Genomic DNA, 59,985 nt, shown 5'->3' with positions numbered 1-59,985 from the left:
TCTATACAATATGAAGAATTCGTAATCTCTGTCCAACCAATCATTACACAAATTATTTTATTGTATTTTATCTTAATTTATATCCATAATTTATAGTATTAAAAAAGCTTTAAAAAGTACAGAAACAATATAAAACCAACAAAATTAAAACAGCATAGAAACTCAAGAGTCGGACCACAACTTTTTGAAAACAATACTTTGCCTTTATATAGCACTTTTTGAGTGTGCAACATGCTTCACATGTATTGACTTGATACAACCCTTACAACAATCACAGTAACATAGGAACACAGGAAGCTCCCTTATAGCAAGATAGACCATTGGTCCATCTACAGGGGTGTAGCTAGGGAAGAAGGGGCCCGTGTTCACCCCTCTCTTCAGCGGCCCCCGTGGAGTGAGAGAGATAATGAAGAAAATAGGGAGGGGTGGAGCTGGGGGCCCCTGGTTCTTTGAACCCATTCGCTCAATTATAGCTACATCCCTGCTCAGTAGTGTCTTCCCAGACTGGCAGCGGCTTCTCCAAGGTTGCAGGCAGGAGTCTCCCTCAGCCCTATGTTGGGGATGCCAGGGAGGGGACTTGGAAGCTTCTGTATGCAAGCAGAAGCCAGCGTGGTGTAGTGGTTAGAGTGCTGGACTAGGACCGGGGAGACGAGAGTTCAAATCCCCCATTCAGCCACGAGACTTGCTGGGTGACTCTGGGCCAGTCACTTCTCTCTCAGCCTCACCTACTTCACAGGGTTGTTGTGAGGAGAAACCTAAGTACGTAGTACTTAGCTCTGGGCTCCTTGGAGGAAAAGCGGGATATAAAACATAAATAATAATCATCATCATGCTACTTTTAAGCCTTTGTCTCAGAGCAAGCGCAGTGAGGGGAAGAAAAATGCTGAATTATCCCCTCTGCACTTCCCTAGCAAAGCTGTTCCCTAAGCTTTCCTTTATCTCTGGTAGTTTCAAAAATGGCTGCCACCACCACCTCCTTTGTCTCAGAGTTTGTCCCTCCCTGGGTTTGGGGTAGAAACTCTTCTTTTGCTATGAGAAAAATACTCATAAATCCTCCACAAGCAAGCCTACACATGGTGAGAAATCTGGTAGCTGATGACCCAGCCTGAGGAGTGTTTGCACCAGAGAGGGGGGAAACCCTTTTAGCCCCCCTCCCTTTCTCCGGAGCCAAAAGATTCACTCAGAGAGGCTTGTAAAATGCAAAGAACAAAAATAATAAAAAAGCTTTATTCAGTTGCTACAGAGTGCTTCCATCTGGGGCTCCCTCAGCTTTTAGTAACAGGTAAAAATACTCAGTGGTTACAATACTTCAAAAAGCACCCTAATTGCAAGGAACAGGGATGTAGGAAGATGCTGAAAGGCATCAGCTCATACTGTGCAGGAGGTGGTCAGGGTAAACCCCTCCTGTATTCTACAAAAAGAAAACCACAGGGCTCTGTGAGAGCCAGGAGTCAAAATCGACTTGACAAGACACTTTACTTTAATTTTATACCTAAGAAGCTGCAGCTATTTTGCACCTTAAGCAAATAGGCTGGTGTTTTATCAGGATCTGCTTGCTGAACTAATTTTCTGTATCAATTTCTTTATAAGAACTTAAAGGGCATGGTAATGACTTAAAGGACATAAATCAATATCATCCAACTGGAAGCCTTAGAGCAATGGAAGAAATTTGTACGGGTGGCTTTGAGATGTAGCTTCCAAACCATGTCTACAATCATTAGGAACATAGGAAGCTGGATTCTAATGTGTCAAGACGATTGGCCCATCTATCTCAGAATTGTTTACACTGACTGGCAGCAGCTCTGCAAGGTTTCAGGCAGGAGTATTGCCCAGCCCTTCCTGGAGATGCCAGATTGAACCTGAGACCTTGTGCATGCAAAGCAAATGTTCTACCATTCAACTACAGCTCCATCCCCCATTCTGCTCCTTCTCTTTGGTGAGGCCTGTCTCATACTAAATGTAATAATTTGATGCCCCTCTGAGACTTTTAGTGTATTCATTAAAACTTCTGGCAAGCTAGACAACAGCCCTGTAAGGTAGGCCAAACTATTATCCCCTTATTGCAGATAGGAAGGCTGAGGCATAGGTATGTTGGCTTAGCTCGGGCCTGTACAAGTAAAGTCTGGGGGCCGGATCTATCCAGGGGACTTTTTTTGCTAGCCCCAGGGGTGGACCAAAGTTTTGTGGTACCTGAGGTGCAAAATCTTGCTTTGCCCCATGGCCCTGGCAGGGGGGGTGGTCAAACCCCTTTCAAAATTAATCTTTGCAAGCTTGAAAGTACACAAGGGACAAGGAAGAAAGTTGCTAGCAGCCTCCTCGTCTCTCCTCATGTTACGGGTAACTAATAATGGCTTTCCTTAATATTTTTAATGAGTAACTAATAATTGCTTTGTTTGTTATTTCTCTTTGTAAACCACCCTGAGCCATTTTTGGAAGGGCGGTATAGAAATCGAATAATAATAATAATTATTATTATTATTTATCTTGTATACCACCCAAACCTCCGTCTCTGGGCGGCTAACAATTATTATTTAATAATTAATTTTAATGTAATTGTTAATGTGCTGAACATATACCTTGGCCCCTATACACCAAGTCATGGTTGGTTTGGGCCCACTGGGGTATTTGAGTTGTGCCCCCGTTAGTTAAAGCGATCTGGTGTGTATCACAGCGTTAAGATCTGAACGGGGATCTTTCTTTCTGTAGCTCTCTGATGCCAGGAGAGCTGGACTGGAAAACCTCCCCCCTCACTGGAATGGAAAGACATCAGGATGAAGGGGCTTGACATATCCCTCCCACCCCACCAACTCAAAACTCTCAGCCAAATTTTGCCAGCCGAAATTCCAATGCCTTCAGTCCAGCAATGGAAAATGAGTTTTCTTCTTTTTTGTTTTTTTGCCTACCTGTTGCTTTTGAGACATTTCCTCTTGGGAATATATCACTCCATGCTGGAGGGGGAGGAATTGAGCTAAGTCCCACTCCCTTAACGCTACAGGGCAGAAGTTCTCAAACGTGGATCCCTAGATGATGTTGAACTACAACCCATCATCCCCAGTCACAGTGGCTGGGGATAATGGGGGTTGCAGTCCAACATCTGAGGACCCAAATTTGATAACTCCTGCTCTAGGATGAAGCATTAGGGAAAGGAAAATCATGAGAATATACATGACGGCATTCTTGAAAACCGTGCAGAGAGTTATTGGAAGGTGAAAGAATTAGAAACATTGGCAGAAAAGGTTTGGTCATGTGCAGAAAGGAAAGTGGTAGCAAGGATGTTTGAGAAAAGATTTTGGTCAAAGAACAGAACAGAAGCGAGACAGTTGGTTTGACAGTTGGATTAAGTTTGAAAAATCTGCAGTTAACCCTTCAACAGCACAGCTGATCTTGTGAGTGGAACAATGATTACCAACTGAACCAGATTCCCATTTTTAAGGCTGTAGAAGGGGAGAAAAAAGGATATCTGCAACAAAATTAAGGTAAATCACAACACAAAACCCCCTGCAGTGGCAGAATGTGTGGGGAGACCAGGGAGGAGGAGATGCCATGCTACATTTGCCTACGCATTTGTTTTTGTATTTAGTGACACAACATTTCCAAAATAATTACATATAATCAGATATTAGAAGTGTTACACTTCGTATAAATGTAATTTTAAAAAATGGAATTCAAAATCAGAGTGGGCAGGATCTTCTAGATCAATTCTAAGCACCACTGACATAATTTAATGAGACAAGTTAATTGTGATCAACATTCGGTCTCATTTATTTCAATGGGGCTTAATTGTAACTAATTTAGTCTGAATCCTGCCCCCCGTTTACAGCAGATTCATAAAATCATAATTAAAACCAGGCATTAATCTATCTATGTGGCTGCTAAGAGTCGACACAGACTTGACAGTAATTAATCAATCAAGAGCTTATTCATATTGGAAATAATAATTGATTTCCAGGATAGGTACAGATCTTTGGAAGACTGTTAAGCTACCAGTGAAAACAAAGAGTCTTGTGGCACCCTGATAAGAGGAGGAAAGAAGGAAGGAGGTGGAGAGAGGTACACCAAGGTGATTTTGGAGCCTGGACCTAAAGGCCTTTGGAGGCCCCCCTCCCCTGCAAATTAAGCATCATCATGCTTGGCCAGGCGACCACCACAACCAGGACAGACTAAAGAGGATTTGGGGGGCCCCCCATGGGCTGTGGAGGCCAGGGGTAAGAGCACATCTCTGCAAATGGAAGTGGGAACGTGAAAGGCCTAATTCTGATGTTAAGCCCTGGTTTTTATTAATTACTAAATTAATAAGAGTAATAATTACTCTGGTTTTTGTTAATTAATAAATTAATAAAAGATAAGTTACCCTGCCCCATGGCCAGTTAGGCCTTCAGGTGGCTCATAATGACAAAATCGGTACCACGTTGAATGCGCACACTAATAAAATTTTAAAAAACCTGCAGTTAAAAGCCGTGTGTAACTAATAATTATTAAAAGCTAGTAATTTAGTTACACACATTAAGCTGTGTGTAACTAATAATTACTAAAAGCTTAAGGCTTGGCCCACTGGTTTGCGATCCAACATCAATTCAACCACCACAAACTTTAGTGGAGTCTCCTCTAGAGAAGAGAGAGGGGAAGGAGCAGGCTTGCAATTGCAGCGAAGCCCGATTAAAAGAGTTTTCCTTCCCAAACCTGCTTTCCCGCCGCGAACTACAACTCCCAGGAGCCCTTGCAAGCCCGAGAAGTTGCGACTATCACGAAGCTCTTGTTGGCGTTATAATGCAAAGGAAGAAACGCTTTTTAGGGGAAGGATCGCCAGTGCAGAGACGGCCAACCTAGAGACGAGGGAATCAGGAGACACCAAGACGAAATTCGCCTGATGGGCAGTTTTGATCTTGCCTTCAGCAAAGGGTGGAACTGCAGAGCCCGATTCCTAGGAAGAAGAAGGCTAAAAAAACTGGCAAGCCCCTTCCTGCGGTGTTCCCTCCCCCGGAAATGGGCTCTTTTGAATGTACTTTTTCCCCGGGAGTGGCAGCTGTTGTTTTGGGGCTGGATCCTGGTCGTTCATACCCCTCGGAGGAGGATCTGAGTGAGTGCAGAGGAGGGTGCTTGCACGCTCCCCCCCCCGGGAAACCCTTGGCTGGGAGGGAAGTCCTTTTGCTGTGCATGTTAAATGTGTGGATTCCTCCCCCGCCCCTGTTCTTGCAACATAAAAATGGCATTGAGTTTGAAGGCAGAAAACCATGCGGTGTGGGTTAGATTGAAAATATGTGAAACGGCGTTATCGTGAGTCGGACCCTTGGGCCTTCTTGTCTACTCTGACTGGCAGCTGCTCCGCAAGGTCATGGGTAGAGAGAGGTGTCTTTCCCTGCCCTGATATTTGAGAGCCTTTAGTTGGATGTGCCGGGGGAACTATGAACTCCACTACGGAACTGTGGCTGCTTCCCAAAATAGAACAGTCTGATGTGAACACCCGAAGTTGCCTTACACCGAGCTGATCATTGATCCATCTCGGACTGGTAGCAGCTCTCCAGGGTCCTGAGCTCAGAGGTCTTTCCCAGCCTGGCTGCCTGTGAGCCTCTTAGGTAGAGGTGCAGGGATTGAACCTTCTGTATGCAGAGCCGGTGCTCTAACATTATGGATGCTCCTGAGAAGCAGATGTAGCTGTCATATTGAATCGGACCACTGGTCTGTCTAGCTCAGTATTGTATGCTCTGACTGGCAGTGGCTCTCCAAGGTAGAGATGTGGAGTGGGAAAATTTCTAAAATGGAAAACTTTCCAGAAGATTTTCTCATACTTAATTTTTTCCCCTTTGAATAATTTCAATTTCTAAAATTATTTCATAAAAGGCAAGGGTAATAATGAATGGATGCCCTGCAATATGAGGCAAGCACCTGGCAGTCTCAAAGCTGTAAGTAATACTTTTCAAAATTGTGCAGCCCTGATGTAGGCAGTAGTGATCTAGATGGACCAATGACCTGACTCCGGATAAAACAGCTTCCTGTGTAGCTGCTGATATTTGACTGGATCTGAAAGAACCTAGTTTGGAGCTGCACAACCTTGAGAATTAGAAATCCAGAGTGCTCAAACCCCACAGCTGTCACACTGTAGAGTAGAAAGTGGCGTATGTGTGCATATGCTGTTGTAAAATTTGATAAAGTTGTCCTTTCATCCCCTTCCCTGCACCCCATCAGTTCTTCTTGTTAAGCTGGTGAGGGGCTCAGTGCACCATGTAGTCACTCAGGCTTTTTAAAATTGACTTTTTAAAATGTAAGAGAGTTTTGTAAAAAAAAAAATTGTATTGTATTTTGTATCTTATTTTTTGTGTTTTATGTATTTTTACTGGATGTTTTTTAATGTGTTGGGAGCCACCAACCACAAGAGAACAATTTGTGATGGGGCGGATAGCAAATAAAGTCTATCATTGTTGTTATAGTCTCATGACTTGGTCTTAGGGGGTCCGGTGGAGGTGGGAAGGCCCGCCATGATTGTGCCCAAGGAAAGTGCAGGTTTTCCTAATGAAGGCGAGATAGGAAGATGCCCTTTGCCAGTCTCTACAGCTTGCAAGCAAGCCAGGGGCCCCATGACTCTGTTTTTGAGAGGTTTCAGCTAGCACTGAGCTCCCAGCCTGGCTGGGAATGCCTTTGAAAGCAGGGAAAAGCCATTCCAGCTATGCTGGGAGCCCAGCATTCAGCAAATGTTACTTCAAAATGGAACACGTGGCCCCGTTAGCTATCATTGCCATACACCCTGCGTCTGACCTCAGACATTGCGGGGTGGCAGCGGCAGCCTGAACAAGAGCCACCAGAACCCTCACTACTCCACTGAAGCAAGCCATCCCACTCGTGCTGAACAGGCGTTCAGGCTTATGCCCCTATTCCCAGCAGTACGTGCCACTAAATCAGTGTCAAGCTGTGGCCCTCCAGCTGTTGTTGGACTACAACTCCCATCATCCCCAAACATAATGGCCAGTAGCCAGGGATGATGGGAGTAGTAGGTCAACATCTGCAGGAGGGCCACAGACCCCTCTGCTAAATGCAAAATCTGGTGAGACAGATGTAAAGGACTGTGGCGGCTTTTTATTCCTGCCTTTTTGTTTCAGTGCTATTGCTTACCTGTTGGCAGTTTGTCCAATTTGCTTTGCTTCTGGAGAAGTGCCAGGAAATGGTTGGAGGACAGATTTTGGACAGCTGTTCTGCAGATGGAGAGGCTGTGTACCTCTTAGCATGTCGCTGCGTAGGGCAAGTAATGGCGGGTAGTTCTTGCCTTCGAGCCCTGCTGGTGGGCTTCATAAGAGTAGGAGAAGGGTGTTTCTGGATCAGGCCAAAGACCCATCTCTCCCAGCATCCTCTTTTCCAAAAGGGCCAAGTTGATGGGCAGCCCAGAAGCAGAACATACAGACAAATAGCCCTCTCTCAGATGCTTTCCAGCAACTGGTATTCAGGTGTATTCTGCTTCTAGTCTTCAAGGCTAGTAGCCATTGGGGATGTGCATGAAATTTGCATGAACTGATTCGGATTCGAATTGATTTGATTTAGAACCATTGAATAGAGTGGAGTTCGAATCGATTTGAATTTGCCCAACTTTGAATCGATTCAAACAAATCTCAACTCTATTCAATGGTTCCAAATCAATTTCAATTCAGATTCTATTCGGATTCAAATCGATATATGCAAATTTTGTGCACATCCCTAATAGCCATACATAGACCTATCCTGGTCCATGATTTTGTCCCCCCGCCTTTTCAAGCCATCTAGACTAGTGACCATTGTCAGTGAAACATGCCCAGAAAAACCTGGCTGGCTATAGGATGTTGGCCTAGATCAGGGCTGCACAACTTTGGCCCTTCACACAGTGGCCAGTAGTCAGGGATGATGGGAGTTATAATTCAACAACAACTGGAGGGTGAGGTTTTGCAGCTCTGGACTAGATCGATGTATGATCTGATTCAGAAGGGCACTTCTTATGCTGTTATACAGGATTAGACCAGGGGTTCTCAAACTTGGGTCCCTAGACGTGATTGGACTACAACTCTCATAATCCCTAGCTACAATTGTTGCCTTTGTGCTGGGAGTTGTAGTCCAACCACATATGGGGACCCAAGTTTGATAATCCTGGGATTAGGTAAATTCATGGCAGACAACTCTTATCAGTAACCATGATAGCTGAATTGAACCTTCGTGTACAGAGGAAGTATACCTTTAAACGCCAGATGCCAGGAACAACAATAGGAAATGGCCCCATCTCCAGCATCTTATGATGTTATGGTCTGGTGTCTTATGCTTCCATCATTTCACAGGGGAGGGGGACATTGGCAGCCATCTTTATGGGAGCCCCAAATGCTGACTTTTGTCCATTCTTTCTTCTTCCTGTGCTCTTTTTTGTCACTCAGGTGGAAGGCCCTCCAGCCAGATTTGAACACTTTCTCCTCCTCCTCCTTTCAGTGTTTGTCACCCTGAAACGTCCAATATTGTAATTATTGTAAGGTGAGAATCCAGCTGGGGAGGAATCCAGATGCTGTACCATTAAAGCCCTGCTGTTCACTGTACACATCCAGAAGAGTCTTATCTCTGAGCTTCTTTTGGTAGAGAGTGAAAGAGAGGATATGGACGCAGGGCAGGGGAAGCAGCCGGACTTCCCATTCCAGGCTGTGCAGAAGCACTGGATGTCCCCGGGAGTGAAAATGGAGGAACAAGACCCAGGAGGCTCTGCACCAAAGGAGGAATCGGAGGGAACAGGAAAAGCTGTCCACCAAGCTGGAAGGCTCCAGGAATTCCTGCAGAGGATTCCCGGAGAACAAGTTAAACAGGAACCAAAGGAGGGTCTTCTTCAGCGCTGGGATGCCCAATGGCAGGAGTTTCTGAAGACAGTGGAGTCCCCTTGCTCTGGACTGGCAATCCCCCAGCTGACAGAAGAGCCCGCTCCATGGGATGATACTAAGGCCTTTCTGGCCTCCTTTGAGCAAGTGGCCGAAGCCTGTCAATGGCCCAGGGGAGAGTGGGTGACCCAGCTCCTGCCAGCTCTGAGTGGAGAAGCCAAGAAGACCTTTGACAGGCTGGAGATCGGAGACAGAGAGGATTATGGGAAGGTGAAAGCAGCCATCTTACGACAGGATGCTCTGGCCCGGGAAAGGTGGGGTCACCACTTCAGGCATTTCTGCTACCAGGAGGCTGAGGGTCCGAGAGGGGCTTACAGCCAACTGCAGAAACTTTGCCATGGGTGGCTAAGGGTAAAGAAGCAGACAAAGGAGCAGATTTTGGAGCTGCTGATCTTGGAGCACTTCCTGGCCGTCCTTCCACCGGAGATCCAGAGCTGGGTGCGGGATTGTGGCCCAGAGACCTGTTCCCAGGCGGTGGCCCTGGCTGAGGGTTTCCTGCAGATGCAGCTAGAAGCCAAGAGACAGGAAAAACAGGTGAGGCCTTTTCACCCTGACATTTGTGGATTTCCCAAGGTGCGGAATGTGAGTTGAGATCTTGGCCCATCTAGGAGCAACTTTTTTGTGGGTGTCTGTTGCCTACTTTTTTTCATGGTGTTAACCAGGATTGAAAAATGACTCAATTTCCATCCCTTCCCCATAGACTGCAGTGGGGCTGCTTATTGCGGGGATGGTGGGGTATAAGATAGTAAAGCCCTTCCAATCCATGCAGTAGTAGATCCCTGCGCTGCGTAGCAGATTGGACTAGAAGGACTCCAACATCCCTTCCAACTCTGATTCCTTGTAGGCCTGTCCTACAAGGCCTTCAGAGAATGTCCAGCATTCTCTGATTCCTTGTCAGCCTGCCACCTTGAAAAAGGATTGAGGATCTTTCCCAAGTGCCAGTGGCCTTTGTGAAGCTGTGACTCTCCCAGAGGAAGAAAAGGTTCAGTCTGAACCCCATGTAGAAGCAGTTGAGGAGGGGACATCATACGATGGTAGAGCTCCTGCTCTGCCTGTTTATAGCAATCAATCAATCACTTTGTTTGTTTAGCTGTAGCCATAACAAAAAATGTTCGAAAACTGAATAGTTAAAACAATATAGCAAACTGCAGGGCAGTCAGAAAGAGAAAGATGGAACCAGAATAACTCAGTACAGGATAATATCGGCTTGCCATGCACTTTATTTAAAACTAGCAATTTTCAGCCGGTTAGATTAACGGGCGGTAGTAGACCGCCCACGCCCCCCCCCCAGTGCGGCCACCAGCGGTCCCAGTCCTTCCCTGTTCGCCCGCCGCGGCTGCCGCCACCTCTTGTTGAGGCCGCGGTTTTGCTGCCGTGGCGGTGGCCACCATCGGGGCCATTTGTCCTGCCGTGGCCGTCGCTGCCTCAACCGCACTCTCGGCCGTGGCCGCCGCCATCGGGGCCAGTCGCCCCGCTGCGGCCACTGCCACCTCTGGCCGAGGCCGCGGCTCCGCTGCCGCCTCGCCCGCACTCTCCTCCTGGCGTTGGCGGCGGCGGCTTCTCCTCGGCCGCCGCTTCTCCTCCTCCAACATGGCCGCCCATGTCTGGACGGCCGTATCTTTCTCGGCCGTTCTGGGCATGCCCAGAACGGCTGAGAAAGACACGGGCCGGAAAAGGACACGGGATCACACTCAAGGTAATTATTATAGAGGATATTTTATTTAATTTAAAATTTCTATATCACCCAAAACTTGCATCTCTGCGCGGTTTACCTTGATGGTAGAAACTAAAAAACTGGCTACTTTTCTTGTAATGGAGGGCCTGGTATCTGCTAATGAGAAGTTTACATAAAACCCCTTGACAGGATAAACCATAAGCAATGGCCCTGCTTTGCCTGTAGACGGTCCTAAGTTCTGTCCTGGTCAGCATTTCCAGGTAGGGCTGGGAAAGGCCCCTGCCACAAACCCTGGGGAGCTGCTGCCAGTCACTGCAAACACTACTGAGCCAGATGGACCAAGAGTCTGACTCGGCAGAAGTCAAGCGCATATGCATCCATTGCTCAGTGGCAGAGCACCAGCTTTGCATGCAGAAGGTCCCATTTTCAGTCCCTGCCAGGATCTCCAGGCAGGTCTGGGAAAGACCCCTCTCTGTCTGAAATCCTGGAGAGCTGCTGCCAGTCAGTGTAGACAAACCTGAGCTATATGGACTAATACTTTGACTTGTTTTGGTTTTGACTACAAAAACTGTTTGTTTGTTTTTTGTGGGGGGATTGTAGCTCAGTGGAAGAGCATTTGCTTTGCATGCAGAAGGTTCTAAGTTCAGGCAAGCTGGTCTTGTGGTAGCAAGCATGACTTGTCCCCTTAGTTAAGCAGGGTCTACCCTGGTTGCATATGAATGGGTGACTTGATGTGTGAGCACTGTAAGATATTCCCCTCAGGGGATGAAGCCGCTCTGGGAAGAGCAGAAGGTTTCAAGTTCCCTTCCTGGCATCTCCAAGATAGGGCTGAGAGATTCCTGCCTGCAACCCTGGAGAAGTTGCTGCCCGTCTCTGAAGACAATACTGTGCTAGCTAGACCAGTGGTCTGACTCAGTATATGGCAGCTATGTTCCATCCTATGTTCCAGTTCCTGGCACCATCTGCAGGTAGGGCTGAGTAAGACCCCTGTTGGGTTGCTGCAGGTTGAAGCAGTCAGTTCTGGGCTAGGTAGTCTCTCCATGAAAGGCAGGTTTGTATATTCACCAGGATAATCCATAGCTCAATGGTAAAGCACCTACTTTGCATCCGGAGAATCCCAAGTTCCATCCCTGGCATGGAACCTGGCTGAGAAAGCCTCATCTCTAACTGAAACCCCAGAGAGTTACTGCCACTCGGTGTAGAGCAGGCCTGCTCAACTTAGGCCCCCCAGATGTTTTTGGACTACAACTCCCACAATCCCCAGCCACAGTGGCCAATTGCCAGAGATTATGGGAGTTGTAGGCCAACATCTGCAGGAGGGCCAAAGTTGAGCAGCCCTGGTGTAGAGACTACTGCGCCAGATGGACCAATGGTCTGACACAATACAAGGCAGCTTGGTCTGTTCAGTCATGCAAGGAATCTTCTCTGCTGTTCCAGAAGCCAGCATCACTTCAGGAGGCAGCCCCGGGTTTCTCCCGATCTTCACAGGCTCTGCCTGACCCTGTCCACAGGCGGCAGTACAGGGAGACCACGCAAGAGGGTGACCACGGAGATGTGAATTCACAAGGTAAGGAGGGTGTGGACGTTTCCTGAGGGGTATCCACTGTGGCTCCTGAGGGGTTGTTCTCTCCCCACAGCCCACAAAGGACATTTCGCTTCCTATAAGCTTAAGGGAAATGTCAGAGCTGGCCAGAGGGGCTTCCAGTTATCCTGTAAATCCCTCTGAAAAGTTTCATTGTCCTTGGACTTCTCTAAAGCGGCAGAGGGAAGGGGTAACCCACAACTGTTTTAGTAGGGATGTGCTTGAAACATGATTCGGATGCCGAATTGTGGGCACATCCCTTTTAAAAATGAGGGCTTGCACAGCCCCTTTAAAGCAGAGGAGAGCAGGTCCATACCTGCTCCTCCTCCGATTGCCACCATTGCTGTAATCCCGGCGCTCCCCCAAGCTGTCCCGTGCGCCAGCAGGGCGTCTCCCAGCTGCTCCTGCGCAATAAACTTTATTTATTTATTTTATAAACTTTATTTATTTATTTTATATACTGTCTGACTCCGAAGGCTCTAGGCGGTTCAGATGGCCTCTGCGCATGCCTGGCAGCTGTTTGCGTGGTCAGCAGCCGTGGTTCAGCACATCCCTATGTTTTAGTTCTCAGATTAATCTTTGAAAACTTATAAGGAATACCTCTGAACACCAGCTGCAAGGCACAAGTGTGCTGAATCCACAGTAACTGGCCCAATCCCCCCCCAGCATAGTACCTCCAGTGAGTGTTGCAGATGTCTATCTTATGTTTCTTTTTAGATTGTGAGCCCTTTGGGGACAGGGAGCCATCTTATTTATTTATTTATTATTTATTTATTATTTCTCTGTAAATCACCCTGAGCCATTTTTGGAAGAGTGATCTAGAAATCGAATGAATGAATGAATAAGCAAACTTGAACCCAGATACAGGCCCTTCAAATGAGTGGTATGGATAGGAAGAGTAATTCTGCAGCTGTATTCAAGATAACATGCGTATCTAGTCTAGTCTAGTCTAGTCTAGTCTAGTCTAGTCTGTCTATCCATCCATTCAGTTTTTATACCGCCCTTCCAAAATGGCTCAGGGCGGTTTACAATTAAACCATGACTGAACGACTATGCCTGTGTACTCATCGTATGATTGTTGAACATAACATGTGAATGGTCTAATAAGGAAGAACTTGATATCAATATGTTTTTACTTTTGATGTGTATATCAATGTTATTATGATTTTTCTTATTGACTTTTATATCAATAAGTTATTACTTTCTTTCACTGTCACCATATTATTGCTCCCAAGGCAACGTGACCAGAGGATTAATTACGGAGAGCAGGGTAATAATTAACCCTTTGGTCACATAGCCTTGCCAGCACAGGAATTCAGGCCAGGGAACCTGCCACAACCAACCCTCCTGTCCAAATCAGGGCATGATCTAGCCCATGACTATATGAGCGAGTCATGTAGTCATTTCCTCTCTCATGGCGTTATGAATTAATTGGATAGCCTTACCAAATAACAGGGCCACAGGCAGAGCAAATTCTCCCTTCAAAACATATTCAGCACCAGCAGACCCCATGAACAACCAAGGTTGTTTTATTAATAAAACAGGGGCAAGCAGAAGGAAAGTCTCAGGCACAGAAAGAAACAATACGAAGTAAATACCACTGTCTGTTTCTTCACATGGGCCAATGGTTTGACTCGGTTTAAAGCAACTTCCTAATCTCTCTGGAAGTTCATGCAACTTGCAACCCTACACTTTGCCCGCCTCTTCAGAAGTAAGCCCCACGGTGCTTGCAGGTAAACCAGCACAGAACTGCAGCCTTGACCTCTGTTATTGGTTGTATCAAGAATATTTCCTTTTTAATTTCAGCAGATTCCATGCAAGTAGACGAGTGTGAAGAAAGAAACCGTCGGCTAGGAAGACCTGAGCAAGCAGAACCATCCCAAAGAAGAGTGCTGAAGAATGTTTCCAGGACCCCGAAAGAGGGTGACTCCTCTGAGGATCGGAGTGAACCAAAGAGGCAGCTAGGGGGGAGCCACCCACGGATGGGAGTGGGGGATCCTGTTTCTTGTGGGGTAAGTGAGAAACCCCTCCATGAAGGCCTGCTGCAGCAAACGGCACTCAGTGGGTCTGAGGAAGGCTTTGAACAGGAGTCTGGCTTTATCAAATGTGAAGAGGTTGTAATCCAAGAGCTGACTTATCAATGTGAGGATGGTGAAAGCCTCAGCTGCAAGGATCCTCTGATGAGACATCCGCAAGTCCACCCTGGGGGGAAGTCCAACCAGTGTGCCTACTGCGGGAAAACCTTCAGCCGCAGGCCGAACCTTGTGACGCACGAGAGGACCCACACTGGGGAGAAGCCGTACGGGTGCTCATACTGTGGGAAAACCTTCATCCAGAGCTCCCACTTGATCGTGCATGAGAGGACGCACACTGGAGAGAAGCCCTACAAGTGTTGCACCTGTGGGAAGAGCTTCAGCAGCACTTCCAACCTCCACACGCACAGGAGGACCCACACAGGGGAGAAGCCGTACAAATGTCCAGTGTGTGGGAAGGGCTTCGTTAATAAGTCCCACTTGATTACTCACCAGAGGCAGCACAATGTGGAGAAGCTGCAGATGGAACAGCCGGATCTGGGGAAAAAGTTTTGTCTAAACTAACTGAAAAAGGATCCACATTGGAGAAAAGCTATATTGGAGTGTGTGCCTTGTTTCATATGGGAGTCAGTCCGTTACAGTCTAGTTCAGTTCCAATTGGGGTTCAGCGGCGCTTGAAGCCATACCAGGCCCATAACATTTCTGCGACTGGTCGGGTACACTTGAAACCAGAACGGAACTGGTTGGGTTCATGCAGAAAAACGTACATGTCCACATTAGCTTGGTGATGAGCATGTGTGATAAGCAGGGCTGTCATCCAATTAATGAAGTCTTGGTTTTAATTGTTAAGTAATGTATATATTTGCATATGAGTAAAAGCAACAGTTCTGGAGGGGGGAAGATACGCTCTCTCTTTTTTTGGTGTGATTGTAGCCAACTCCATCTTGGCAAAGATCTTCCTTTGTGTGAGTGTGTGTGGGAGGGAGGGAAGGGTCTAGTTCCCACAGTCAAAGCAAAATTGTTAAACAGCAATTGGAGATCTCTGGGACGTGTGCTCCTGAGAAGTGTTATGAGGAGTTGGAACTCCCCTCACCCCCAATTTCAGACTAGAACCATGATAAGTCATTATTTATTGAGTTCAAATCTTAGATTACCAATCTCGTGTAAATGTGTGCACGCCCTGGAGATTTCAGATTCCCTGTCAACAGATCATGAGCACCAACCCAGAGAGAGAGATGGGGGTAGAATCACTCTTCTAAATTGGCATCCTCTGCTTATCCTATATAATAAAAGGCTAAGTGAGTGGCCGTGGCTTTGGAATGTTGGGGATCTGCGTCCCTGCCTCCCTGGGCTGTTCTGGGCCTGCGCGAAGCGCAGGCCCAGAAGAGCCCAAGGGACACAGGACCTCAGACACCAGTGTCCCACAGCCACGGGCGGCCATTAGCCGGTGTGTGGCGGCGGGGGAAAGTGTCCGAGGCAGCGGCAGAGCCGCCGCCTCGGCCATGAGCTGCAGCACGGCGAGAGGAGGCCGAGACAACCAGAAGCGGCCGCCCTGAAAAAGGCGAGGGCAATGGCGGCGGGGGAAGACCGAGACAGGGGACAGGGAAGCTGGGCGAGGTGGCGGCGAAGCCGCCAACGAGGCCCCCGCCCGCTCACAGCCGCCGCCGCCTGCTCACCCGCCCTCCCAGCTGCCCAAAATCACCTTCCCCGCTCCCCCCCAAAAAAAGATTAAGGGCCAAAATGGCCCATGAGAAGGTCGCCGCCCCCGCCTATCGCCCTCCCAGCTGTCAAAGACCACCTTACCCGCTCCAGCCCGAGGGAAAAGAGACGAGCTCACGAGCAGAGCTCCTCTCTGTGCTAAGTCATTGCTCCAACTGCCGCTATGGATGCAAAGGACGCCTATTGCGTCCATTGCGACAGTATGGGCAGCAGCTTAACACAGAGAATAGCTCTGTTTCCGAGTTCCTTTCTTCTCCTTCGGGCTGGAGCGGGTAAGGTGGGCTCCGGCAGCTGGGTGCGCGGGAGGGCGATAGGCGGGGGCGGCCACCTTCTCATGGGCCATTTTGGCCGTTATTCATCCACCCCCCCCAAAAAAAAGTATAAGCAAAATAAGGAAGAACAAAAACAGAGACAACAACAAAACAAAAAACAAAAAGAGAGAGGGGACAAGGGGGGAAAAAAGAGACAGAAAGAGAGAGAGAGAGACAGAAAAGACGGGATAGAAAGCTAGCGCCCGTTATCATAACGGGCTTAAAAATACTAGTTAGAAATAATCTCTATGGTGGTTAGAAAGAATTATCTTTGTATAATTAGGAATAATTATTATAACCTCCTGGATTATTAAGATCTGGATTATTAAACACTGTGCAGGCACTTTGCACGCAGAGCCTCTGTACCATTAGTAGGGATGTTGGTGACCATCTTTACAAAACGTGGTGCCTACGTATGTTGCCCACCTATGTATGGTGCCCACCCATAACAGAGGGTGCATTTTTAATCAACTTAACAAGGGAATTGCCCAAATGTCGCAACCCTAGAGAAAACTCTTGTTGAATGTATTTAAGAAAACTATGTCAGGTGATTAATATCATTGCAGTACTGTGGTCTGGCATTCTCCCTCAGACGAGGATTGTATCCGAACAACATGGGTTGTCACCACCCACTGCTCTGAGACAGGGCCAATCAGAAAAAAGCTTGCCAGCAGAAGGGAGAGACAACCCCCTCGCTTCTTCAGTCATTTGCCCTGTCTTGCTCCAAGCAGGTGCCCTTGCTTCGCTCCTGTCTTTCTGCTCGTTCTTTTCTGTTTTTCCCTCTGTGGATTGGGGTCTAGTCAGGATCCTAGGGAACAGTCCGTTCTAGCGCTCCGCTCACGGTCTGCTCTGCTCTCTCATGGCGGATATTAGGGGCTATGGAAGCCCAACTATCGCGCTGTGAGAGGGAGTCCTCTCCCTCCCTCTCAGAGGACTCAGTGGCACTGGCGGCGTGCCGCGCTGAGTGGGCTGCGGCTACCTCCCCCGCTCCCGTCTCTCAGCCCCCCAAGGCCAAGAAGACTAAAAAGCTCTCAAAGGAGCAAAAAGCAGCGGCGCGCGCAGCCAAGCGCACCGCGCCGCAAGCGGCTGCAATTAATCAGCCAGAGCTCGCTCATCGGGCTGAGGGGGAAGCTGGCGGGGGAGGCCCCTCCCCGCCACCGCTGCAAGGCGCGGTGCCTTCTCATCAGGACCTGCCGGCGCCCGGCCCTTCCCAGGTAGGGTCACTGGGGTCCTCCTTACAGGGCGAGCCGCCTGCCAAACGCCCCTGCCCTTCTCCTCCTGAACGGGAGCGGGCGCATTCCAGGGGGGCCGAGGAAGAGATTCCGGCCAGTTTCGCCGCTCTCCTCAGGCGCGTGGTGGCGGAAGAATTCGGGAGGTTAGTGCCCGATTTGGCGCGACAAATTCCCGCCATTGTTGCTCCGGCCGCCATTTTGGGTCCTCAGGGAACGGGGGAATCGTCCACCTCTCAACCATGTTTTCCCGCCTTCAGCGCTCCGGATGCCATTTTAAGCCCTCAGGAGGTGGGGGAACCTGCCGAGTTGTACCCGCGGCCGTCCTCTTCCAGGCCTCCGAGAGCTCCCTTAGGGCCACCTCATTTGTCCCCCTGTGCCCCAAGTCGCCCCCAGGCCCAGGGCTCTGGCTTGGCAGCGCCTGTTCTGCTCCCGGAGGAGGATAGGGAGCGCACAGACAAGTCGGATTCCGACAGAGAAGAGGGGGAACTCTCTGGGGACGAGGGGGAGTCCTTGCCACCGTCCCAGACTCCCTACAGGCTTTTTAATCAGGGGGACTTCCCAGTCCTGCTCCACAAGGCACGTAAGTCGCTGCGATTGGAGGGAGTCGTGCCTAATCCCCAGGTCTCTTCGGAAGGGGACCCAGCTGTTCTCCCCTCATTGACTACTCCAGAGGTAGCGGTGCCCTGCCCACAGCTGTTCATGGATATTATCCAGGGTGAATGGGACCGGCCTTTAGAGAGCAAGGGTCCTCCGCCCGGTGTGAAGTGCCTTTACACTATCTCCAAGGCTGCTATGGATAAACTCCAGGTCCCGCCTGTGGACAAGGAGGTTGCTTCGCTAGTGACTGGCGCAGTCCTCCCGAGGGATGGGGATGAGGTTCTGCGCAATGTGGAGGACGAGAAGTGTGATGCTGCATTGCGCAGGTCCCATGAGGCCTCTGCTATCGCTGTAAGAGCCTCTTTTGCTTCCTCTATTTTTGCCCGGGCTTCTGTCCTTTGGGTGAGGGACCTTCTGCCCCTAGTCCCACCCGAACTGGTGGCACTTAGGCAGGGACTTAATAAGTTGAGGAAGGCTTCCGCCTTTATTGCTGATAGCACCCTGGATACAGTTCAACTGTCTGCCCGTGCTATGGCTTCTGACATTACTGTCAGGAGACACTTATGGTTAAAAAACTGGAAGGTGGATCAGAAGTCGAGAAGCAACTTAGCTAACTCTTCTTTCAAGGGGGGTAAGCTATTTGGAGAGGCGCTAGAGCCAGTTCTGATAGAGACTAAAGATAGGAAGAAAGCTATGCCTTCCTCAGTACAGCGTCAGGACCGCACATTTCCCTCTAACGCCTCTTCCTTTTCTTCTAACAGTTTTGGGAACAGGGGGTTCCGGTCTAATTTTCGTCCCCGTCAGGGCAAGCAGGACAAAACATTGTGGAACAGAAACCAGGGTTTTGCCCGAGACCGTTCCCAACAGAAGTTTCAGCAGTCAGGTCAGTACTCCAAGTCAGGATTCAAGCGTGCCGCCCCACAATGACTCAGACGCCGGGCAGCAAGTGGGAGGCTGGCTGGTTTTCTTCGCTCAGCAGTGGGCCAGGACGTGTACAGACGCCTGGGTCCTACGCACCGTCTCTTCGGGGTACAACCTGGAATTTCTCTCGCACCCTCCGAATCGGTTCCTGTCCTCCCCTCAGTCCAGCAATCCACACAAGCATTCCCTGATGGTCAGTGCCATCCAACACCTGGTCAACATCAAGGCTATCGAGCGAGTTCCTCCAGAGGAAGCGGGATATGGAGTCTACTCTATTCTCTTCTTGGTGCCAAAGAAGAATTCAGCGTGGAGGGCCATCCTAGATTTGAAATTTGTCAACCAGTTTCTCAGGAGGAGAAGGTTCAGGATGGAGACGCTCCATTCAGTTCTGATGGCTCTGCAGGAAGGGGATTTCATGGCCTCTATAGATCTCAAGGAGGCCTACCTCCATGTCCCCATCCATCCCCTGGACAGGAAATTCCTGCGATTCGCCTATGCAGGGGTGCACTATCAGTACCGGGCCCTCCCCTTCGGTCTCTCGACTGCGCCGTGGGTGTTCACCAAGATCATGGTGGCACTCGTGGCGCACTTGAGGACCAGGGGGGTACATCTTTACCCTGACCTTTTAATACGGTCGCCATCTTGGCAAAAGGGGCGGTCAGATGTCAGGGAGACCCTGGTGGTCTTGGCGGCCCACGGCTTCCTGGTAAATCTCAAAAAGAGCTCCCTGGTTCCTCAGACCAGGATTCAGCACTTGGGGGCGCTCATCGACTCAGTTTAGGGGTCGGTTCACTTGACCAACGAATGCAGGCGAAAGCTACAGTCTGCTTGTCGCGGTCTGCTGGGCCGCTCTCAATCGAGCGTTCTTTTTCTGTCTCAGCTACAGGGTCTGATGGTCTCTTCGATCGGGATCGTGCCTTGGGCACGGTTTCATTCTCGCCCCTTACAATGGCTTCTCCTCCCTCTCCAGGAGCTGGTCGCAAACAGGTCAAGACCCTGACCCCTCAGGTACATCTATCTCTCCGGTGGTGGACATCTCAGGCTCTTTATGAGGGGGTGAACTTCCTGCCAGTGGACCGCGTCGTGGTCACCACCGACGCCTGTCTCACGGGTTGGGGAGGTCATTGAGGGCGCCATATAGTTCAGGGTCAATGGTCAGAGGCAGAGCAGCGTCAGTCCATAAACCTGGAACTACGGGCCATTCGTCTGGCCCTCGTGCCGTTCCTACCCGAGATTCGCAGTCGGCATGTCCTGGTTCGCACCGACAACGCCACTGCCAAGGCACACCTCAACCGCCAAGGGGGGACGAAATCTTGGGTGTTGATGCGCGAGGCAGAGCTCCTCCTGAACTGGGCGGAGAGGAATCTGTGCTCTCTGGAGGCCGACCATGTAAGCGGAGTGGACAACACTCTGGCAGACTGGTTGAGCCGGTCACAACTGGATCAGGGGAATGGATCCTGGATGAGCAAGTCTTCAGGAACATAGTTCACAAGTTCGCGGTTCCCCTGGTCGATCTTTTTGCGACTCCAGCCAACGCCAAGGTGCCCAGATTTTTCTCCAGGTATCCCTCTCCGGGGGCGGAGGAAGTAGATGCTCTGCTGTCTCCCTGGCCTCGGGGGCTTCTGTATGCCTTCCCTCCCTTTGCTGTGCTGTCCCGGGCGGTGCGGAGAATCAGACACCAGAAGGCAGAGGTCATCCTTGTGGCCCCTCGGTGGCCACGTCGGCCGTGGTTTTCGGACCTGGTGGAACTCTCAATAGAGCCTCCTCTTCCCTTGGGGAACCGGCCCCATCTCCTACACCAGGGACCTGTTCTTCATCCCGACCCAGAGTGGATCAATCTTCACGCCTGGAGATTGAGCGGGGCTCCTTAGTGCTTTGCGGCTATTCCCCGGCAGTTCAAGATACCATCATGGCTTCCAGGCGTCCTTCCACAGCCCGTGTTTATCAGTCAGCCTGGCAGGCGTTTTCACAGTGGTGTCAGGGGGATGGCATGGATCCTATGACAGCTTCCGTGGCACAGGTTTTGGGGTTTCTGCAGAAAGTGTTAGACAAGGGTCTTCGTCCCAATACCCTACGCCGCCAAATGTTTGCTATTTCCTCCGTCCTGCAGGTTCCAGGGTTTCCTTCCATGGCTGGGCATCCCCACATACAGCGTTTCCTAAAGGGGGCGGCTGTATTGAAACCTCCTCCTGTCCATCGTTTTCCCCCTTGGGACCTCAGCCTGGTGCTCAGGGTCATGACCAAGGCTCCCTTTGAGCCACTGCACACTGTTCCCTTGCGCATCCTTACTCTGAAGGTATTGTTCTTAGTAGCCATCACATCGGCTCGTCGTGTTTCCGACCTGGGTGCCCTGTCAGTCCGGAAAGAATTATGTTTGGTCTTTCCTGACCATGTCGTGCTTCGTACTGACCCGACCTACCTTCCTAAGGTGAACTCAGTTTTTCATAGGGCGCAGGAACTGATGCTTCCTTCCTTTTGTCCCAGTCCTTCTTCCCCCCCGGGAGCGGGACTGGCACAAATTGGACGTCCATCGGGCTATTCGCATCTACTTGAAACGGACTAAACCCTTCAGGGTCTCTGAGTCCTTTTTTGTTTCTTTTCGTGCCTGCTCGTTGGGTAGGAAAGTTTCCAATTCCTCCTTGTCTCGCTGGATCTGTCAATCTATTCAACTGGCATACGCTACAGCGGGGGAGGTTGCGCCTGAGGGCATCACTGCTCACTCTACTCGGAGCGCGGCATCCTCTGCGGCACTGTCCACTTTAGCACCCCTAGCGGACATTTGTAGAGCTGCCACCTGGGCCTCCCTCTCTACCTTTATAAAGCATTACAAAATACACGATTGGGCCGCTGCAGACGCAACTTTTGGCCGAAGCGTGTTACAGAGGGTGGTTCCGTCCTAGGATCAGACCTTCTGTTTGTTGTTGCCCTCCCGCAATGGGTAACAGCTTGGGTATGTCCCATGTTGCTCGGATACAATCCTTGTCTGAGGGAGAATGAATCGTTGGCACTTACCTGAATGGTCATTCTCCTCAGACGTATGGATTTTATCCGACCCACCCAATTGTGTGTCTGATCCTATTCCCCTCTTTTTACCCATCTTCCACTGTTCCCCATATTTCTGTGGGGTGGTGTTTTCCTATTCTGTGGGGTATTTCTCCTGAAGGGGTTATTGAGTTAGGTTTTTTGATGCATGTGCTGTTTTTTCCTCTTGTTTCCTTTCGTGGGAGAGTGGACTTGTTTTTGCTATGTGTGCAGTGTTTGCTGTTCTGGTTCTGCAGTGTCTCTGTTCTAGACTTTTATGGAGCATCGAAGCACTTTTTTATCGACTGAGCAAGCGAGCGGGTTGTCTCTCACTTCTGCTGGCAAGCTTTTTTCTGATTAGGCCCTGTCTCGGAGCAGTGGGTGGTGACAACCCATGTTGCTTGGATACAATCCATACGTCTGAGGAGAATGACCATTCGGGTAAGTGCCAACGATTCATTTCATATGTTTACATGGAAATGTACAAATCAGAAATGGCTATAGCTTGTACAGGGAGCTAGAATACGTGAGGAGGGAGGAAAGAAGATGGAGGAAAACAGGGGAAATTACACGGATCCTGGATTATTACATGATCTAAAAATAATCTGTTTTAAGGTGTGTATGTGTGCGCACTCATGATGTTCCTTTTGAGCGGCATCTGGTGGACCACTGTGCAAAACAGGATGCTGGACTAGATGGGCCTTGGGCCTGATCTGGCAGGGCTGTTCTTATGTTCTTATGAGATTTAAATCTAGTTCTTTTATGAGAAAAATACTCATAAATCCTCCACAAGCAAGCCTATACATGGTGAGAAATCTGGTAGCTGATGACCCAGCCTGAGGAGTGTTTGCACCAGAGAGGGGGGAAACCCTTTTAGCCCCCCTCCCTCTCTCCGGAGCCAAAAGATTCACTCAGAGAGGCTTGTAAAATGCAAAGAACAAAAGTAATAAAAAAGCTTTATTCAGTTGCTACAGAGTGCTTCCATCTGGGGCTCCCTCAGCTTTTAGTAACAGGTAAAAATACTCAGTGGTTACAATACTTCAAAAAGCACCCTAATTGCAAGGAACAGGGATGTAGGAAGATGCTGAAAGGCATCAGCTCATACTGTGCAGAAGGAGGTAAGGGTAAACCCCTCCTGTATTCTACAAAAAGAAAACCACAGGGCTCTGTGAGAGCCAGGAGTCAAAATCGACTTGATGAGCCACTTTACTTTAATTTTATACCTAAGAAGCTGCAGCTATTTTGCACCTTAAGCAAATAGGCTGGTGTTTTATCAGGATCTGCTTGCTGAACTAATTTTCTGTATCAATTTCTTTATAAGAACTTAAAGGGCATGGTAATGACTTAAAGGACATAAATCAATATCATCCAACTGGAAGCCTTAGAGCAGTGGAAGAAATTTGTACGGGTGGCTTTGAGATGTAGCTTCCAAACCATGTCTACAATCATTAGGAACATAGGAAGCTGGATTCTAATGTGTCAAGACGATTGGCCCATCTATCTCAGAATTGTTTACACTGACTGGCAGCAGCTCTGCAAGGTTTCAGGCAGGAGTATTGCCCAGCCCTTCCTGGAGATGCCAGATTGAACCTGAGACCTTGTGCATGCAAAGCAAATGTTCTACCATTCAACTACAGCTCCATCCCCCATTCTGCTCCTTCTCTTTGGTGAGGCCTGTCTCATACTAAATGTAATAATTTGATGCCCCTCTGAGACTTTTAGTGTATTCATTAAAACTTCTGGCAAGCTGGACAACAGACCTGTAAGGTAAGCCAAACTATTATCCCCTTATTGCAGATAGGAAGGCTGAGGCATAGGTATGTTGGCTTAGCTCGGGCCTGTACAAGTAACGTCTGGGGGCCGGATCTAGTCCAGGGGACTTTTTTTGCTAGCCCCAGGGGTGGACCAAAGTTTTGTGGTACCTGAGGTGCAAAATCTTGCTTTGCCCCATGGCCCTGGCGGGGGGGGTGGTCAAACCCCTTTCAAAATTAATCTTTGCAAGCTTGAAAGTACACAAGGGACAAGAAGGAAGAAAGGTTGCTAGCAGCCTCCTCGTCTCTCCTCATGTTACGGGTAACTAATAATGGCTTTCCTTAATATTTTTAATGAGTAACTAATAATTGCTTTGTTTGTTATTTCTCTTTGTAAACCGCCCTGAGCCATTTTTGGAAGGGCGGTATAGAAATCGAATAATAATAATTATTATTATTATTATTTATCTTGTATACCACCCAAACCTCCGTCTCTGGGCGGTTAACAATTATTATTTAATAATTAATTTTAATGTAATTGTTAATGTGCTGAACATATACCTTGGCCCCTATACACCAAGTCATGGTTGGTTTGGGCCCACTGGGGTATTTGAGTTGTGCTCCTGTTAGTTAAAGCGATCTGGTGTGTATCACAGCGTTAAGATCTGAACAGGGATCTTTCTTTCTGTAGCTCTCTGATGCCAGGAGAGCTGGACTGGAAAACCTCCCCCCTCACTGGAATGGAAAGACATCAGGATGAAGGGGCTTGACATATCCCTCCCACCCCACCAACTCAAAACTCTCAGCCAAATTTTGCCAGCCGAAATTCCAATGCCTTCAGCCCAGCAATGGGAAATGAGTTTTCTTCTTTTTTGTTTTTTTGCCTACCTGTTGCTTTTGAGACATTTCCTCTTGGGAATATATCACTCCATGCTGGAGGGGGAGGAATTGAGCTAAGTCCCACTCCCTTAACGCCACAGGGCAGAAGTTCTCAAACGTGGATCCCTAGATGATGTTGAACTACAACCCATCATCCCCAGTCACAGTGGCTGGGGATAATGGGGGTTGCAGTCCAACATCTGAGGACCCAAATTTGATAACTCCTGCCCTAGGATGAAGCATTAGGGAAAGGAAAATCATGAGAATATACATGACGGCATTCTTGAAAACCGTGCAGAGAGTTAATGGAAGGTGAAAGAATTAGAAACATTGGCAGAAAAGGTTTGGTCATGTGCAGAAAGGAAAGTGGTAGCAAGGATGTTTGAGAAAAGATTTTGGTCAAAGAACAGAACAGAAGCGAGACAGTTGGTTTGACAGTTGGATTAAGTTTGAAAAATCTGCAGTTAACCCTTCAACAGCACAGCTGATCTTGTGAGTGGAAAAATGATTACCAACTGAACCAGATTCCCATTTTTAAGGCTGTAGAAGGGGAGAAAAAAGGATATCTGCAACAAAATTAAGGTAAATCACAACACAAAACCCCCTGCAGTGGCAGAATGTGTGGGGAGACCAGGGAGGAGGAGATGCCATGCTACATTTGCCTACGCATTTGTTTTTGTATTTAGTGACACAACATTTCCAAAATAATTACATATAATCAGATATTAGAAGTGTTACACTTCGTATAAATGTAATTTTAAAAAATGGAATTCAAAATCAGAGTGGGCAGGATCTTCTAGATCAATTCTAAGCACCACTGACATAATTTAATGAGACAAGTTAATTGTGATCAACATTCGGTCTCATTTATTTCAATGGGGCTTAACTGTAACTAATTTAATCTGAATCCTGCCCCCCGTTTACAGCAGATTCATAAAATCATAATTAAAACCAGGCATTAATCTATCTATGTGGCTGCTAAGAGTCGACACAGACTTGACAGTAATTAATCAATCAAGAGCTTATTCATATTGGAAATAATAATTGATTTCCAGGATAGGTACAGATCTTTGGAAGACTGTTAAGCTACCAGTGAAAACAAAGAGTCTTGTGGCACCCTGATAAGAGGAGGAAAGAAGGAAGGAGGTGGAGAGAGGTACACCAAGGTGATTTTGGAGCCTGGATCTAAAGGCCTTTGGAGGCCCCCCTCCCCTGCAAATTAAGCATCATCATGCTTGGCCAGGCGACCACCACAACCAGGACAGACTAAAGAGGATTTGGGGGGCCCCCCATGGGCTGTGGAGGCCAGGGGTAAGAGCACATCTCTGCAAATGGAAGTGGAAACGTGAAAGGCCTAATTTTGACGTTAAGCCCTGGTTTTTATTAATTACTAAATTAATAAAAGAGTAATAATTACTCTGGTTTTTGTTAATTAATAAATTAATAAAAGATAAGTTACCCTGCCCCATGGCCAGTTAGGCCTTCAGGTGGCTCATAATGACAAAATCGGTACCACGTTGAATGCGCACACTAATAAAATTTTAAAAAACCTGCAGTTAAAAGGCATGTGTAACTAATAATTACTAAAAGCTAGTAATTTAGTTACACACATTAAGCTGTGTGTAACTAATAATTACTAAAAGCTTAAGGCTTGGCCCACTGGTTTGCGATCCAACATCAATTCAACCACCACAAACTTTAGTGGAGTCTCCTCTAGAGAAGAGAGAGGGGAAGGAGCAGGCTTGCAATTGCAGCGAAGCCCGATTAAAAGAGTTTTCCTTCCCAAACCTGCTTTCCCGCCGCGAACTACAACTCCCAGGAGCCCTTGCAAGTCCGAGAAGTAAAGGGTGGAACTGCAGAGCCCAATTCCTAGGACGAAGAAAGCTAAAAAAAATTGGCAAGCCCCTTCCTGCGGTGTTCCCTCCCCCGGAAATGGGCTCTTTTGAATGTCCGTTTTCCCCGGAAGTGGCAGCCGTTGTTTTGGGGCTGGATCCTGGTCGTTCATACCCCTCGGAGGAGGATCTGAGTGAGTGCAGAGGAGGGTGCTTGCTCCCCCCGGGAAACCCTTGGCTGGGAGGGAAGTCCTTTTGCTGTGCATGTTAAATGTGTGGATTCCTCCCCCGCCCCTGTTCTTGCAAAATAAAAATGGCGTTGAGTTTGAAGGCAGAAAACCATGCGGTGTGGGTTAGGTTGAAAATATGTGAAACGGCGTTATCGTGGGTCGGACCCTTGGGCCATCTTGACCAGGGTTGTCTGCTCTGACTGGCAGCTGCTCCGCAAGGTCATGGGTGGAGAGAGGTTTCTTTCCCTGCCTTGATATTTGAGAGCCTTTAGTTGGATGTGCCGGGGGAACTATGAACTCCACTACGGAACTGTGGCTGCTTCCCAAAATAGAACAGCCCGATGTGAACACCCGAAGTTGCCTTACACCGAGCTGATCATTGATCCATCTCGGACTGGTAGCAGCTCTCCAGGGTCCTGAGCTCAGAGGTCTTTCCCAGCCTGGCTGCCTGTGAGCCTCTTAGGTAGAGGTGCAGGGATTGAACCTTCTGTATGCAGAGCCGGTGCTCTAACATTATGGATGCTCCTGAGAAGCAGATGTAGCTGTCATATTGAATCGGACCACTGGTCTGTCTAGCTCAGTATTGTATGCTCTGACTGGCAGTGGCTCTCCAAGGTAGAGATGTGGAGTGGGAAAATTTCTAAAATGGAAAACTTTCCAGAAGATTTTCTCATACTTAATTTTTTCCCCTTTGAATAATTTCAATTTCTAAAATTATTTCATAAAAGGCAAGGGTAATAATGAATGGATGCCCTGCAATATGAGGCAAGCACCTGGCAGTCTCAAAGCTGTAAGTAATACTTTTCAAAATTGTGCAGCCCTGATGTAGGCAGTAGTGATCTAGATGGACCAATGACCTGACTCCGGATAAAACAGCTTCCTGTGTAGCTGCTGATATTTGACTGGATCTGAAAGAACCTAGTTTGGAGCTGCACAACCTTGAGAATTAGAAATCCAGAGTGCTCAAACCCCACAGCTGTCACACTGTAGAGTAGAAAGTGGCGTATGTGTGCATATGCTGTTGTAAAATTTGATAAAGTTGTCCTTTCATCCCCTTCCCTGCACCCCATCAGTTCTTCTTGTTAAGCTGGTGAGGGGCTCAGTGCACCATGTAGTCACTCAGGCTTTTTAAAATTGACTTTTTAAAATGTAAGAGAGTTTTGTAAAAAAAAATTCTATTTCGTATCTTATTTTTTGTGTTTCATGTATTTTTACTGGATGTTTTTTAATGAGTTGGGAGCCACCCAGAGAACAATTTGTGACGGGGCGGCTAACAAATAAAGTCTATTATTGTTGTTATAGTCTCATGACTTGGTCTTAGGGGTCCGGTGTAGGTGGGAAGGCCCGCCATGATTGTGCCCAAGGAAAGTGCAGGTTTTCCTAATGAAGGCGAGATAGGAAGATGCCTTTTGCCAGTCTCTACAGCTTGCAAGCAAGCCAGGGGCCCTATGACTCTGTTTTTGAGAGGTTTCAGCTAGCACTGAGCTCCCAGCCTGGCTGGGAATGCCTTTGAAAGCAGGGAAAAGCCATTCCAGCTATGCTGGGAGCCCAGCATTCAGCAAATGTTACTTCAAAATGGAACACGTGGCCCCGTTAGCTATCATTGCCATACACCCTGCGTCTGACCTCAGACATTGCGGGGTGGCAGCGGCAGCCTGAACAAGAGCCACCAGAACCCTCACTACTCCACTGAAGCAAGCCATCCCACTCGTGCTGAACAGGCGTTCAGGCTTATGCCCCTATTCCCAGCAGTACGTGCCACTAAATCAGTGTCAAGCTGTGGCCCTCCAGCTGTTGTTGGACTACAACTCCCATCATCCCCAAACATAATGGCCAGTAGCCAGGGATGATGGGAGTAGTAGGTCAACATCTGCAGGAGGGCCACAGACCCCTCTGCTAAATGCAAAATCTGGTGAGACAGATGTAAAGGACTGTGGCGGCTTTTTATTCCTGCCTTTTTGTTTCAGTGCTATTGCTTACCTGTTGGCAGTTTGTCCAATTTGCTTTGCTTCTGGAGAAGTGCCAGGAAATGGTTGGAGGACAGATTTTGGACAGCTGTTCTGCAGATGGAGAGGCTGTGTACCTCTTAGCATGTCGCTGCGTAGGGCAAGTAATGGCGGGTAGTTCTTGCCTTCGAGCCCTGCTGGTGGGCTTCATAAGAGTAGGAGAAGGGTGTTTCTGGATCAGGCCAAAGACCCATCTCTCCCAGCATCCTCTTTTCCAAAAGGGCCAAGTTGATGGGCAGCCCAGAAGCAGAACATACAGACAAATAGCCCTCTCTCAGATGCTTTCCAGCAACTGGTATTCAGGTGTATTCTGCTTCTAGTCTTCAAGGCTAGTAGCCATTGGGGATGTGCATGAAATTTGCATGAACTGATTCGGATTCGAATTGATTTGATTTAGAACCATTGAATAGAGTGGAGTTCGAATCGATTTGAATTTGCCCAACTTTGAATCGATTCAAACAAATCTCAACTCTATTCAATGGTTCCAAATCAATTTCAATTCAGATTCTATTCGGATTCAAATCGATATATGCAAATTTTGTGCACATCCCTAATAGCCATGCATAGACCTATCCTGGTCCATGATTTTGTCCCCCCGCCTTTTCAAGCCATCTAGACTAGTGACCATTGTCAGTGAAACATGCCCAGAAAAACCTGGCTGGCTATAGGATGTTGGCCTAGATCAGGGCTGCACAACTTTGGCCCTTCACACAGTGGCCAGTAGTCAGGGATGATGGGAGTTATAGTTCAACAACAACTGGAGGGTGAGGTTTTGCAGCTCTGGACTAGATCGATGTATGATCTGATTCAGAAGGGCACTTCTTATGCTGTTATACAGGATTAGACCAGGGGTTCTCGAACTTGGGTCCCTAGACGTGATTGGACTACAACTCCTATAATCCCCAGCTACAATTGCTGCCTTTGTGCTGGGAGTTGTAGTCCAACCACATATGGGGACCCAAGTTTGATAATCCTGGAATTAGGTAAATTCATGGCAGACAACTCTTATCAGTAACCATGATAGCTGAATTGAACCTTCGTGTACAGAGGAAGTATACCTTTAAACGCCAGATGCCAGGAACAACAATAGGAAATGGCCCCATCTCCAGCATCTTATGATGTTATGGTCTGGTGTCTTATGCTTCCATCATTTCACAGGGGAGGGGGACATTGGCAGCCATCTTTATGGGAGCCCCAAATGCTGACTTTTGTCCATTCTTTCTTCTTCCTGTGCTCTCTTTTTTGTCACTCAGGTGGAAGGCCCTCCAGCCAGGTTTGAACACTTTCTCCTCCTCCTCCTTTCAGTGTTTGTCACCCTGAAACGTCCAATATTGTAAGTATTGTAAGGTGAGAATCCAGCTGGGGAGGAATCCAGATGCTGTACCATTAAAGCCCTGCTGTTCACTGTACACATCCAATAGCAATATAGCAATAGCAATAGCACTTACATTTATATACTGCTCTATAGCCGGAGCTCTCTAAGCGGTTTACAGGAGAGTCTTATCCAGGAGAGTCTTATCTCTGAGCTTCTTTTGGTAGAGAGTGAAAGAGAGGATATGGACGCAGGGCAGGGGAAGCAGCCGGACTTCCCATTCCAGGCTGTGCAGAAGCACTGGATGTCCCCGGGAGTGAAAATGGAGGAACAAGACCCAGGAGGCTCTGCACCAAAGGAGGAATCGGAGGAAACAGGAAAAGCTGTCCTCCAAGCTGGAAGGCTCCAGGAATTCCTGCAGAGGATTCCCGGAGAACAAGTTAAACAGGAACCAAAGGAGGGTCTTCTTCAGCGCTGGGATGCCCAATGGCAGGAGTTTCTGAAGACAGTGGAGTCCCCTTGCTCTGGACTGGCAATCCCCCAGCTGACAGAAGAGCCCGCTCCATGGGATGATACTAAGGCCTTTCTGGCCTCCTTTGAGCAAGTGGCCGAAGCCTGTCAATGGCCCAGGGGAGAGTGGGTGACCCAGCTCCTGCCAGCTCTGAGTGGAGAAGCCAAGAAGGCCTTTGACAGGCTGGAGATCGGAGACAGAGAGGATTATGGGAAGGTAAAAGCAGCCATCTTACGACAGGATGCTCTGGCCCGGGAAAGGTGGGGTCACCACTTCAGGCATTTCTGCTACCAGGAGGCTGAGGGTCCGAGAGGGGCTTACAGCCAACTGCAGAAACTTTGCCATGGGTGGCTAAGGGTAAAGAAGCAGACAAAGGAGCAGATTCTGGAGCTGCTGATCTTGGAGCACTTCCTGGCCGTCCTTCCACCGGAGATCCAGAGCTGGGTGCGGGATTGTGGCCCAGAGACCTGTTCCCAGGCGGTGGCCCTGGCTGAGGGTTTCCTGCAGATGCAGCTAGAAGCCAAGAGACAGGAAAAACAGGTGAGGCCTTTTCACCCTGACATTTGTGGATTTCCCAAGGTGCGGAATGTGAGTTGAGATCTTGGCCCATCAAGGAGCAACTTTTTTGTGGGAGTCTGTTGCCTGCTTTTTTTCATGGTATTAACCAGGATTGAAAAATAACTCAATTTCCATCCCTTCCCCATAGACTGCAGTGGGGCTGCTTATTGCGGGGATGGTGGGGTATGAGATAGTAAAGCCCTTCCAATCCATGCAGTAGTAGATCCCTGCGCTGCGTAGCAGATTGGACTAGAAGGACTCCAACATCCCTTCCAACTCTGATTCCTTGTAGGCCTGTCCTACAAGGCCTTCAGAGAATGTCCAGCATTCTCTGATTCCTTGTCAGCCTGCCACCTTGAAAAAGGATTGAGGATCTTTCCCAAGTGCCAGTGGCCTTTGTGAAGCTGTGACTCTCCCAGAGGAAGAAAAGGTTCAGTCTGAACCCCATGTAGAAGCAGTTGAGGAGGGGACATCATACGATGGTAGCGCTCCTGCTCTGCCTGTTTATAGCAATCAGTCCATCACTTTATTTGTTTAGCTGTAGCCATAACAAAAAATGTTCAAAAACTGAATAGTTAAAACAATATAGCAAACTGCAGGGCAGTCAGAAAGAGAAAGATGGAACCAGAATAACTCAGTACAGGATAATATCGGCTTCCCATGCACTTTATTTAAAACTAGCAATTTTCAGCCGGTTAGATTAACGGGCGCTAGTAGACCGCCCCCGCCCCCCCAGTGCGGCCGCCAGCGGTCCCAGTCCTTCCCTGTCCGCCCGCCGCGGCTGCCGCCACCTCTTGTTGAGGCCGCGGTTTTGCTGCCGTGGCGGCGGCCGCCATCGGGGCCATTTGTCCTGCCGCGGCCGCCGCTGCCTCACCCACACTCTTGCCGCGGCCGCTGCCACCTCTGGCCGAGGCCGCGGCTCCGCTGCCGCCTCGCCCACACTCTCCTCCTGGCGTTGGTGGCGGCGGCTTCTCCTTGGCCGCCGCTTCTCCTCCTCCAACATGGCCGCCCATGTCTGGACGGCCGTATCTTTCTCGGCCGTTCTGGGCATGCCCAGAATGGCTGAGAAAGACACGGGCCGGAAAAGGACACGGGATCACACTCAAGGTAATTATTATAGAGGATATTTTATTTAATTTAAAATTTCTATATCACCCAAAACTTGCGTCTCTGCGCGGTTTACCTTGATGGTAGAAACTAAAAAACTGGCTACTTTTCTTGTAATGGAGGGCCTGGTATCTGCTAATGAGAAGTTTACATAAAACCCCTTGACAGGATAAACCATAAGCAATGGCCCTGCTTTGCCTGTAGACGGTCCTAAGTTCTGTCCTGGTCAGCATTTCCAGGTAGGGCTGGGAAAGGCCCCTGCCCAAACCCTGGGGAGCTGCTGCCAGTCACTGCAAACACTACTGAGCCAGATGGACCAAGAGTCTGACTCGGCAGAAGTCAAGCGCATAGGCATCCATTGCTCAGTGTGGCAGAGCACCAGCTTTGCATGCAGAAGGTCCCATTTTCAGTCCCTGCCAGGATCTCCAGGCAGGTCTGGGAAAGACCCCTCTCTGTCTGAAATCCTGGAGAGCTGCTGCCAGTCAGTGTAGACAAACCTGAGCTATATGGACTAATACTTTGACTTGTTTTGGTTTTGACTACAAAAACTGTTTGTTTGTTTTTTGTGGGGGGATTGTAGCTCAGTGGAAGAGCATTTGCTTTGCATGCAGAAGGTCCTAAGTTCAGGCGAGCTGGTCTTGTGGTAGCAAGCATGACTTGTCCCCTTAGTTAAGCAGGGTCTACCCTGGTTGCATATGAATGGGTGACTTGATGTGTGAGCACTGTAAGATATTCCCCTCAGGGGATGAAGCCGCTCTGGGAAGAGCAGAAGGTTTCAAGTTCCCTTCCTGGCATCTCCAAGATAGGGCTGAGAGATTCCTGCCTGCAACCCTGGAGAAGTTGCTGCCCGTCTCTGAAGACAATACTGTGCTAGCTAGACTAGTGGTCTGACTCAGTATATGGCAGCTATGTTCCATCCTATGTTCCAGTTCCTGGCACCATCTGCAGGTAGGGCTGAGTAAGACCCCTGTTGGGTTGCTGCAGGTTGAAGCAGTCAGTTCTGGGCTAGGTAGTCTCTCCATGAAAGGCAGGTTTGTATATTCACCAGGATAATCCATAGCTCAATGGTAAAGCACCTACTTTGCATCCAGAGAATCCCAAGTTCCATCCCTGGCATGGAACCTGGCTGAGAAAGCCTCATCTCTAACTGAAACCCCAGAGAGTTACTGCCACTCGGTGTAGAGCAGGCCTGCTCAACTTAGGCCCCCCAGATGTTTTTGGACTACAACTCCCACAATCCCCAGCCACAGTGGCCAATTGCCAGAGATTATGGGAGTTGTAGGCCAACATCTGCAGGAGGGCCAAAGTTGAGCAGCCCTGGTGTAGAGACTACTGCGCCAGATGGACCAATGGTCTGACACAATACAAGGCAGCTTGGTCTGTTCAGTCATGCGAGGCATCTTCTCTGCTGTTCCAGAAGCCAGCATCACTTCAGGAGGCAGCCCCGGGTTTCTCCCGATCTTCACAGGCTCTGCCTGACCCTGTCCACAGGCGGCAGTACAGGGAGACCACGCAAGAGGGTGACCACGGAGATGTGAATTCACAAGGTAAGGAGGGTGTGGACGTTTCCTGAGTGGTATCCACTGTGGCTCCTGAGGGGTTGTTCTCTCCCCACAGCCCACAAAGGACATTTCGCTTCCTATAAGCTTAAAGGAAATGTCAGGGCTGGCCAGAGGGGCTTCCAGTTATCCTGGAAATCCCTCTGAAAAGTTTCATTGTCCTTGGACTTCTCTAAAGCGGCAGAGGGAAGGGGTAACCCGCAACTGTTTTAGTAGGGATGTGCTTGAAACATGATTCGGATGCCGAATTGTGGGCACACCCCTTTTAAAAATGAGGGCTTGCACAGCCCCTTTAAAGCAGAGGAGAGCAGGTCCATACCTGCTCCTCCTCCGATTGCCACCATTGCTGTAATCCCGGCGCTCCCCCAAGCTGTCCCGTGCGCCAGCAGGGCGTCTCCCAGCTGCTCCTGCGCAATAAACTTTATTTATTTATTTTATAAACTTTATTTATTTATTTTATATACTGTCTGACTCCGAAGGCTCTAGGCGGTTCAGATGGCCTCTGCGCATGCCTGGCAGCTGTTTGCGTGGTCAGCAGCCGTGGTTCAGCACATCCCTATGTTTTAGTTCTCAGATTAATCTTTGAAAACTTATAAGGAATACCTCTGAACACCAGCTGCAAGGCACAAGTGTGCTGAATCCACAGTAACTGGCCCAATCCCCCCCCCCCAGCATAGTACCTCCAGTGAGTGTTGCTGATGTCTATCTTATGTTTCTTTTTAGATTGTGAGCCCTTTGGGGACAGGGAGCCATCTTATTTATTTATTTATTATTTATTTATTATTTCTCTGTAAATCACCCTGAGCCATTTTTGGAAGAGCGATCTAGAAATCGAATGAATGAATGAATAAGCAAACTTGAACCCAGATACAGGCCCTTCAAATGAGTGGTATGGATAGGAAGAGTAATTCTGCAGCTGTATTCAAGATAACATGCGTATTTAGTCTAGTCTAGTCTAGTCTAGTCTAGTCTAGTCTAGTCTGTCTATCCATCCATTCAGTTTTTATACCGCCCTTCCAAAATGGCTCAGGGCGGTTTACAATTAAACCATGACTGAACGACTATGCCTGTGTACTCATCGTATGATTGTTGAACATAACATGTGAATGGTCTAATAAGGAAGAACTTGATATCAATATGTTTTTACTTTTGATGTGTATATCAATGTTATTATGATTTTTCTTATTGACTTTTATATCAATAAGTTATTACTTTCTATCACTGTCACCATATTATTGCTCCCAAGGCAACGTGACCAGAGGGTTAATTACGGAGAGCAGGGTAATAATTAACCCTTTGGTCACATAGCCTTGCCAGCACAGGAATTCAGGCCAGGGAACCTGCCACAACCAACCCTCCTGTCCAAATCAGGGCATGATCTAGCCCATGACTATATGAGCGAGTCATGTAGTCATTTCCTCTCTCATGGCGTTATGAATTAATTGGATAGCCTTACCAAATAACAGGGCCACAGGCAGAGCAAATTCTCCCTTCAAAACATATTCAGCACCAGCAGACCCCATGAACAACCAAGGTTGTTTTATTAATAAAACAGGGGCAAGCAGAAGGAAAGTCTCAGGCACAGAAAGAAACAATACGAAGTAAATACCACTGTCAACTATCCTGGGACTCGGGGGTCCCCAACCTCCCCCCACCTCAGATGTTGTTGAGCTACAACTCATACCATCTCAAGTCAGGATTTGAACCCGAGTTCAAATCCTTGTTCAGCCATGCAACTTATTGAGTGACTGGGCCAGTCACTTGTCTCTCAGCCTAGCCTACCTCACAGGGTTGCTGTGAGGATGGCATAACCATGTACACTGCTTTGGGCACTTTGGAGGAAGAGCAGGAGATAAGTGTTGTAAGTAAATAAATAAGTCTTAATTGGGGAGGACCACAGCTCAGGGGAAGAGCCCTTGTTTTGCATATAAAAGGTCCCAGATCTTCCAGCAGCACTGACAAATATCCATCTGAAACCCCCGAGTGTGGCTGCTAGTCATTATCAAGAATGCTGAGCTAGACTCTGTTAGAAACTCACCCTGATGCCCCTCCCAAGTCCAGGGAGGTGATTTATATGATTTTTATATCCATAAGTTCTTACTTTCTTTCTCTGCCGCCATATGATCATTGATTACCCTGCTCTCTCTCAGTAATTAACCCGCTGGTCATGTAGCCTCGTGAGAGCAGGATAGGCATGTATGTTCAGTGCTTTTAAAGAAACAAAGCTTAAAGTGTAGGAACAAATAAAAACAAGTGTATGATTTACAAGAGATTGAAAATAAAGATCTCTGCAAAGCAGGGCACATAAGCTTCACTACAATGTTGCCAGATAAGTCAGATTCTCCATCAGATTGTTTTGTTTATTTTTAAAATATATTTATTGTTGCAGATGTGTTTTTGAGCTTTGTGGGACTTGGTGTAATGACCCAGACCTTTTAGTCTGTTTCCCCCCCCCCCTCCAAAGTTTTGACCTCTGGGCACCTTTCACTCTCAGGATTCCCCCTCAGGCTTATTGCTCCAGAATCCCAAAGTACTGTACCAGTGCACCACTGGCGATTTAGTCTCTGTACATCCACTGACCAAGAATTTCACAAAACCTGAACAATTTCCCTTGTTTAATCACCGCACAGAACCACTCTTGCTTTAAGTTCTGTTCTGTTCATCTCCCAACTGCTTCAGCCTGTCACCACCTGTCATTATTTAAAACCCCTTCCTGAACATTCCATAGGGTTTCCATGACAACTTCTGCTCACTCATTCACGCCCTCTCTCTCCAACACTCTACACATGTCTGTTTCTTCACATGGGCCAATGGTTTGACTCGGTTTAAAGCAACTTCCTGATCTCTCTGGAAGTTCATGCAACTTGCAACCCTACACTTTGCCCGCCTCTTCAGAAGTAAGTCCCACGGTGCTTGCAGGTAAACCAGCACAGAACTGCAGCCTTGACCTCTGTTATTGGTTGTATCAAGAATATTTCCTTTTTAATTTCAGCAGATTCCATGCAAGTAGACGAGTGTGAAGAAAGAAACCGTCGGCTAGGAAGACCTGAGCAAGCAGAACCATCCCAAAGAAGAGTGCTGAAGAATGTTTCCAGGACCCTGAAAGAGGGTGACTCCTCTGAGGATCGGAGTGAACCAAAGAGGCAGCTAGGGGGGAGCCACCCACGGATGGGAGTGGGGGATCCTGTTTCTTGTGGGGTAAGTGAGAAACCCCTCCATGAAGGCCTGCTGCAGCAAACGGCACTCAGTGGGTCTGAGGAAGGCTTTGAACAGGAGTCTGGCTTTATCAAATGTGAAGAGGTTGTAATCCAAGAGCTGACTTATCAATGTGAGGATGGTGAAAGCCTCAGCTGCAAGGATCCTCTGATGAGACATCCGCAAGTCCACCCTGGGGGGAAGTCCAACCAGTGTGCCTACTGCGGGAAAACCTTCAGCCGCAGGCCGAACCTTGTGACGCACGAGAGGACCCACACTGGGGAGAAGCCGTACGGGTGCTCATACTGTGGGAAAACCTTCATCCAGAACTCCCACTTGATCGTGCATGAGAGGACGCACACTGGAGAGAAGCCCTACAAGTGTTGCACCTGTGGGAAGAGCTTCAGCAGCACTTCCAACCTCCACACGCACAGGAGGACCCACACAGGGGAGAAGCCGTACAAATGTCCAGTGTGTGGGAAGGGCTTCGTTAATAAGTCCCACTTGATTACTCACCAGAGGCAGCACAATGTGGAGAAGCTGCAGATGGAACAGCCGGATCTGGGGAAAAAGTTTTGTCTAAACTAACTGAAAAAGGATCCACATTGGAGAAAAGCTATATTGGAGTGTGTGCCTTGTTTCATATGGGAGTCAGTCCGTTACAGTCTAGTTCAGTTCCAATTGGGGTTCAGCGGCGCTTGAAGCCATACCAGGCCCATAACATTTCTGCGACTGGTCGGGTACACTTGAAACCAGAACGGAACTGGTTGGGTTCATGCAGAAAAACGTACATGTCCACATTAGCTTGGTGATGAGCATGTGTGATAAGCAGGGCTGTCATCCAATTAATGAAGTCTTGGTTTTAATTGTTAAGTAATGTATATATTTGCATATGAGTAAAAGCAACAGTTCTGGGGGGGGGGAAGATACGCTCTCTCTTTTTTTGGTGTGATTGTAGCCAACTCCATCTTGGCAGAGATCTTCCTTTGTGTGAGTGTGTGTCAGAGGGAGGGAAGGGTCTAGTTCCCACAGTCAAAGCAAAATCTGTTAAACAGCAATTGGAGATCTCTGGGACGTGTGCTCCTGAGAAGTGTTATGAGGAGTTGGAACTCCCCTCACCCCCAATTTCAGACTAGAACCATGATAAGTCATTATTTATTGAGTTCAAATCTTAGATTACCAATCTCGTGTAAATGTGTGCACGCCCTGGAGATTTCAGATTCCCTGTAAACAGATCATGAGCACCAACCCAGAGAGAGAGATGGGGGTAGAATCACTCTTCTAAATTGGCATCCTCTGCTTATTAGAAATAATCTCTATGGTGGTTAGAAAGAATTATCTTTGTATAATTAGGAATAATTATTATAACCTCCTGGATTATTAAGATCTGGATTATTAAACACTGTGCAGGCACTTTGCACGCAGAGCCTCTGTACCATTAGTAGGGATGTTGGTGACCATCTTTACAAAACGTGGTGCCTACGTATGGTGCCCACCTACGTATGGTGCCCACCCATAACAGAGGGTGCATTTTTAATCAACTTAACAAGGGAATTGCCCAAATGTCGCAACCCTAGAGAAAACTCTTGTTGAATGTATTTAAGAAAACTATGTCAGGTGATTAATATCATTGCAGTACTGTGGTCTGGCATTCTCCCTCAGACGAGGATTGTATCCGAACAACATGGGTTGTCACCACCCACTGCTCCGAGACAGGGCCAATCAGAAAAAAGCTTGCCAGCAGAAGGGAGAGACAACCCCCTCGCTTCTTCAGTCATTTGCCCTGTCTTGCTCCAAGCAGGTGCCCTTGCTTCGCTCCTGTCTTTCTGCTCGTTCTTTTCTGTTTTTCCCTCTGTGGATTGGGGTCTAGTCAGGATCCTAGGGAACATTCCGTTCTAGCACTCCGCTCACGGTCTGCTCTGCTCTCTCGTGGCGGATATTAGGGGCTATGGAAGCCCAACTATCGCGCTGTGAGAGGGAGTCCTCTCCCTCCCTCTCAGAGGACTCAGTGGCACTGGCGGCGTGCCGTGCTGAGTGGGCTGCGGCTACCTCCCCCGCTCCCGTCTCTCAGCCCCCCAAGGCCAAGAAGACTAAAAAGCTCTCAAAGGAGCAAAAAGCAGCGGCGCGCGCAGCCAAGCGCACCGCGCCGCAAGCGGCTGCAATTAATCAGCCAGAGCTCGCTCATCGGGCTGAGGGGGAAGCTGGCGGGGGAGGCCCCTCCCCGCCACCGCTGCAAGGCGCGGTGCCTTCTCATCAGGACCTGCCGGCGCCCGGCCCTTCCCAGGTAGGGTCACTGGGGTCCTCCTTACAGGGCGAGCCGCCTGCCAAACGCCCCTGCCCTTCTCCTCCTGAACGGGAGCGGGCGCATTCCAGGGAGGCCGAGGAAGAGATTCCGGCCAGTTTCGCCGCTCTCCTCAGGCGCGTGGTGGCGGAAGAACTCGGGAGGTTAGTGCCCGATTTGGCACGACAAATTCCCGCCATTGTTGCTCCGGCCGCCATTTTGGGTCCTCAGGGAACGGGGGAATCGTCCACCTCTCAACCATGTTTTCCCGCCTTCAGCGCTCCGGATGCCATTTTAAGCCCTCAGGAGGTGGGGGAACCTGCCGAGTTGTACCCGCGGCCGTCCTCTTCCAGGCCTCCGAGAGCTCCCTTAGGGCCACCTCATTTGTCCCCCTGTGCCCCAAGTTGCCCCCAGGCCCAGGGCTCTGGCTTGGCAGCGCCTGTTCTGCTCCCGGAGGAGGATAGGGAGCGCACAGACAAGTCGGATTCCGACAGAGAAGAGGGGGAACTCTCTGGGGACGAGGGGGAGTCCCTGCCACCGTCCCAGACTCCCTACAGGCTTTTTAATCAGGGGGACTTCCCAGTCCTGCTCCACAAGGCACGTAAGTCGCTGCGATTGGAGGGAGTCGTGCCTAATCCCCAGGTCTCTTCGGAAGGGGACCCAGCTGTTCTCCCCTCATTGACTACTCCAGAGGTAGCGGTGCCCTGCCCACAGCTGTTCATGGATATTATCCAGGGTGAATGGGACCGGCCTTTAGAGAGCAAGGGTCCTCCGCCCGGTGTGAAGTGCCTTTACACTATCTCCAAGGCTGCTATGGATAAACTCCAGGTCCCGCTTGTGGACAAGGAGGTTGCTTCGCTAGTGACTGGCGCAGTCCTCCTGCGCAAAGAAGTGTGATGCTGCATTGCGCAGGTCCCATGAGGCCTCTGCTATCGCTGTAAGAGCCTCTGTTGCTTCCTCTATTTTTGCCCGGGCTTCTGTCCTTTGGGTGAGGGACCTTCTGCCCCTAGTCCCACCCGAACTGGTGGCACTTAGGCAGGGACTTAATAAGTTGAGAAATTATAAAATAAGATGGCTCCCTGTCCCCAAAGGCCTCACATTCTAAAAAACAACAACCACAAGATAGACACCCGCAACAGTCACTGGAAGTACTGTGCTGGGGGTGGATAGGGCCAGTTACTCTCCCCGCTGCTAAATAAAGAGAATCACCATGGTAAAAGGTGCCTCTTTTCCCTGTTAGCAGGGGAATGAAGGCTGTAACAGCCTGGTGGATGTAAGAATGGGGAAAGAAGGACTCCCAACTCTCTTTTTAGGTTCAAAGACCTTTTACTACCTTCGACTGAGAGGATGGTGGGTGGGAATTAGGGTACGTGGATACATGCATCATAGCATGCATCCCCCAGGCCTCACCCAACCTGCCAGCACACGAAAGTGGTTCAACATAGACAGGGGGACCTGGATTCAAATAGCTGTTCAGCTAGGAAGTTTACTGGGTGACCTTAGTCCTGTTGCCCTCTCTTGCTATAGCGTTGGGTCTCTAGATGTTATTGGACTCCAACTCCCATAATCCCTAGCCCCAGTGCCTTTGGTTGACAATTATGGGAGTTGAAGTCCAAGAACAGCTGGAGACCCAACATTGAGAATCTCTGCTCTAGCCTCCCTCAAAGACTACCTTGCTGCCAGTCTCTGAAGACAATACTGAGCTAGATGGACCAATGGTCTGATTCACTATATGGCAGCTTCCTATGTTCCTATGAGCCACTTAATGGTGCAGCAGGGAAGTAACTTGCTTAGTGAGCAAGAGGTTGCCTGTTTGAATCCCTGCTGGTATGTTTCCCAGACTATGGGAAGCACCTATATCAGGCAGCAGCAATACAGGAAGATTCTGAAAGGCATCATCTCATACTGCGTGGGAAAAAGCAATGGTAAACCACTCCTGTATTCTACCAAAGAAAACCACAGGGCTCTGTGGTTGCCAGGAGTCGCACAACTTTACCTTTACCTTTATGTTTCTATGAGGGACTGAAACAATTCTCTCTGGCCGTTTTCTCCACACCACACATCCTTTTGTAAGGCAAAGAAGGCAGAGATCTCAGAGGAGCCTGGAGATATCCCCAAGAGAGTCTTGCAAGGAGAATCCTGATTTCTGCCATAGAAAAAGCTATTTGGGTCCCCATTTGCAGCTGGCAGAAGAGCTGTTTAAAACAAAAACAGCCCGACTCCTTCACATTCACATACCATTGTGCACTTATTAAATTTCCTCACAAAGAGCCCTGCAACAACATCTCAAGAAGAATGGGAGCCCTGATGTATAAGACTGCGCTGAAAAGAACCAAGACGTTGTTCTGACAATTGAATTCTTACTCTAGGCTTTTCCTTATTCCTAAATCTAGGAAGAAAGGTCAATGCAAGACTCCCATATTATTACTATTCTGAAATTGGAATCTAAGGGGTTAAACCAAGGAAATCTGGATTCCCAGAAAGGCAACTTGCAAGCAAGGGCCCATGTTTCCTGCCCCGCCCCCTTTGAGAGAAAGTGGCCTTTGTCTTTCTCTGCTAGTGGGATCTGGTGAGTTCTAAGAGCCCCGCGGGGTAAAAGGGAGGAAAAGATTGCAGTGGAGAATTGACAAATGGGGGTGAGGGGATGGTGGCAGGTCTGTAGGGTGGAGATTCCCTCCCAGCCTGAAAGCACTGAGAAAGAAGAACAAGCAAAATATCTCTCTCGCACACATACACCCCTCACCCCTTGGGAAGAGGGTCTGTGCAGCTGATCTATCCCACATTTCTTCACAACACTCAGATCAGGGAGCTTTCCCCCTTCTCTGTACATAGCCACAGGGTCCCTTCTATTACCCCATATAACTTGGCAAAGAGGCCAAGTTACCCCTGCTGACTTGGGAAAGAGGCACCTTTTTAATGTGGTGATTCTCTTTCTTTAGCAGGGGGAGAGTAACTGGCCCTACCCACCCCCAGCAAAATATCTCCAGTGACTGTTGCTGGTGTCTATCTCATGTTTCTTTTTAGATTGTGAGCCCTTTGGGGACAGGGATCCATCTTATTTATTTATTAATTCTCTGTGTAAACTGCCCTGAGAAATTGAATCAATGAATGAATGAATATTCCCCGCCCCCCGACTCTGGGAACAGGGGAATGTGAGCTTAGGTCAGAAGTTCCCAACCTTAGGACCTCAGATGATGTTGGACTACAGCTCCCATCACCCCTAGCCACAATGTGAAGAGAGGTGGGAACTGTGGGGGTGGAAAGAGGGCGAAGCAGAGGCAGCCAGAGGGGGGTTCTTAGCAGGTGGGACATAGGAAGCTGCTTTATACCAAGTCAGACCCTTGATCCATCTAGCTCAGTATTGTCTACACAGACTGGCAGCGGCTTTTCCATGGTTACAGGCAGGAGTCTCTCAGCCCTATCCATAGGAATAGGGAGGGAAGATGCGACCAAGAGGTTCACGCAGATGAGACAGTAAATCTCTTCTGGAAAAGTTTGTATGGTTATGTGCAAAAAGACAAGAGTATCTCTTCCAAACAGCAATGGGACAAATTGTGGAAATGGACGTCGGATGTAACCCACCCACCCCGATTACCTGATGTGCCTTGAAATCCCCCACCCCTGAGTTACAGTACTACCTGCATATACTTCATAACCTTGTGGGTTTCCAAATCCTTGTGTGTAAATCTTTGTAGATATAGCATGTACAAACAACCACTTTGTCTATAATTGTGCTTTGGCAACGTACTGTATGCTTTGGTAGTTTGTTGGTTCAATAAAAAAATCTTGTCCTATTAAAAAAAAAAATCTTGTCCTATCCTGGGGATGCCAGGGAGGGAACTTGGAACTTTCTGCATCCAAGCACACAGATGCTATTCCTAGAGCGGCCCCATCCACTAAGGCAGGCCTGCTCAACTTTGCCCCACTCCCAGCTGTTTTTGGACTACAACTCCCATAATCCCCAGCCACAGTGGCCAGGGATTATGGGAACTGTAGGCCAACATATGCAGCAGGGCTGAAGTTGAGCAGCCCAGCTCTATTAGATGGGTTTTTGACCTGATCCAGTAAGCTTTTACGTCAGTATGAAAGATGCTTCATGGTATGAGCATCCACCAAATGAAGGCTTTGGTTGTGGCCCTTTGGGAAACTTCCCTTTCACTAATATCTGTTTTTAATTTGACTCATGGCATTTTCCTGTCTTTCCTACAGGGAGAGGACCCAATCACTAGCTGGTATCTGATAGTAAAATACTTTTTTGATTGGGAAATGTATTCGTGAACGTCTTGCTTGGATCTGCGGGACTTAGAGGCTTCACCAGTGTAAGTAGTCTTTTGCTTTAAGAAAGAATCTGGTAGAAGGACAAGGAGATCTGTCCTACTGAAGGCTGCCTTTGAGGGCAGGTTAAAGATGGGAGAGGAAGACTTTGCTGGCCCTGAGGCCTTTGAGACTGGGAGCACTGGGGAATTCTGGGAAAGGACTGTGCAGAAGATCCTGGGTGAAGACAGCCTCACGTCAGACGTACAGCGCCAGCGCTTCAGGCAGTTCCGCTACCAGGAGGCCGAGGGACCGAGAGGGGTTTGCAACCGACTCCGTGACCTTTGCCATCAGTGGCTGAAACCAGAACAAAGTGCAAAAAGTCAGATGCTGGACCTGGTGATCCTGGAACAGTTTCTGGCCATCCTGCCCCCGGAGATGGTGAGCTGGGTCAGAGAATGTGGACCGGAGACCAGTTCCCAGGCAGTGGCCCTGGCGGAAGTTTTTCTGTTGAGTCAGAGAGAGGACAAGAAGCAGGGAGAGCAGGAGGTGAGAATCTTTCTTTCTGTTCGTTCCAACGGGCTGAGAATATATCCAAGGATGTTGTAAAAATCCCTACCAGTTGGGCACTTTTAAAAAGTAGAAAATATCCGAAGAGGAGGTGTCCCAAACCACCACTGCCAACCAGGTTTTTTTGCCTATACATATCATTCCTTTTCCTCATTCCCTTATTGGGGATCTGCACTGCTTTTTCAGGTGCTGGGGCCATTGACAGAAGCAGCGACTGATTTCCACGAGGCAGCGACTGTTCCCTTGGACACCAGAGAGAGGCCGCTCTTCAGGTGGATTGTGCAGGAAGGTGACCGAGGTGGGTAAAGATTGATCTCCCTCTCTTGAATATGTCTGCAGTGGGTTCCCCGGTGTTATATGGGTCGAAATGACAAGGAAACAGATTTAGGATAGACCAGGACTGCTCATCTTTGACCGTCCTGCAGATGTTGGCCTACCTTCCATAATCCCTGGCTATTGGACACTGAGGCTGGGGATTATGGGAGTTGTAGTCCAACAGCAGTTGGAGGGCCAAAGTTGAGCAGGCCTGGGATAGACCTTAGGAAAAACTTAGGAACATAGGAAGCTGCTATATACTGAGTCAGCTCATTGGTGCAGCTAGCTCGGTATTGTCTACCCAGGCTGGCAGCGGCTTCTCCAAGGTTGTAGGCAGGAGTCTCTCTCAGCCCTGTGTGGGAGATGCCGCTAGGGAGGGAACTTGGAACCTTCGGCATGCAGATGCTCTTCCCAGAGGAGCCCCATCCCCTAAGGGGGAATATCTAACAATGCTCGCCCATGTAGTCTCCCATTCACATGCAAACCAGGGCAGACCTTGCTTAGCAAAGGGGACAATTCATGCTTGTTAACACAAGACCAGCTGTTCCCCCAACTTCTTAACAGCTGTTTGAAGTGGATCAGTCTGCCTCCTGCAGTGGTGGGCTCTCCTTGGCTGGCAGTTTTCAAACAGGAATGTAGGAAGCTGCCTTATACTGAGTCAGACCATTGGTCTGACTTGTCCTCACCAATTGGCAGCAGCTCCCTTAAGGTTTCAGGAAGCCCTATCCAGCCCTATCTTGAGATGCCAGGAATTGAAGCTGGGACCTTCTGCATGCAAAGCTGGGGCTCCACTACTGAGCTACAGCACCAACCCCATCAGGGGAGGCTGGGCAGGCATCTGTCTGGGATGCCGTAGCAGTTTTCTGCACTGAGCAGGGGGCTGGACTAGAAGACCTCTTAGGGTCCCTTCCAGCTATAAAAGTATGTGTTCTTTCTAAGGGAGACCCTCATCTCCAGCCTCTTGCATGCTCAGCAATGTGTTGTATCTAAATCAGTACTCAGGGAATGGACATTATAAATAGGAAATGTGTATAAAGACTAAAAGTCACCTTAAGTGGCGCAGCGGGGAAATGCTTGACTAACGAGCAGAAGGTTGCCAGTTCGAATCCCCGCTGGTATGTTTCCCAGACTATGGGAAACCCCTATATTGGGCAGCAGCGATATAGGAAGATGCTGAAAGGCATCATCTCAGACTGCGTGGGAGATGGCAATGGTACACCCTTCCTGTATTCCACCAAAGAAAACCACAGGGCTCTGTGGGCGCCAGGAGTCGAAATCGACTTGACGGCACACTTTGCCTTTATAAAGACTAAAACTTGGCTTCATCACAACTTGGTCTCCGTTACAGGTGGTGGAATGACACTCACACTCTGCACTCGATCGTCTCCTCTTTGTGACAGTGTGGCAACGTCTTCTGTGCAGCCAGATCAGGTAGGGGCGTGATCACCGAGGAGACGGGCAGGGAGGCTGGGGTGCATCTGTGCAGCTCCAGGCTTCATCCAAAACAATCCATCTCTTTCGTTAAGTTCTTTCATAGGTGGTATTTGACCTCTTCTAGATTATCCCACATTAATAAGAGTTTGTCCCCATTATGCTGGAATGGCTGTGGAAATAGAGGAACATCCTTCTATTTATGGTGGTTCTCGTCCCAGTATTTTCTGCTTTTGGACAGAGGTATTTTTAGAAATGGGTAAAATTACACAACAGAGGTTAGATATGAGACCAGAGTTGGCTTTATTAAATGTATTTTCAGGAGCTAATTTGGCATTATTGTCTAAGGATCTTATAGATTTTTATGTTAACTGCGGCTAGATTATCCATTGCACAATACTGGAAGCATAAAACCATGTCTTGAGACTGGTGTGGTGTAGTGGTTAGAGTACTGGACTAGGACCGGGGAGACCCAAGTTCAAATCCCCCTTCGGCCATGAAACTTGCTGGGTGACTCTGGGCCAGTCACTTCTTTCTCAGCCTAGCCTACTTCACAGGGTTGTTGTGAGGAGAAACTCAAGTATGTAGTACACCACTCTGGGCTCCTTGGAGGAAGATCGGGATATAAAATGTAAAATAATAATAAATAATAATAATGTCTTTGACATCTTGGTATCAGCCTATGTGGCAAATTGACCCATATTATTCGTCTTTGAGCAGGTCAAGGTCAGAGACGAAAGTCTGGGGCGGTGTACAAATTTGATAAATAAATAAATAATTATAATGGTTTTTCCCATGATATAATCAGATTTTATTTAGTTCACAAATCAAGATAATTTTAGTCATTCGCCTCCATCTAATTATTTACATATCTGGAAGGATGGTTAATGGATGTCATTATGTATCAGTTTTACTGATTTAGAAATCAGTTTTACTGATTTAGTTTAGAAAAAAGACGACTGCGGGGAGACATGCTAGAGGTCTATAAGCCCATGCATGGTGTGGAGAAAGTGGAGAGAGAGAGATTCTTTTCCCACTCACACAACACTAGAACCAGGGGTCACTCCATGAAATTGATTGCCAGGAGGTCTAGGACCCACAAACGGAGGTACTTTTTCACACAACGCGTGATCCACTTGTGGAACTCTCTGCCACAGGATGTGGTGACTGCCAACAACCTGGATGGCTTTAAGAGGGGTTTGGATGACTTCATGGAGGAGAGGTCTATCAGTGGCTACTAGTCGGAGGGCTGTGGGCCACCTCCAGCCTCAAAGGCAGGATGCCTCTGAGTACCAGTTGCAGGGGAGTAACAGCAGGAGAGAGGGCATGCCCTCAACTCCTGTCTGTGGCTTCCAGCGGCATCTGGTGGGCCACTGTGCGAAACAGGATGCTGGACTAGATGGGCCTTGGGCCTGATCCAGCAGGGCTGTTCTTATGTTCTTACTATTCATGTTTATGTACTGTCTTATTAAAAAAAAAATTCTTTTTTTTTTAATTGGAGGGTGTTATACTCGCTTACAGGATCCCCAAGAGTGCATTTAAAAGCCCTGCCCCATACACGATGCATGCTTAAGCCCCACTCCCACTCTCTAGGCTTCCAGTGTTTGACCGAAGAGACGCAGAGGCAGGGAGCAAAGGGATATGGGGAAGTCTGTGCAGCTCAGAGTTTGCTTGTTCTCCGGCTCTCTTTCTTCAAGACCTCTGTTTAAGAGCCTGGCTGGCCAAGAAGAGACAGAGGGACATGGAGAGCGAACTCGTACTAAGTCAGATCATTGTCTCCTCTAGCTCAGTCATTGTCTGCACTGGCTGGCAGCGGCTCTCCAAAGCTTCAGGTAGGAGCCTCGCCCAGCCCTACCTGGAGATGCTACCAGGGATTGAACCTGTGAGCTTCTGCATGCCAAGGAGATGCTCTTCCACTGAGCGATGGCCCCATCCCCGACACATGCGGTACTCCTGCAGACATGGCGCTTGTGATTCAGACACTGGGGTGCCCCAGCATTCCACATCACGGGAGGACCTCTGTGAATGCCATGGAGAGCAGGGAGGGCGGGGTTTCTGAGTGTGTCGGCCCAGCAACAGGACTTCTAAAGACACTCTTGGGGATTCTGTACACAGGTGTATACCTGCCTTTTACTGAGTCAGACCCTTGGTCCATCTAGCTCAGGGTTGTCTGCTCTGACTGGCAGTGGCTCTCCAGGGTTTTAGGCAGGGGTCTTTCCCAACCCTGTCCAGAGATGCTGCCAGATTAAATCTGGGACCTACTACCAGCAGAGAGGATGATCTTAACCTGAGCTTCACCCCCCATCCCCTTACAGGATAGCACCTCCACTTTATAAAATGCCTGAACAGGGCTACAGTCCCCGCTGAATACGATGAAAAAGAGGGATATTAGGAACATAGGATGCTGCCATATATTGAGTCAGACCATAGGTCCATCTAGCTCAGTATTGTCTACACAGACAGGCAGCGGCTTCTCCAAGGTTGCAGGCAGGAATCTCTCTCAGCCCTATCTGGAGATGCCAGGGAGGGAACTTGGAACCTTCTGCTCTTCCCAGAGCGGCTCCATCCCCTGAGGGGAATCTCTTCCAGTGCTCACACTTCTAGTTGCCCATTCATATGCAACCAGGGCAGACCCTGCTTAGCTAAGGGGACAAGTCGTGCTTGCTACCACAAGACCAGCTCTCCTCTCCAATATTGCTGGGAGTAATCGGTGTACTTTTGCTGCCTCCCTTCCACATTTCTGGATGACCTCCCTAAGCAGTCTTATGTAGATGTTAACCACCATGGGAAACCAAACAGGACTGTGGATGCCGCTCGCAAATGTACCATATGAATGGCAGCACCCAACAATTTCATGATAACTTTTTCCGATTGGCCGTAGAAGGGGGGGAGGGACCTGTTATGTGATCTGTTGGGATGAAATGTTTTTCTTTCAGGATCTGTTGACCTTTGAGGAGGTGGCTGTGTATTTCACCGAGGACGAGTGGGATCTACTGGATGCAGGCCAAAGGGCCCTGCATACGGAAGTCATGGTGGAGAACTGTGGGAATCTGGCCTCTCTCGGTAAGGCTTCCTCTTTCTTTTTGGTTTGTAGATGCTAAAGATAGAAATGCCTGTTGGTTGCTTGCTTGCAAGCACCTGACTAGTACCCTCATCTTTTGGCTATTATTTTGGCGGGCAGGATTGTGAAATCTCTTCACTGGGAGACTGAGGCCTTAGCTGGTGGTCCTGTATCAGAACCTCGGGATATGGTCTCAGACATGGAGATTGGAGACTTCTTTCTGGCCCCCCACTGGAGGGAGAAAGATGCTTTTCTAGAGTGCATCCTTCTAGACTTCCTGTGCTGAGCTATGTGCTTGAGCCATTTGAACAATCAGTGGCCACATTCTGGCACTGGTGTTTCCATATCCAAAGGCACTTCCTACACACCCAATCATATGGAAACAGGTGACGTGCAACAATAGGAACATAGGAAACTGCCACCTACTGAGTCAGACCATTGGTCTATCTAGCTCAGTATTGTCTTCACAGACTGGCAGCGGCTTCTCCAAGGTTGCAGGCAGGAATCTCTCTCAGCCCTATCTTGGAGAAGCCAGGGAGGGAACTTGAAACCTTCTGCTCTTCCCAGAGCGGCTCCATCCCCTGAGGGGAATATCTTGCAGTGCTCACACATCAAGTCTCCCATTCATAAGCAACCAGGGCAGACCCTGCTTAGCTATGGGGACAAGTCATGCTTGCTACCACAAGACCAGCTCTCCTCTCCTTCTCAAACAGTGTTTGAGAAGAATGGATGGGGGCTAAAAAGATTATGTAGTGAATTTTCTTTATTAAGGCCCAAGACAGCTGGCAGGAGGAATAGGCAGAACCATGTTATGGGTGAACAAAGGAAGCTGTTGGACTGGCATCAGTGTCCTAAATTCTCAGGTAGAGGTCTTTCCTGGCCTTGTATGTATCTGTTATCTTTTTACCAGTGATGCCTGTGATCAGACTTGTGACCTTCTGCATGCTGTGTTCTGCATGCAGTGTTCTACTATCTGTAGCCTGCATCTTATTATTGTGAGTGATCAAGAGTGAGCTGGTAAAGGGAAATCAAAAATGGTATTTTAAAATGTTGTAAATTGCCTCGGAAGTCTGAAAATTAAACCAAGGATCTACATTTATGTATTTGAAATATGTATATTCTAGTCCTCCAGTATAGTGCTGTTTGGGCAGTTCACAAGAATAATGAATCACAATAAACAATGTAAAAATAAAAGGAAACAGGCAGCAGAGCATTATAACATTGGACTGAAAATTAGAAACGGGAAGGAAAAAGAGAGAAGGGAAGCCCCAAAGTTCTGAATAAGGTGGTATTCCTCCCCATCTCTAACAACTTTGAAAAAGTATCTAAAGACTTAACTCTTCGCCCAAGCTTTTTAATTTGACTGTAGTTTTAAATTGTTTTAAGGTTTTTATTCTCTGTGTTTTAACTTGTTTTATATTGTTGTAAACTGCCCAGAGATGGAAGTTTGGGGTGGTGAACAAGTTTGATAAAGAAATAAAACAATAGCTTTATTTTGTGCGGCCTGACACGTTTCGAGCAGATGCTCTTCTTCAGAGGCAACATTAACTGGAAATATTTTACTTGCATATATCCTTATTTTCTTTCTGGGAATTATATCCTGCACCACCTGTCCTCCTTCCCTCTTTTTTCTTCCTGGTTTTCTGGCACTGAATCATCCCCCCCCGCCCCCCTGCTTTCCCCTAAAAACTGGAACCCCAATTAAAACCAAATCTAAAACCCAGCAGATACAGACAGTAGAAAAACATCCAATGTTAATAACATCTAAAACATTGAATGCATCTAATACACAGCCAAAAAAAAGGTCTAATGCACCTAATACATGAACTGTGAAAGAGATTTAATTTTAAATGTCTTTTTCACCATTCGCCACCATGACCTCAAGGCAGCTAATGTTGGGAGTTTGAGGGAATTGTAGATTACTATTTTGCCACTGAAGAAGACTCAACATAGTTAAAACACATCTGGCAAAAGCATGAGGCAGATCAGCAGATGTTGGCAAAATGTTGATAGAATCTTTCATCTTTCAATTAAAATGGCACACTGTGACCTCATGAGAACACCTGTCTACACTTCTCGCATCTTATTGGCACCCTGACATTTTGGAAATGAACTATTAGATTCTATCCTTCTAGTTGGATACTCGGAGACTATTTCAATGATTACCTTTTACAGATTTTATTGAGATGTTTAGATCTATATTTTCTAATTGATTTAGATTTATTTAACACAGGCAGTTTTTCATCTACCGTATTTTACGGACTATAAGACGCTACGGGCTATAAGACGCACCTTAATTTTAATCCAGTTTTTCAGAGTTTTAACATATTAAACTGTTAAAACATATAAGACGCTCCTGAATTTTGGCGGATATTTTTCAAGGAAAAAAGTGAGTCTTATAGTCCATAAAATACGGTACATGGTTTTATGACTATTATATGAAAATATTAGTACACAATATTTGGACTCCCTCTTGATGCGTTGACATAGGGTTGGATCCATAGAGGGTCGTCTTTTCTTTGGGGAGTTTGTTAAACTGCTGGGGATCCAAAGCCCCCTGCCCCATACCAGCTTTCAGTCAAGCATCAAGCACTGGAGACAGTGTTCCCTATAAGAGGGAATCCCAGATGTTAACTATAGCTCCCAGAATCCTTAGCTGCAGTGGACTTTGGCTGAGGATTCTGGGAGTTGTAGTCAAGAACATTTGGGATTTTCAGGGAACACTGATTGGAGACTAATACGCTGTCCAGGATGTGCCTTCCTTCTCAGCCTTTCCTTTTTTGCAGTTCATAGGATTAATGCCTTGATGTGGACTCCATTTCTCTCTAGCTTGACAGGAAGGTAGGAAGCTGCCTTCCTACTGAGGAAGGCCATTGGTCCACCGAGGCCATTGGTCCACTTCCTTCCTACTGAGGAAGGCCATTGGTCCACCAAGCTCAGTATTGTCCACAGTGACTGGCAGCGACTCTCCAGGGTTTTGGACAGGCATCTTTCTAACCCTGCCTAGAGATATCAGGGATTGAACCTGGGGCCTTCTGCATACCAAGCAGATGCTTTACCACTGAGCTACGGTCACCAAGTTATAGTCCTAATACTATCCCTATTCAGCTGTTATCTTGAACATTCATACAATGAGTGTGCAGTATACACAGGCACAGGTCTGCACACAGGTACAATTATTCACACATCTATCTATCTATCTATTTAATTTGTACATTGCCCCAAATGTTCATCTCTCAGTGGTTAACAATAGCATAAAACAAGTTTAAAAACCTATACAAAAACTTAAAACAATTTAACAATTTAAAAATAAACCAGAAATTAAAACCTAAAAAAATTAGGAAGCTGAGAAAGCTTGGGTGAAAAGATGGGTTTTCAGGTGTTTTTTGAAAATTGCCAGAGATGGGGAGGATCGTATCTTAGCAGGGAGCACATTCCACAGTCTCGGGGTAGCAACTGAGAAGGCCCGTCTCTGTGTAGCCACCAAACGAGTTGGCGGTAACTGGAGACAGACCTCCTCAGTTGACCTCAATGGGCAGTGGGGCTCGTAGTGAAGAAGACGCTCTCTTAAATACCCAGGGCCTAAGCTGTTTAGGGCTTTATCCTCTATAATAAAAGCCTTGGTGTCCGTCCGTGGACACCAAGGCGTGTGTTCGTGCCTCCCTGGCCTGTACTGGGCATGCGCGAAGCGCATGCCCAGAACAGTGCAAGGGAGACACGACCGGCGGCCATCTTGGGCGGCCAGAAGCGGCCGCCCCGAAAAGGCCAGGTGTGCGGCGGCGGGGGAAACTGGCCAAGGCGGCGGCAGAGCCGCCGCCTCGGCCAAAAAAGACGGAGCAGAGGCCAGCGGCGGCACGGAGGCCGGCGGCGGCCGGTGGCACAGAGCCGACCGTGAATGGCCCGGCCTGGCCGCGGAGGCCGGCAGCGGCGCCCCCAGAGTCCGCCCGGCTGCTGAATGAGGGGGGAAAAGGCGGCGGGGGAAGCCGGCCAAGGCTCCGCCACTGCGCTGGAGCCGGGAGGGAGAATTTGGGGCCTGAAGCCGGGCGGGGGGAGAAGCGGCGGGGAAAGCCGGCCGAGGCCTGGCGGCGACAGAGCCGGGCGGGAGGGCGAATATGGGCCCCTTCCCTTCCTAGCGCCCGTTATTCAACGGGCTAAAATTAACTTGTAAGTTATAACTAGCACTTTGTATTTTGTCCGGAAACCTATTGGCAGCCAGTGTAGCTCCATCAGTAAAGGAGTAACGTGGTCTCTCTGAGATGACCCAGAAACCAACCTGGCTGCCACATTCTGAACCAACTGAAGTTTCTGGACTACTTACAAATGCAGCCCCATGTAGAGTGCATGATAGAAGTCAAGTCAAGTATGTTGAACACAGATGCAGTAGTATACTTCCTATCGGTACCATGCCTTTGAGGGGCTTGTACCCAGGTTTGCTTTTTAAATGAATACAGGCACAGGAGAACCCCATTGTTTGTGGAACCGCTATTTGCAGTTCTGTGGATCCATGGGTGTAAAAAAGACACCCAGCCACAATATCCATGGATACAAAAGGGTTAAAAACTCGTGGATCCTAGAGGGCTGGAAATGACCACAGAGGTAATTTCCAGCTTCCATTTTGTGGCTCATTTCATTTTTAAAAATGGGGAAAGTGGCGATTTCCCCCATTTGGGAGTATTTGGGGAGCATGGCTGAACACCTATTGGCCTGCAGAGCACAGTAGGGCACTTTATTTGGCCCATTTTTGCTCTCCCCCACTTCATTTTTACTGTGATGTTACATGTCTAGGAACCTAACCTCTATAAACCCAATGACTCCATTATTCAGTATCTGCAGTTTCACTATCCACGGCACACACCCCGCCGGAACAGAACCCTTGCGAATAACGGGGTTCTCCTATACAGTCATTCACAAGGAAACATGAGCCTTTTGGATGGGGCGGTACATAAATGTAATAAATAAATAATAGACATGTACAAGTGTACAGACATCTGTACACTTGTACAACATAACGTCTGAATAGAGCTACTGAAAATCATAGAATTTGAGAACTGGAAGGGACCTTGGAGATCTTCTAGAAGAGCTGCCTGCTCAGTGCAGGCATCTGCGACAGCATCCCTACATGATCAAGCCATTCTGCAGCTTAGGAGAGGGAAAGAAAATAAAGCCCTGTCCATTTACTGTGGGGCCCAGCTGCCCCCTGCTTCCTTCCTTCTTGAATTACAGAAACAGCCAGCTCCTTGGCATGGGAAGATGGTGAACAAGACTCTTCCAGTAGCTTCCTTGTGACAGCGATTCACTCTGATTTTCCCCAGTTGACTCTTCTCCCCCTCCACTTTAAAAAATGTTTCTTAACCCTTTTCTCCTTTATTTCAGCAGGTGACATGTGGGAGAGTAAGAATGAGAGGGAACCATACAAGGTGTCATGGGAAAGACCTGGATATAAAGAGGAAGGGCAGCAGAGAATGGAGCCTGGAGAACAGAAGCAGATGACACAAAAGCCTGTTGGGTTTCGGCCTGGTGGCTTCCATGAAATCTCAATCCAAGGACAAATTGACAAAGAAAAGAACAAGTGTCCTGTGTGTGGGAAAAACTTCAGTAGTAAATCAAGCCTTAATGTTCATTGGAAAATCCATACAGGGGAGAAACCATTTAAATGCTTGGAGTGTGGGAAGAGCTTTTGTCAGAAGGAGAAACTTATTAGGCATGAAAGAATCCATACAGGGGAGAAACCATACAGTTGCTTAGAGTGTGGGAAGTGTTTCATTCAGAAAATAGACCTTACTTCCCATCAAAGAATCCACACAGGAGAGAAGCCGTATCAATGCTTGGTGTGCGGAAAGAGTTTCAGGCAGAGTGCACACCTTATTTCACATCAGAAAATTCATACTGGGGAGAAACCATATCAATGCTTGGAGTGTGGGAAGACCTTCAGTTTTAGCCACAGCCTTACATTGCATCAAAGAGTCCACACAGGCGAGAAACCTTACAAATGTTTAGAATGTGGAAAGACCTTCCGCCAGACTGCAAGCCTCAGTTCACACCAAAGAATCCACACGGGGGAGAAGCCGTATGAATGTTTGGAGTGTGGAAAGAACTTCAGTCGAAACTCACACCTAATTAGACATCGAAGAATGCATACAGGCGAGAAACCATATAAATGCTGGGAGTGTGGAAAGTGCTTTAGTCGGAGTACACACCTTAGTTCACATCAAAGAATCCACACTGGGGAGAAACCGTATAAATGCTGGGACTGTGGAAAGAGCTTCCGTAAGGACTCAAACCTAACTTCACATCAAAAAATCCACACAAGGGAGAAGCAGTATGAGTGGTTGGACTGTAGTGTACACTTTTCTGATAAATCAGTCCTTGAAAAACATCAGGACTCTTACACGGAAGGTAAACCTTAAAGGTCTGGAATGAGAAAAGTTGGGTCCACTAAAGAAAGAAGCTGCGCAAGCACTCAAAAGTGTTGCACAAACTTCTGTGCTAGATCAAGCCTTAATGCGTGACAAAGAATTCACTCAGTGGAGAATCCTCGAAATGTGGAAAGCAGTTGAAGTGGAGCACATATTTACTTCATATCAAAGGATTTACACTCCTGTTGAAACATTGGTCAGAAAAAACTGTAGGGCAATCAGAAAAAGAGAATCCAAACAGAAGGGAAAATGTATAATTCCTCAGAATGTGGCAGAAACATCTTTTTGCATATGAATTATTGCAAACGAGTACAAGAAGGCTTGTGAAGGAAATTTTGAGTTGAAGTCAACCTCTTACAAGATATCAGAGCAGTCTTGTGAATGGGCACACATCTAGGTCATCAGTGGCAAAGTAATATTTGTGTTCCAGTGATGCCCCACTACCCCAGGGATAGATCGTGCATTGCAAAAGAGGAAAAACATTTATAAATATCTGGACTGCCTTCTTTAAAACTCTGCATTCTCTTCACTTTTGCAGAACGAAACCCATTTTGAAAGAACCTGTAATAATGAAAGCACTGAAGACGGAGGGCAAAAGCACTTCTCAGATAAAAACCAAAGGCGAGGAAGGCAGTGCCAATGCTCTGGCAAGAAATAGCTATAAATTGAAAACACACGTTGGGCTATTCAGTTAATGTAGAGCAAATCGTAGCCTACAAGGAACTCCTCCAGTTCTAGCTCTTCCGGTCACCTTTGCAATCCAGAACATTCAGAGCTTCTGCATTCCCAACAGATGACTGTTCAGCCTCTGCTTAAAGACTTCCAGCAAGGGAGAGCCCAGCACCATTACCCGCCAGGGAGCTGGTTGAACGGCTCTTACCATTAAGGAGTTTCTCCGAATTTTCAGCCCAAATCTGCCGCCCTGTAACTTAAGCCCATTAGATCTAGTCCAGCTGTCTGGGACAGCAGAGAGCAGTTCTTTTTCCTGTGTGACAACTTTTCAGGTATTTGAAGAGTAAGGGTGTGCACGTACTGCGGTTCAAGCACTGGTACAGTGCAGGGAGCTGGAGCTTCAAGAGAGAGGAGAGCAGGTCCTTACCTCCACCCTGCTGCCCCGTGCAGCTTCCTACTAGGGCGGTGCTCGGCCCAAGTACCCCCGTGCGGCGCCGGCGTGCACATGTCCACGCATGTGTGTGGCCAGCAACACCTGACCATGCAAATGGTGCCCGCGCATGCGTGGATGCCATGTGTATGCTGGTGCTGAGCGGGGGTACTTGAGCCGAGCGCCACCCCAACAGGCAGCTGCACGGGGCAGCAGAGAGCGGGTAAGGACCTGCTCTCCTCTCAATTAAAGCTCCCATTCTCCACGCCAAACCGGTGCTCAAACCGCAGTTCATGCACACCCCTGTGGAAGAGTGCCACGACCCCCTCCCACACCTTACTATTCTCCTTTCTAGGCAAAAGCTACCCAGTTTGTGAGATCTACCCTCATCGTTTTGCTGAACATTTGGTTTCAAGAAACGATAAGCAAGGGAATTTCCCTTCCAACAATCATTTTGCATTTTGTTTCCCTCTGTTGGCCAAGCGATTACTCTGAGCAGCTTTAAGCTGCTTCTTGCTGAAAAAACGAGCCTTGGCAAATTTCCTTTAGTTCTAGAAGCCAGCCCAAATTTTAGAGAGCCAGACAACGGCTGCTTGACGAAATTACTGAACTTAGTGATGGACAATGTGGAAGGGGAGGGTAAGGGGGCTTCTCTTTATCCACTTTGCGAGTAACATACTTAGAGCAGGATTAGGGTTGCCTGGGACATATAAAGATTTTATTAACTCTAAGAACATATGAAAAGCCCTGCTGGATCAGGCCATCTAGCCCAGCATCCTGCCTCACACAATGGCCAACCAGGTCCTCTGGGAAGCCTGCAAGTGGGGGAAAGAGGGCAACTCTGCCTCTGGATATCCTAGCCTAGGCATCTCAGTTATATTTCTAGGTGCAATGGCAGGTCCCTGGTGCCTGGGACTTGTCAAGTCCTCCCATAAGCGTTTGGACTATCTAATTTTGCCATCTCTGGAGGATAGCATACTGATGCCATTTTCTTGTCGCATGCTCCCTACATTCCTGAACAGGGAGAAGTTCCAGGAACTATGCTGCAAGGTTTAGTTTCTTTGGGTTTAGTTTCACACTCCCTCTCGCATAACATTAGATCTGGGGGTCATCATCCCATGAAACTGATTGCCAAGAAATTTAGTACCCACAAAAGGAAATACACAAAATAAACCTATGGAATTCCCTGCCACAAGATGTGGTGATGGCCAACAGCCTAGATGGCATTAAAAGGGACTTAGGCAAATTCATAGAGGACAGGTCTATTCATGGCTACTAGTCTTTTGGCCAGCCTCAGAGGCAAGATGCTTCTAAATACCAGTTGCAGGGGAACAGCAGCAGGAAAGAGGGCATGCCCTCACTTGTTGCTTCTCAGAGGCAACTGGTGGGCTACTGTGTGAAACAGGATGCTGGACTAGATAGGTCTTGGGCCTGATCCAGCGGGGCTGTTCTTGTGTTCTTATGACTTTCACATTATTGTGATCTCTCTCTGTTTATGGTGGAGGAGAGAGCAGATAGGCATCCTGACAACGGGGCATGCTTTGGCTTATGCAAACACTTATTTTAGCTTTCCAGGACCACTGAGGGAGCATCTTCAGCTTGCTTCAAAGCAGGGGGTTGGACTAGATGCAGGGATTCTCAACGTTGGGTCCCCAGATCTTATTGGACTTCAACTCCCATAATCCCCAGCCCCAGTGGCCTTTAGTTGGGGATTATGGGAGCTGAAGTCCAATAACATCTGGGGACCCAACGTTGAGAATCCCTGGACTAGAGGACCTCTGAGGTTCCTTCCAACTCAACTATTCTGCGATAACCATGGATCCATTTGCACCCAAGCAATGATAGGAGAGGTCTCCTGGCATTGATCCCTCTCCTTGGGATCAAGGAGGTCACTGCTGCCCATTCCATTGTCTTTGCCCCCTGAGCTCAATCTGCTTTGATGGTGAGGGAGATGGTGAGAACACGTGGCCATTCCTTCTCCCCTCTTGTTCCTGAGTGCAGCCAAACAGACATTTGACATTTTATTTTATTTATTAAAAGAGCTCTTTAGTTTGGAAAAAAAGTGACTAAGGGGAGACATGATCGAGGTATATAGAATTATGCATGGAGTAGAGAGAGTGGACAGAGAGACATTTTTCTCCTTCTTTCACATCCTTAGAACCAGGCATCATCCCATGAAATGGAAGGCCTGGAAATTTAGGATTAACAAAAGGAAGTCCCTTTTCACACAATGCATAATTAATCTGTGGAATTCTTTGCCACAGCATGGAGGACAGCTCTATCAAAGGCTACCAGTCTGGTAGGCCACCTCCAGCCTCAGAAACATGACGCCTCTCAATGCCAGTTACAGGGGAGCAACAGCGAGCGAGAGAGAGAGAGCAGGCCCTCAGCTCTTGCCAGTGGGCTTATCAGAGGCATCTGGTGGGCCGTTCTGTAAAACAGGATGCTGGGCTAGATAGGCCTTGAGCCTGATGCAGCAAGGCTGTTCTTAAGTCAGATAAACAGGTCGCGGCAGCAAGAAGCAGGGCAGGACCACTGTTGCTCCAGGGATGTATAGTAGGCCTCCAGCCGGGATGGAGGTCCTGAGGCCAGCCTTTCAAAAGCTGGTTGCTTAACTGTTCTATATCTATGATGTGGCCACATTAACAATATGGGATGACACCCAGAGCAATGAGCTACTAACAGAGTGAGCACATTTGTGATAGGAAGATAGGAAGCTCCCTTCCACCAAGTCAGACTCTTGGTCCATCCAGCTCAGTATTGTCTATCAGGCCTGCTCAATGTAGCCCCCCCAGCTGTTTTTGGACTACAACTCCCATAATCCCCATCCACAGTGGCCAATAGCTAGGATTATGGGAGTTGTAGGCCAACATCTGCAGGAGGGCTGAAGCTGAGCAGCTCTGATTTAGAGGCAAGTTGCCAGTAGCAGTTAGCAAGTTCAAACAAGCTAGATGAGGACAGGAGCCGTTTGCTGCAAGAAAAAGCTTCTGCTTTATATTCAGAAGGTCTGATCTAAACCTCCTGGCATCTCCAGGTACAGCTGGGACAGACCCCCTGCCTGGAACCCTGAAGCGCCCCTGCCAGTCTGTGTAGACCAGGCCTGCTCAACTTAGGCTCTCCAGCTGTTTTGGGACTACAACTCCCATAATCCCCAGCCACAGTGGCCAATAGCCAGGATTATGGGAATTGTAGGCCAACATCTGCAGGAGGGCCAAAGTTGAGCAGGCCTGGTCTACACTGACAGGCAGTGGCTCTCCCAGGTTGCAGGCAGGAGTCTCTCCCAGCCCTAACTGGGGATGCAGCCAGGGAGTGAGCCAGGGACGACCTGCATGCAAACCGGATGCTCTGCCATGGAGCGACAGCCCCACCCCTTAAGGGGAATATCTTAGAGCAGACAGGGCTCACACGTAGTCACCCATCCAAAAGCAAACCAGGGTAGATCCTGCTTAGCAAAGGAGACCATGCATGCTTGCTGCTAAAAGACCACCTCTCCTACCCACCCCAGACATTAGTGCTAAAAATGGGGATCTGCAGATTTGCATTATGAGGCTCCTGCACAAATATCCCCTTAGAAACAAATGAGGCATGCTCTCTCTCTCTCTTTTTGTTTTGTTCTGGTCATTGATTGAAATAAAAGCTGATTTTCTGAGGCATGCC

At 48.2% G+C, this 59,985-nt stretch overlaps 2 protein-coding genes across 4 annotated transcripts; both read left to right on the top strand.

Moving 5' to 3' along the window:
* The first annotated feature begins 3,157 nt into the window (after positions 1 to 3,157).
* Positions 3,158 to 15,049, top strand: LOC128347505 (zinc finger and SCAN domain-containing protein 23-like). Of its 3 annotated transcripts, none has more exons than XM_053302371.1 (4): positions 3,158 to 3,476; positions 8,382 to 9,401; positions 11,980 to 12,109; positions 13,931 to 15,049. In XM_053302371.1, exons 2-4 carry the CDS (start codon positions 8,595 to 8,597, stop codon positions 14,719 to 14,721), a joined length of 1,728 nt encoding a protein of 575 aa, XP_053158346.1. In that variant the 5' UTR covers positions 3,158 to 3,476; positions 8,382 to 8,594; the 3' UTR covers positions 14,722 to 15,049. The 3 variants fall into 3 exon arrangements, with proteins under 3 accessions (XP_053158346.1, XP_053158348.1, XP_053158345.1); XM_053302373.1 differs by lacking the exon at positions 3,158 to 3,476 and adding an exon at positions 4,629 to 5,077 and having other exon boundaries at positions 13,934 to 15,049; XM_053302370.1 differs by lacking the exon at positions 3,158 to 3,476 and adding an exon at positions 4,633 to 5,077.
* An 11,448-nt stretch (positions 15,050 to 26,497) lies between these two features.
* Positions 26,498 to 56,489, top strand: LOC128343906 (uncharacterized). Its single transcript, XM_053293336.1, has 10 exons — positions 26,498 to 26,614; positions 29,910 to 31,019; positions 33,562 to 33,691; positions 36,696 to 37,481; positions 38,899 to 39,780; positions 43,507 to 43,982; positions 44,190 to 44,301; positions 45,667 to 45,749; positions 48,686 to 48,812; positions 54,184 to 56,489. Exons 2-10 carry the CDS (start codon positions 30,213 to 30,215, stop codon positions 55,215 to 55,217), a joined length of 4,437 nt encoding a protein of 1,478 aa, XP_053149311.1. The 5' UTR covers positions 26,498 to 26,614; positions 29,910 to 30,212; the 3' UTR covers positions 55,218 to 56,489.
* The last annotated feature ends 3,496 nt before the right edge of the window (positions 56,490 to 59,985 follow it).

Source organism: Hemicordylus capensis, chromosome 2 (genome assembly GCF_027244095.1).
Source record: "Hemicordylus capensis ecotype Gifberg chromosome 2, rHemCap1.1.pri, whole genome shotgun sequence".
NCBI lineage: Eukaryota > Metazoa > Chordata > Lepidosauria > Squamata > Cordylidae > Hemicordylus > Hemicordylus capensis.
This window is presented reverse-complemented; position numbering and strand designations above follow the sequence as displayed.

Excerpts from the sequence above, each read along its gene's own strand:
- LOC128343906 (XM_053293336.1), top strand. The coding sequence starts at position 30,213 with ATGGACGCAGGGCAGGGGAAGCAGCCGGACTTCCCATTCCAGGCTGTG. Across the intron at positions 37,482-38,898 it reads GGGGAAAAAGTTTTGTCTAA|AGGACTCAGTGGCACTGGCG; the intron begins ACTAACTGAAAA and ends CCTCCCTCTCAG. Across the intron at positions 48,813-54,183 it reads TGGGAATCTGGCCTCTCTCG|CAGGTGACATGTGGGAGAGT; the intron begins GTAAGGCTTCCT and ends CCTTTATTTCAG.
- LOC128347505 (XM_053302371.1), top strand. The coding sequence starts at position 8,595 with ATGGACGCAGGGCAGGGGAAGCAGCCGGACTTCCCATTCCAGGCTGTG. Across the intron at positions 9,402-11,979 it reads CCAAGAGACAGGAAAAACAG|AAGCCAGCATCACTTCAGGA; the intron begins GTGAGGCCTTTT and ends CTGCTGTTCCAG. Across the intron at positions 12,110-13,930 it reads CGGAGATGTGAATTCACAAG|CAGATTCCATGCAAGTAGAC; the intron begins GTAAGGAGGGTG and ends TTTTAATTTCAG.